We start from the raw sequence: 72,089 nt of genomic DNA, 5'->3' as shown, positions 1-72,089 counted from the left end.
TACAACTATATAAAGTGTGCTGATGTAACTCATTAGAATATGATCAATATCTGCAGTTTTTCATTTAAGTCTTAATTTGTTACCAGAAATAAATGCTGGTTGTTACAAATATGATTAGATGTGATGAATAATCTGTGCAGGGCCTGAGGCTGTCGACTTGCTAACCCCTGTAAATGCATCTGTGGATGGAAACGGGATAGGGGTGGTTAATGTCCAGACAAAAATAATGCTCAAACTCTAATTTCAACATACATACATACAACACAGCATTTGTGACCACTAATAAGGGAGGCAAATGTGGTGCTTCAAGGTTACCAGACGTCTTCCTGCCAGAGTGTATGCTGCCAAAGGATAAAAATCTGGAAGATCCTTTTGCGCAATTACTTGCTCATTGATTGTGTTCTAAAACTCATAACTTCTAAGGTGCTCATTGTACCATGCCATTTTTAGGCCTTGTCCACACGAGCCCGGGTATTTTTGAAACCGTGAACATATGTTCCCGGTTCTATGATCTGTCCACAAGCAACCGCACTTTTGGAACCCTGAAACCGTGGTCCAGGGTGAGGTTTTCGGCTGGGGTTCAGGCATGAAAATCACTCACCTTTCGGCGAAATTCGCCGTTTTGAAGCCGAAACAGGTGACCTACGTGAATCGTGTAGATTCGATGAGAAAAGTTTTTTTTTTTTTGGGGGGGGGGGGGTGGGAGCGAGCAAGCGAGCGCGCGTGCACGCAAGGATTCATAGGACGCCGCTGACTGTTTTCTTCTTTCTCGGTCCCATGTTGGAGAGCAGTATTACATTTTTTACATGCCACTGGTCTATATGAGAGAATCTAGTTAAGGGGTTCTGGACTTGGCCTGTGGAGGGCAGCATTACACCTGACGGTGTACAGCCTGCCGGAAACTCAGAAGAAGAGGAAGAAGACCCCGCCATTTTCAAGGATGCAGAAGCTAGAAACTGGATTTACCGGAGTGAATTTGGTGAGTGAGCATTGGACAAACCAGCTTTTCAGGGAATTAAGCTGTCGCGGACGGCAGCTTCATACAAAATGGTCCATGGTTTAGGTATTTACATTTCCTTTCTTAATACTTACTATTTCAGTGTTTGAATTTACATCTTCGTCAACTTCACACATGTTGCCCTATCGTTTTCTAACGACAGTCGTTGGAGTCACTTGCCACTTGTGAACAGTGGTTGTTCTTTGAGGCTAGATTGTTGAGTCTCCTGGGAAGGGATGAAAGGGCAGCATTGTAAATTGGAGACAGGTGGTGTCTCAGACCTCCTCCCCTGTTGAGGGACGGTTTTTCTACTTTTACAAAAATGGCTTCTTTAACTCCTCTTTCAAACCATCTGTCCTCTCTGTCTAGGATTTGAACATTGCTGTCCTCAAAGGAGTGGGCTTTCTCCTTGAGATGTAAATGGACAGCAGAGTCCAGTCCTGAGGAGTTTGCTCTCCTGTGTTGGGCCATGCGTTTATGCAGTGGTTGTTTTGTTTCTCCAATGTAGAGGTCTTTGCATTCCTCGTTGCATTGGACTGCATACACCAGATTGCTTTTGTGGGTGTGTGGTGTTCTGTCCTTAGGATGTACCAGTCTCTGTCTGAGTGTGTTGCTGGTACATCCTAAGGACAGAACACCACACACCCACAAAAGCAATCTGGTGTATGCAGTCCAATGCAACGAGGAATGCAAAGACCTCTACATTGGAGAAACAAAACAACCACTGCATAAACGCATGGCCCAACACAGGAGAGCAAACTCCTCAGGACTGGACTCTGCTGTCCATTTACATCTCAAGGAGAAAGCCCACTCCTTTGAGGACAGCAATGTTCAAATCCTAGACAGAGAGGACAGATGGTTTGAAAGAGGAGTTAAAGAAGCCATTTTTGTAAAAGTAGAAAAACCAACCCTCAACAGGGGAGGTGGCCTCAGACACCACCTATCTCCAATTTACAATGCTGCCCTTTCATCCCTTCCCAGGAGACTCAACAATCTAGCCTCAAAGAACAACTACTGTTCACAAGTGGCAAGTGACACCAACGACCGTCACTCCAACGACTGTCGTTGGCACTTGGAGCACAAAAGGGAACCAGTGACATCATCACCCTTGTGAAACGCCCACACAAGAGGTTAAATAGTGAGTCTCCACACCAGATAGTTGGACCAGTCCCAGCCTGGTCAGCTGCGTACATGAACTGATGAAGCCTCTTGGATGAGAGGTGAAACGTCTTCCTAGACAAATAACTAAGTCCAGTTGCTTTCGATTTAACCTCCTTTGAAATAACTAACATAAGAATCTTATTAATGTGTCTATATGATTATAATTACTCAATCTTTGTACTGTTCCATATATTTTAATTCAATTTAAGATGTTTGACAATGTCAATGTTAAGATGATATGTTGCATTTCGGCATGGTTTTTGTCTTATTTATTAACTATTTGTGGATATAAAATGTAATAAAAAATTTGAAGAACACTGTGTCCCTGGCCTTCACTGAGCTCAAGTAATAGTTTACTGTACAAAAATTGTGAATGAACCTGATTGTTGATGTCTTAAATAATGTCAGATAATTAATAAAAAAAATAAATTTCTCAAAATGGATATATCTCGTTTTGCAACGAAACTCTTCATTTATTCCTGTTATTATTGTAAGAGAAATTCTTATGTAAGGGTTACTTCATTTGTAATTATTTCAACAGTCTCACCAAATGAAGTTTCGGAGGTTCAAAAACTTCTGGAGGCAGAGAAAGAGAAGGGGTAATTTCACGATGAAACCATCTCCCTCCTCAAAGATGATAAGACTTACCTGCAAGGAGAAAATCGAAAAAGGATGAGCTCATCCATCAGCTACTCTCCAAGAAGGATGAAGATAATTCCACAATCATGTCTGGCAAGTCAGGTGAGTAATTATCCATTCACATTCATACAGTTACAGTACAAGTATATTTTTTTCACTCTCAGGATTTCTCCAGTACACAGGAATAAATATGAAAACATATTCATTCCTTTCTCACAACTAGATCACTAGCCACAGAATTTGTTTTGTTATTTGCAGGTGTCAAACGCAAGCATGGGAATGGGAAGAAAGCCAATTATTAATGAGCATTGCTTCTGACAAGGAAGATGAAGACTCCAGTTCTGTTCTTTCTGATTCATCTGAAGGTAACAAAGGTACATACAGATGAATCAAATCCCACATTTTTTCTCATTGTCTGGTAGGGCTGGGCGATGTATCAGTATTAAGAGTTATACTGATATATTAATTAATAATTAGCGGTAGGTCACACTCTTAGTTTTAGCTTTTACTTGTTAAGCAGTGATCTGCTGTCCACTGAAAGTTTGACAGAAGGGCATTGTCTTCACTGTCAGTTCTGCAGTCATATTTCCCTGAACTTTCACTCATTATCTACTCACCCTCATGTGGACTAAGGGCTGTGAGAAGTTTCAGAGTCCTCCGTGGTTTCTCTGAGTTACAGGGGGTCTCGGCGTAGCAGTGCATGTCCATATATATATATATATATGTTTCGGGGCTTCAATACAAGACGGACATTACATACGAGCAGCATGGAGGTATTTGGATGTTTTTTGGTGTGTCTTTTTGTTACGAAGACAGTTGGTATCCATTTGCAACCGTCATATGGACATGCACTGCTACGCCAAGACCCCCTGTAACTCAGAGAAGCCACGGAGGACTCTGAAACTTCTCCCAGCCCTTATAGTCCAGTCATTTTATGAGAAAAGGTTAAACAAATTGCAACAGAAGCAAACTCAACTGATTTTGTATCCTCAGCATGTCCTGATTGAGGGAAAAAAAGCCCCGAAGAATCCCATTAGGGGAAAGTTTTGAAAAACACCCAAACATATCCCATTTATACGCATATAAAAAAAAAAGTAGGGAGTAGGGTAAAATTTTTAACCTTAAGATATCTCCATGAAAATTACTGAGTTGATTACTTACATTAAGACAAACAAAAAATGTATTACAAGTTTTTTTAAATTCTTTGTTAACATGAGCAAATTTGCATAAATCTGCATAAATTTGCATAAAATGCAACGTTTTGACGGCACATGTATATATGAAGTTGCTGTGGTGGTACCGGCATGAAAATTGGAGTGAGTTGACTCCATCGGTCAGCCGACAAGTTGACCACTTTAAATTTCAAGATGACTGTAAAATCCTCTGATTCGCACAAACTGAAATACGCTGCTATGGCCGGGTTTTGGTTGATTTTTCAAGACAGCCACATCCTTAGTAGAGCAGGTATGACATGAGCCAACAGTGCATAATCCAATTACGTATGGCTAATTTGCATACATACAACACCTGATCTAAACATTGGGTAGAGCAGGTGAAAATGTCTTGTTCAATCTTGTTAATATTACAGTTAAAAAGCTTAAGGAATGGAACCAATTTAGGCCCATGAGTATTAATAGAGACGGAGCATGTCATACCTGCTCTACTAAGGATGTGGCTGTCTTGAAAAATTGCAGTCATCTTGAAATTTAAAGTGGTTTCGTGTTGGTTGACCGATGGAGTCAACTCATGCCAATTTTCATGCCGGTACCACCACAGCAACTTCATATATATGTGCCGTCAAAACGGTGCAATTTATGCAAATGTATGCCGATTTATGCAAATTTGCTCATGTTAACAAAGAATTTCAAAAAACTTGTAATACATTTTTTGTTTGTCTTAATGTAAGTAATCAACTCAGTAATTTTCATGGAGATATCTAAAGGTTAAAAATTTTACCCTATTCATGTGAAAAAAAGTTTTTATATGCGTATAAATGGGATATGTTTGGGTGTTTTTCAAAACTTTCCCCTAATGGGATTCTTCGGGGCTTTTTTTCCCTCACTCAGGACATGTTGAGGATACAAAATCAGTTGAGTTTGCTTCTGTTGCAATTTGTTTAACGTTGACCCCTTTTTTGGCCTAAAATTACTGGACTATTAGTCCACATGAGGGTGAGTAGATAATGATAATAATTTCAATTTTGGGTGAACTATCCCTTTAAAAAAAAGCGTTTTGAGCTATGACTCCAGCCTAGCAATAAGCCTTTCATAAAATGTGTCCAAGCAGCATAGGTAGAAGGCATGCTCGGATGTACCTGGAACCATCTGTCATTCATCAATGGAAGACGGACCAGGAAACTCTTCTGCAGCAGCTCAGTCAGAGGGACAGTGCAGTAACTGGAGGTGATATGAGGGCAGACTCACCAGGTAAAGCATAGTATTTTCTCAGCCTTACTAGTTGCAGCAGTCTAATGTGAACTTGTTTATATCGACAACTGGCTTTTTGTCATTCTCAGGCCACTCAGCTAAGTATGGTAGCTACAGTGTGATGGACCTCGAAAAGCAACAAGATAACTGACATCTAGTTGGTTCAGGTCAGTGTGAAATATACAAGGATATAGAAGTTTTCCTAGCTACTGATGCAATGGGTAATATGGTGGGTAAATGGCTTGCAAAGATCACAACACAAGTAACAAATAATAGATTGAGTGAAGAGCTTTAGTGACCCATTATGTTCAACACTCAATACTTATATAAAATCCAGTCATTGTGAAATATATTTCAAAAAGGACTTTTTCTCCTCCACCACCAGAGCAATGAAGTGGGAGGGAGCTACCACATGGAGCTGGAGGGCCTGAGAAGGAGCCTGGACCAACTTCATACTACATAGTCACAGACCGTCATCCACAAGTTCAGAAATTCCTGAAGGACAGCAACATCAAACAGTTGTATGATATTTGGCACTTGGAAAAAGGTGACATTTGTGTGTATTTTTGTGTCATTTAACTCTTTTGTAAATTACGTCTAATTCTTTTTTAGTATTCATTTATTTTTTCCCTTTGTCAAACTCCACACTTTTAACAGGCTTGTCAAAAAAGCTGGACCAGATCGCCAGAGATAAAGACTGTCAGGTGATGAAGAAGTGGCAGCGCAGCATACGAAATCACGTATACTGGTGTGCAACATCTTCCACATCAGGACCAGAGAGGGTGGCAAAGTGGAAGTCACTTGTTTACCATCTTCAGGATGTTCACACTCATGATAACCACATCTTCCCAAAATGTGAACATCCTGACAGTGCGACCACTGTCAGGACACGCTAGATGGATTGCTAGATGGATCGCACGTGCAATTTTGCCCGTTAGAACAGAGGCACACTGCTAACTTTTTTGACACGCCGTCAATTAAACATTGTTTACATGAGAGAGGGTCAGGTCTTTAAAAGAAAAGCAGTTAAAGAAAAAGACCTCATTCGCAAGGTGGTCTGCCTACCTTTCTCCAAAGGATCTGTCCTGATTCCTCTCCGGCATGGCATTGAACATTTAACCTAAAGGTTGGCATTCAATTTGTCTTTGCTTTAATCTCTTTTAATTTTCATTTCAAGCAATTGTTAATTGTTCCAAAAGGACTTGAAAATTAATACATGATGCCTCATGAACATAATTGCTCCAGACATAAGCTATAATTTCTTTTTTTATCCTTTAGTTGCAGATGATGATGTACGCCAGGGCAGTTTGGTTGGAGGATGAAAAAGAAATGGAGGGAACCATCCCAGATGTATGGATAGACACTGTACAGAAAACTGTAAGGTGGCCAAAGAAGAAAGTGAAACACTGCTTTCACAATCATGTGGTCCCAGAAGATGACTGGGAAACATTTACCCTTGTGAAAAGAAAATTTGTTGCAGATAACCTCTTATACTTTGATAAAATGAAACTATTGGAGACCTGTTCAATCTTCTCATTTGTGAATTATGCTTAATATTAATAATACAATCTGTGTTTTCCCAGTCCATTAAATGTAAATTTCTTTGCAGAGAGTGCTCGTGACTGCGACGAATATAACTTAACCAGCCAGGCTGAGGACGTTCAAGATGATGATGAGGAGGTTGTTCTAAATAGAAGGTCTAAAAAAAAAAAAAAGAACATTTGAGGAATTTGTTCCAGGTAAATTCTTTTCATCTGTGGAATACGTTCATTCATGTTGCTGCTAAATTAAACATTATTATAAGTCTGCTCACTTAAAGGTGCCTTGTCCACAGCACTGTCAGCCTAGATGACGGGGGTCCATGGCACTGGTCCGACCTCCCATTAATTCGACCTCCCATTGGTTCGAACTCCCATTGGTCCGACAATCGGAGTAATGAGAGTTCGAACTAATGGGAGGTCCTCATTAGTTCGAACTGGACTAGTTATTAGCATTAGTCCAACTCTCCATTCTTACCGTTCACTATGCATTTATATAATTATTCATATAGGCTCCACCTATCAATAAGACACATGTGGAAGAAGAGGTGCAGTTTATTGTTTCACCAACGAGGAGCTGTCATTACGCACGACTTTTACGCACTGCTGCGCGCTCATTAGTGTCCATAATTAAACCTTGACACTCATATCAAATCAAACTTACATTACAGACAGGTATACAGGATTGGGTTCTCTCTCTCTCTCTCTCTCCCTCCCTCTCCCACTCCGAACAGACAGACGGACGCAATCAGAAAGGAAACAGAGGCTGCGCATTGATACTTTTTTCCTTTCTGGGTTCAAACGGATCATGTGCAAAACAAGCACTTCATATTAATAACATATAACGCTCATTATGCTTCCAGCCTGTCTAGCCTCTACCTGGTGTTTTTACTAAACTTAACCAACTCCTTTCTTCATTGCCTGAACCTAACCAAAGCGAAATTTACTTTTTTTTTCTCTCAGTCTGCTGTCAGCAGGAGCGGCGGCTGCAGCAGGCTCACGCCCGTGAAGTGAGCTCAAGCCGGCAGGTTCAGCCACATTCGAGCGGAGGGGGGGAGAGAAAAAAAAAGTGTATTTCTTTTACTCTGTACTCTGGGAGGGGGGGCTTTGATTATCAATTTACACATCTTGATCAGCATTCATGATGGTTGTGCGCGATCTGACATGATCTGGGTCCTTTCTGGGCCGCGTGTGTGTGATGTGCCTTTCTGTGTGTTTCTGAGAGCTCTCAGTAATTCTCGTTATTTTGTCTCAGAGAGAGAGAGAGAGAGAGAGAGAGAGAGAGAGAGAGAGAGAGAGATGCATGATCCTATCAATGGAAGAGCTTGTCAGAAAGTAGCGATGACAGTTCGAACTAACGGGACCACCCATGGGCGCATGACGTCTGTCCGACTACCCATTTCTCCGACCATACATTTCTTTATTTTTGCGTCCATTAGTCCGACCTCCCATTTCTCCGACTTAAGTAGCCCTAACCCTTAACCTTACCCTAAACCTAACCTTAACACTGTAGAATGGGTAGTCGGAGAAATGAGCCGTTGGATTTTTGGGCAGTCGGACTGATGTATGCTCCCCACCACCCACTGGTTCGACCTCGTATTGGTCCGACTTGTGGTTGATTTTGTCGGAGTAACGAGAGGTCGAACCAATGGGAGGTCGGACCAATGGGCAGTTCCCGATTATCACCTCCTGATCAGACGCGCAGTCCCCGCAGCTGCGGCTTGTAAGTTTTCACACGTTTTTATGAAAATGCGTTGTAACGCACGTTACTTAAGATTGTAACAGGTAAAATATTACCCAAATTGTATTTGTAATGCGTTATATTACCGCGTTACAGCAAATAGTAATACATTACTGTAATTCTGTCAGGACCACTATGTCAAAATAATATTTATTTACTTGCACAGTTTAGTTTGGCGGTATGGTACTGTTCTGGGACCCCCTGCTCTTCCACGTGCTTGCGTGGAAAGCCTGAGGCAGGAAGAGCACCTTCCTGCCCTTCACGAGCCATCATGAACGGCATAAGCAGGGAGCGCAGCAGCAAAGAAAACCCAGACAGAGCAGAGCAACCAACAAGATACAATGACAGGAGGAGCTGGGGTGGAGGTGGGTTGCAAAAAAGCCGGCAGAGGAAGCAGCAGCAGCAAGGGAGGTGATGTCGGGCTAGAGCAGTTTAAATAGCGCGCTCTGAATGCAGTTCCCCAATAGGAAGCAGCCACGGAGAGTCAGCTGAGCCATCAGCTGATCTGCACAGGTGAAGACACTTAGGCTGTGCTGATTAAGAGCTTGACGTCATGGCCTGCCAGAACTAACGCTACGCTTAATTTGCGTTACTCCCAACACTGGTGATTTCTGTACATACAGAGCCCCGAGGTAGCGCTGCTCTTCTGTCCAATACACACAGGAAGCTTCCCTTTTCATTCAAACTAACTAATGCTACTGCCACAATTGTTAGATGTCATCAATGAGACCAACATATATCTCCTAAAAAATAATCTAACCAGCCAGTGGTAAACCTCAAAAAATCTGCGGGTAAGTTAATTAGCGATAGTTTGGCCGGCCGAGCAGCTCTCCTTAGCGGCTGCCGCCTCTGTGATTGTCAGGGTTGGGGGAAGCAGGAGGACCCAAATGCAGACCAAAGTTCAAAGCAACAAAACGTTTTATTCAAAAATCAAACGTAAAACAAGACAGGGCTCCAAAGTCCAAACGAAGGGGAAAACACAAAGTATCGACTAAAAGGTCAACAGGCCTAAGTCCTAGACATCAAAGGAAAAAAGTACAACCCAAAAACAGAACCAATGACTCACAATGGGTCTCATTCATGAAACGTGAGTAAATCTGTGTGTAGATTTGCACATAAAAGCTCACTCTACTAAAACTCTACTCCGGATTCATGAACGGTGCGGGAAACTCAGATTTGATCGTAAACACGTGTGTAACTTCATGAATGCCAACCCATCGTAAACTAACAACACGGTGATCAGCAATTAGCATAGATCTCCATTAGGGGTGGGCAAAAATATCGATATGGCAATATATCGCGATACGTTATACCGCGATACGATATCGATATTCAATATTTAAATATCGATTTTTTTTTTTTCAAAAAAAAAAAAAATTCAAAAAAAAAAATTTTTTTTCAATTTTTTTTTCAAATAATAAATCATGTTTCAGACCTAAATCCAATTGAAATATGTTGTTGTAACTTGCACTTGTATAAAATGGGGGCGGCGCTGTCTTATAATGTTACAGAAAATGATTTTTAAATACCATGAATGGAAAATTACATAAAACAAGTTGCTACTGACTTTTCAGTATCATAAAGCACTGTCTTGGTTTACATAAGACATGTTATTAATGTTCATGCACTTTAATGTCTCCAGCTGTACAGTGTTTATTCATTTGTACATTGTACAAAGTTTTGGAATAAATGCATGAGACTTTTTCCTTTTTATGTTTTTTTTTTCATTCACATATATCGTGATATATCGTTGATGAAATTTCTTGCAATATATCGAATATCGCAGATATCGTGTATCGTGATATTATCATTATCGTGGGCCAAATATCGCCACAGTATCGAATCGTGAGTTACCCATATCGTCCCACCCCTAATCTCCATACATGAATAGCCATATAAGGAGATCCTGCCACCATATTAGGAGGTAGGTGCATCCTGTTCACCTGCGGCCATGACGCAAACGAGGAAAGAGGGAGAGAGAGAAAAAAAGAGAGATCACGGATCGAAGTCATTTTGGGTGAAGTGGAGTCCAGAAAAAATATTTAATTCTCTTCTGTTAGTCGTGGTGTGACTGGGACAGGTCAAAGGCTGGAGGGAAGAAACAGATTTAGTGAATTAAGTAGGCCTATCCTTGGTTGATTAAAGAACCGTTTAAGAAGTAAAGCCAGAATAGTTCGATATGAAACATGAAAAAAAAAAATAAAAAAAAATACACACAACTACAGAGCTACAGCAGCCATGGGAGGAGGAGGCTCTTCACAGCCTCAGCTGTAGAGGAGCATGGTTGTATCAACACATGAAGTTATATAGGCAGGTTATATTCTTACAGAAGCACCAGCTGTCTGTCACAGCTCCATCCAAACCGGTGCTGACTGCGCTGCTGCGCAGGGTGAAGTGTGCGTCCACCAAGCGTGTTGCAACACAAAACATTTTTTTCCGGTTTTATATCAGATTATTATCATCATTAGATGGAGCCTTGACGTGTTTGTGCGTGTCCGATCCCTAAAACGTCTCTCTCCAAATATTTCTAATTGTTTGTCATGTTTAAATTACGTGTTTCAAAGGCGTCGGCGTATTTTGAACATGAGAGAGAGTAATACGGATTAAAATTGTAATTTTCAACAGTGACAAGCAGTATTTATTTGCATTCCTACATTTACACAAGCGCTACACACAGTCCGGAGCAGGTGTAGATTTTGTGAGTAGCTACGAAAAAATCAGCACTACTAAAAGATTGATGAATGCGGAAATCCACGTAAATTTGCACTGCTCAGGGTTTACACGCAAATCCGTGCTGCTCACGTTTCATGAATGAGACCCAAGGAACGTAGAACTAGGATCAGAACAGGACCGCACGGTGACGGTGACGAGACAAAGACGAATGAACCAACAAGAGACAAAGGAAACACAGAGGTTATATACACGAGGAAACGAGACACAGGTGGTGCAATTGGACACAGGTGAGACACATGAGGTAATCAACCACGAGGGAGAACACAGGAAGACAAGACAGGAACTTAAAATAAAATAGAATAAAACAGTTAACAACCCAACACAAAGAAACAGACACAGAGACACAGACCAAGACAGTGATGTCCCGGTCGCTGCGGAGCTTCACTTCTCCGAAAAACATCAGAGCAAACTTCTAAACAGCCGTCATTTGGATAAACTGGCCGTATATTTGGGATCTCAACAGTTACTTTCTCACATGAAAAAATATTAAAACTCAATAAAGTTACATAATTACAGCGCTAGAGCGGGAAATAAAACAGCTTTTCGCCTGTTTTACAGCTACCGCTACCGGTTGCCGCAAAATGCATTCTGGGAAACTTGTATACTGCATACTGCGATGTGAACTGTATGCAGTATACAGCAGAGTCCTGCACGGGTCCAATTTTGGAAACCCGCGCCCGCCTGACCCATTGGTTTTTAAGCCCGTGTCCCGACCCGTCACCCGTGATTATTTCTGACTACAACCCGGATCCGACCCGCCCGTCAATATTAAGACCCGCTGCCCGACCCGCTGCCCGTTAGATCGCCGTCATCACCGGCGATAACGGGGGTACAGCCGTACTCTTTAGAGGAAAGAAAAAAGAAAAGAGAGAGAGAAAGGGGGGAGCCGTACTCTTTCGCGGCTATTTCCGGAACGGAGAATGATAGCGACGTAATTCTTTTTTAAATGAAAGCAGGACACTTCAGCCTTTACATTGATCCCATCGGTGTGTTTGTAGCTTACCCAGAAGCCGAGCAGTCAAGCCATGACAGGCTAAACTCCAGGGAAAGCTGTGAGCGGTCACACGAGCGGCCAAAGATCGTTTATTTACATCAAGATGCTGCTCTGTTGTTGCCGTGAGTGATAAAAAAAATGATTTGCTCCGCTGGTTCATGCAGCTGCGCGTGAGTTTTTCTCTGTAGGCCTACACATACACCCGCGTTCATTTGAGTTCTGCCCGTGCCCGACCCGTGAATTTTCACAAGACAGCTTATCCACCCGTTGAACACCGTTTTTGCGGGTTATCCGTCGGATACCCGCGGGGATCCGACCCGATGCAGGACTCTGGTATACAGTACATACTAACGCAGTATGTAGTAGGCAGTATGGTAGTATGCGGTTTTGAAAACAGCCCATGTTATTGATGTTGGTGCCGGTAATGTGACAGCGTTGTTTACATGGCAACGGTTGCCGTGTCAACAACGCTGTCATTTATGACACGACACTGCCCCCTAGAGGATAGGTTGCGTTACGTCCATAAAAACTGTGAAACCGGACGGACGTATGTAGGCCAGTAGCGGAGACGACGTTTGGTATGGATAAAGCCGGCTTAACAACATCTTCATGTTGATACCAGATCATATCCTCTCTCATTGGCCAGAAAAACCTGTTTCTGCCGACACGACTCACGGTTTTCACCAGAGCACAGCTGTCAGAGCTGATGATACACAAAGTTCTTCACCATTTCTTAAAGAGGAACTATGCCAGATATTTAACTATATTGAGTTTAAATTATTAATTAATTAAACAATAGAGAAATTGGGACGGTTATTTGACTTGTAAACAGGGAGAATGGAGGCTTTCTGCCTTCCACCTACCGTCTCTCAGAGCCTCCAACCAGGTGTCCCAGCTCTCGTCTCTGCGGCACCGCCACACAAACGCGCCCTGTAACCAGTAATTTCTTGAAGACTACACAAATATACACATCATACATAAATAATGTCATCCGCAACTCCACAGATTTCCTTCTTGCTGGCTGTGTTGAAAAAAATTGCACATGCCCGAGAGGAGGGTTAGCTAAACAGCGAAAAAGAGACCAGACTTGCATCGTTCCCCTTTAAAAAAAGCTGATGTGGATGTGGTGAAAAGTGTTTACCTGATGTATCTGCATATAATCCAGCCCGGTTGTTAGTTTGTATTTCGTAGATGTAGAGGTATAGGCCTTTCTGTGGCAATGTTAAAGTTTCACACTGAATCATGCACTAATGTATCTGCATAATTGATTATTTCCCCTGTTTTTCTCTCTTTTGCCCTGCTGTGAAATCTCAAAAGGACCACTGTCCCTCATCAGATGAAGATACACCTCTAATAGAGAGGCCTGGTGATGAACCTGATAAATGCCACGACCCCTCATCAACATCATCACCATCCAGAGAAGATGAGATGCTCACAGGTGAGTCTCTGTTATCCAGCCACGGTGGATCTGATGAAGACTACAAACCACCACCATCATCGAGTGAAGACGAGGACCACAGTCATTCATCATAAAATGAAAATGAGATCGGAGAAGTGAAGGACCCAAAGGCCAAAGGGAAATCAATTCAAATAGGTATGCAGTCAAAAAGAAAAAGGAACTTACGAGATGGCAAGAAAAAGAATGCCGATTACTATTAAAACAAGCATAAAAAAAAAAGGCTCAAATGAAGATAGCCAGACATCTAGAAAGAAAGCATAGTGATGAACATGATGTCAGCAATGCTTTTAGTTTTCCTGTCGGCTCCAAAAGAAGGAGGATGCTGTTGGAAGGCCTTCATAATAAAGGAGACTGGCAGCACAATCTCAGTGTCCTGATCTACTAAGATCCCAGATAACGGGCGCTAAATTGCATGCTTCTGGTAAAGATTTGCGTATTTGGTTAGTGCACGAAAAACAGGAGGTGGACAAAAACAGGAGGTGGACAGAGAGCTGGATGGCCGCAAAAATTCTGCAATCTGTTTCAGGTTTGGTAAATCACGTTGTGTGCGCTAAATAAATCTATTTGCATCTACTGCTGCTCTCAATATTTTGCACGTTCTGACCTTAACGCCCATATTTGCATATTCATCAAGGCAAACACGCTAAATGCCTCGCGTATGTTTGAGAGACGCTATTGAACTTATAAAATCTATTCTAGTAGTCTCCGCTACTGAGACAGTTGGTGAGATCCTGTTAACAAAATATTATTATTGTTAGAAATTATATTTCCAGAGGATAAACAGTGAGAATAGTAGCTGTTGCAACAATGTATTAGGCAAGGCAATTTTATTTGTATAGCCCATTTTTACAAACAGTTTGTCTCAAAGGGCTTCACATAGCATCACAACAACATACTCTGCCTTTAGACCCTCACATCGACTGAGGAAAAACTCCCACAAACACTCTTTTAACAGGCAAAAATTGAAGAAACCTCAGGGTGAGCAACAGAGGAGGGATCCCTCACCCAGGACTACACTCAGAGCCTTGGGGCTGTAGTTTAATAAAAATAAGTGTGATTCACAAGTTTTAATGTGCAGTTTTGGTAATAGAGACTACACTACTTAACATTTTAATGTTGTAGTAAGAAAAAATATTAGAAAGGCTACTTCACTCACTTACCTGGGTATGGGCGCATGAGATTGATTTTCTGTGGGAACGCCTCATCAGCAACAAAAACAGGCGGTGTCAGGATTTCTGTCCCAGGCAGAGGGAGCCGTCCCTGGATCAGCTGCTCCCCGAACTGGGTACGGCTGAAGACACCAGCGTCGCTTTCTCTGCCGAAGGCTCCGATGTCCACGAAGGTGAAGCGGTAATTGGCGTCACAGGCAGCCATCAAAACAAATAAAAAAAAAACCTTTGTAATTAAAAAAGCTGCTGCCACTGTTGGTTGGTGCTTTGATAACAGACGTGCTTTCCGTCAATGGCCCCGATGCAATTTGGGAAATCCCACTGCGTCCAAAAATCCTGGCGAATATGCTCCCACCGATCGCCCTGTGGGAACTTCACCTCCTCTCTCAACGCAGTCCACAGAGCCTGACACACCTCCCTGATGATTTTTGACACTGTCGCAGTTCCCAACTTGTAACTGGCTGCCAGGGGTTGTTGACTGATCCCTGCTGCCAGATAGCGGAGGGTCACCGCCAGTCGTTCAGCATCACTCACGGGCGCTCTGTGGGATGCTGCGTGGGTAATGATCGTAGCAAGTCATCAAAGGTTGCAGCAGGCATACAAAAATACTGAAAGTGCCGTTCGTCATCCATCAGCCTCATTGGCAAAAATAAAGAAAAAAATTTGCCATTGATGTTCCGATTTTCATTTAGTGGCTGCACATGCCACTGCAGCGTACGTTTCTTGTTTTTTTTCCCTTCTATTTCTTAGTAAACAAAGTACTCTCTATCTAATCATAGGAGGATGATGGCCTGAGTAGGAGCAAGGAGCAGGGAGCTGAGCAGCAAACAATAGATAGACAAAAAAAAAGAGATATTCAATGTATAGGTCCACGTTGTACAGGAAATTATGTGCTCCCAGTTCTATACTTTTTGTTGTAAATCCACAACAGGTTTCATAATCTGCTAATCCTGGAAGGGACACTAGTTGGAAAGGATTTTATTAATAAACTTATACACTTATATTATAAGACTGAAACATCCTTGAATAGCACATCACTGTAAAGACAAACCTATCATACTGTGATTATGTCAGTGGGTCAACAATTTTGTAATGGAAACTTTAAATTTCTTTTCTCTAAAAATCCAATGTAAACATATAAACAGCAAACACAGATCTGTTGAATAAAAATGTATCAATTATTTAACAGGGTCCGACGTTAAGGTTTTTTCGTACTTGCCCTGTCGGGCAAGTACTTTTCAAATCTACTTGCCCCATCTAAATTCTTACTTGCCCTGCCTAGGTTTTTTTTTTCTGGTTGTGTGGTGCATACTTTCGCTCATGACTTATATCTTACTAAAATCCTTCCTGTTGACTATACACAACACTACACAACACTTCTTTCTTCAGAAAGCAGTATTTATTATTATCTATAATTGCATTTAAATGGCAATCATTGCAGACATGTAAAATTAACTGCTATTTCACATTATTTGACCAGTAGCAGTTACACCCTCCATGCCCTATCTGAACAGGTGAGCCACCTGTTTAATGCCCGATCACAGTTGAAATCTTGAACTGAAGGGCCTTTTAATGGCTAAAACATTAACCTGGACAACATTTTAACAGATAGCTGGCTCCTCCAATCAGATTTTATTCTTTTCATTGCATTCACATGCTGCAGTGGACAATTTAGCTTCAGTATTAATGCAGTATCTAAAAATATATATATATATATATATTAGAAAAGACCAATTTAAAAAATAATTTTGAATATGAAAATGTTCATGTCCATCTATATGCTCTCAATACTTGGTTGGGGCCATTTGACTTGAACTACTGGAAATAGCCTAGACTTTTCCATGTTACTCTAGTTTATTGAGTTGCCCCTGTAAAACTCAAGGATGTGGGACATTGAAACAACAGTGACAGGCAAACAGCCAATCATATGTGTCAAACTCAATTTAGTTCAGGGGTAACAAACAGCACAATTTGATCTCAAGTAGGCCTAACCAGTAAAACAATATCATGATAGCCTATACATAGGCTATATTTCAAAATTTCTATTTTTCCTCTGTTTTAGTACATTATTAAGATGTTTACAGTTAATGAACTATCCTTTTACAAAACATATTATGAACCACCTGAAATTTCTTGATAAAAATATGTGCAATTTAAAATTTTCACACTTGCTGAGGGCCGGATTGGACCCACTGTTGTGCCGGTTTTGGCCCGCGGGCCGCATGTTTCACACCCCTGGTTGTAGCGCCGTCTCCACGTGTGTTTATTGACAACAGGATTATAACCTAAAAAGGGCACGTTAGCTCGTCGGTATGGTAACTAAACGGTGCGTCTGCCCCGAGTCTGAAACAGCGGCGGCGTTAATGAAGCAGCGTCAGGCCGCTCATCGTCAGTGAAATGCTCGGTGAAATCGCCGATTACGGCGAGCCGCGAGCGACGTACCTATCTCACCTGGTAGAGCACCCGCTGCAGCGACCCAGTTCGATCCCACCTGACAGTGCCTTTGCTCCGCGTCAACCCCCCCTCTCACTCGCTCCCTCTCCCCCCGTCTCTCTCCAGCTGTCCTTTCAAAATAAATGCATAAAAAGTCCGAAAATAAAAAATAATAAAATCTGAGTCGGTGCTTGCCCGACCGGGCAAGTCCGCGCAGGTTCTACCTGCCCGCCGGTAATTTTTACTTGCCCCGGGCAATCGGGCAACCGTTATTGTCGAACCCTGTTTAATACAGCTACATTGTGGTTAATTCCACCAGTAGATTCCAGAAATCTGGAAGATTTATGCCAAAGATCTTTTTTGAAATCGATATGTCCATGTGATGTTCTTTGCTGTCAATTTACCTGATCAACTTGTGGTTGGTATCTATATGTACAAGTGACAGAGGAGCTGCAACATTGTAGGTCCTACTCACAACACATCCGAGGCTTGTCATTCTCTGTCGTATTCCTAGACTATCAACACGGTGCATTGAATCCCACACTCTTGACCACTGAACTCTGTGGCCTGAAGCCCTAAGGCCCTAAGGCGGGCCTACCATTCTGTGACCTATAGGAAGATAAGTTAAAACAATTTTTATTTAGCTATGATGACCATTGTTATGACAATGCCATTTCAAAGGTTACTGCTATGGCACAATTTGTTTTAGTGCTATGGGCAAGTGCATGATATAATTCAAAGAAAATCTTTCTATAAAATGCACCAACCCTTGGTGGCAGAGAACAAGCTGTCAAGTTCATCATCTGTCATTTTACTGTAGCCATCCCTTTTTGAGAGGCCCCACTGTTGCATTCTTTTACTTTTTTTTTCTTTCTCAATTTCCATGTGTTTTCCATGACTGGAAAATTGGTCAACCACTTTCCAGGTTTTCCAGGACACGTGGGAACCCTGTATAAGAATATATAGGAATAAAACGATGTAAATAAAATCACAACGGATGTCACATGTGAAGAACAGTGGCTGACTAATCAGATCAAAGTGCTAGATTTGCAAAATCTTTATTTTTTTTATTTTTTAATAAAACACATAGGGCTGGATCTACTAAGATCCCAGATAGCTGGCGCTAAATTGTTTGCGGCCGCTAAAATATTGCGTGTTTTGTTAGCGCACGCAAAACAGGTGATCTACTAGAGTAACCCGCTAAATGAAAACACGTGCAAACCGCAGTATTCAAATGAGGGTTTTGAGCGTAGTAATCGTTTCCGCCATGGAGAGAGTGGACAGAGAGCTGGACGGACGAAGGGACAGAATGACATTTGATCAGATGCATAATGACAGCACGTGTGTTCGTCTCTCTCGCGCTCTGTTTAGATTAATAAACACAAATCGCTACAGGACCCAACTCGTCACAGTGACGAACAGGCAGCGACAATCACACACCTATAACGTGTGTGTGTGTGTGTGTGCCGCCCATGATCCTGTGGATTAATAGAGAGCTCAGGTGGGACACACGGATCCGTGCGTAAAGGCGCGTAAAAGACTTTTAACACGGCTGAAAAACTGTCACAGAATTACCCAGACGTGAGGAAATGCAGAGATGTAAGATCACGGGGCTCTGACAGGTATCAAACCAATAAACGCATACGTTATGGCAAAGTTGTATCAGTTAGTACATGGTTTTCAGACGTGGTAAATAAAGACGCAAAAACAGCCACCGCAATCTCTTCCTGGTTTGGTAAATCACATTGCGTGCGCTAAATAAATCGATTTGAATCTACTCCTCCCAGTATTTTGCGCGTTCTGGCAGAAACGCCCATATTTACATATTCATCAAGGCAAACACGCTAAATGGATCGCGCGTGCTATTTTGCCCATTTGAGAGACGCAATCCTCGGTGCGCCCGGTTAGTAGATCAGGTTCCACATGTGTTTGCGCGTGCATTCCCGTTTACACACGTTTTAATACACGCAAACCTTTAGTAGATCTGGCCCCTTATGTACAGTGTAACCAAGGTAATTCTGCAAGTCCACGGTGTGAGAGACCCATTCAGGTTAAGGAATGAACAGTTACACAACGCAGAGGCACGTACAACATTAGCTAGTATGCAAGTTATTACCTTCGACAAGGTTGTTGGTCCTGTTGTCGGACCTGCGCAGATACACATTCCAGACTGGTGGTGGGAAGAACGCATTGTGGGACACATAAGTGTTCTCCACGTATCGGAGAAAGTCTTCGAGACGGGGGGTACTGTCTCACCAGCCGGCGGGTTCGACGTGATGTGGCCATCTGCTGGAAATTCACCCTGACGACAACAAGGGGGAGGTAGCCGATGGCCATTGATTTCCTCACCCATTCTTTGAGCACCCGGTCCTGCCTGTAAGGACCTGCAAAAATAGTGTAGGAAGAAAGACAAGTTATATATTTTTTTAACTGACTCAGTTAGTAGCCGGTAAGGAATGGAGATCATTCACCCATACCACTCCCTGTACAAGCCAGCTATAGACCGAGTCGGCAAGCAAGGAAACGTCACTTCCGGTCAGGGCCGTGGGGGAAAACAAACCGTTTTCCCCATACACACTCATGCAAAAAGGCGGTATTTTAAACCTTTGTCAAACGCTTGTCCGCTGTCATTTCTTGGTTTGAATCACTTGTATATGCTGTCAAAGGGCTATATATTAAAAAACTTATCATGATCGGGTCGATTGTTGTCCGTATAAGTGGATCTTTCACAGTTGGTCTTCCCCCACAGCGTTGAGTCTAGGTGGGTGTTCCCTTGGTCGCCGGCCGGATCTATATCGTAAAAACGCGGCAAGTGTATGTGATGTACTATCACTTCTGTGTTCACATTAGTCAAGGTTATATGTTATTATCAGAATGAGCTGGGCAGTAACGACTAGCTCCTTCGATGCTAACATACAGTAGATAGCAGTTGTAAATTGTGTTGCTAAGAAAAATGCCCCGAATGTAAAGGTAGTAACGATTAATCAAACATTTCTGATTTGAGAGAAATCAGCAGTTTGTTGTAAAGCTATTGTAGAATAAAATTCAGAAGAATCTGTAAGCAGAAAGACTACAAGTCGCGTAGGTGACGTCACACACCAAATGCCGCCCTTTCCCGTGTCAGTTGGTGACGTATTTTCTGTGGGACACAGATCTGTAGTCCGTAGAGCGGTCTTTACACAAAATACATTCTTCTGTTGCCGTTTTATGATAAACGGCTGATTTCTCGGCATGAAACGTGATGTTTTAAACAGGTAGAGGACATATTTTTTTCTCATGGCGCAATTCAATCGGATCGGGAAATAAGATTTTCAGTCTCATTCATTTGAATGGCGAGTTTTTCAGAGTTGAGGTCCCATGGCGCCGTTACTTCCTGCTTCCGCTTAGGCTCTCTATATGAGACACACGGCTCTAATTTCCTAAACTAGTGCAGGCGGGGCGGATCTGCCCTGCGCTTCGCCTGCGCCGCGTCAATGGGGAGTGTCCAGGTGCAGTTTGCAATTTTAAGCGGGTAAGCTCGGTGCTGCTGCCATGTGGTGTCGCCATGTTTTTACGTTCAGTGGCAACGTGACGGTAGGAAACCACGGAAACTCAGCGGAGACACCGGAGCTGTCGGCTCAGGTGGAGGTGGCGTCTGTGAAGAGTCACCGCGGTAACGCAGTGAGGACTGTGAGAACTGCTCGTGAATGCTGCATTCAGGTGCAGTCGGAAAAACGGCTGTCGGTAACAAACCAGATTTTAGTCACAGAAGTCCAGAGAAAGCCGGTAAAACATGGGTCAGGTCAACATACAACATATTGTCACGTGTGTTGTTTTGCCTCGTGCTGACGGACCACTTGTTTACATAGAGGCTTGTTTATGCCGTAACCTGCAGCGGCTGTTGTCCGTCTGCCATCTAACCGATTTCACGTGAATGCAGCATGAAAAATACGACTGAGTTGCTTGCGATCTACAACCACACCGCTAGATGGGAGTAATTCTTACACAACATACCTTTAATTGATCCAATAATTTAGATAATCAATAATTAAGAAATTCTGATTTTTTCTTTAAAATTCCAGTCTGTAACTCACATTTCAGTCATGAAAATTACATGAACATCCGACATCCATTCTTTTCTTTTTTTTCCCCATGCAAACACAGTGAGGAAAAACCAAAGGAAAGTATCCTAAAAAGAGCAAGGTAAGAAAAAAAAAAATTATTTATGTAAATGGATAGTATGGCCATGGGGCCTTGTTGAGCAGTTGTGTGTGTTATCTCTCTCAACATACTAAAATTACATATCAAAATTAGTCAATTTGAAGCTAATTAAGTTTAAATACATTGTCTTGATTTGGAGCCATTGATTGTTAAATTAAAAAAAGTCTGTGTGGCAAGAATCAAGTTTGGACTGAGAAGGAAATGAATCATTTTTAGACTTGTTTTTCATTATTTATTTGAATTTTCTTTTTTATTATTATTCCTTTGAAAAAAAAAAAGGCAAACAAGTGCGTCAAAGTCCTTCCAGAAGTCTCTGCCCAAACTGACGCTGAGAACAAAGGTGGTATGACGTCAACAGAGAAGTGGCGGGAAGCTCCTCCCGCCACCTGTTTGTGGACGTCATACCCCAGCAGAAACAATCATGGAAAGACCAACAACCCCTTATCAAAAACTTGACCCGATAACAATAAAAATTCTTAGTTTGGAAGAGGACAACAGAGTTATTAGTTGGGACTTTAAGCCAAAACCTGCCCCAGCCATCATGAAAAAAAACAGGGTGGTTGTGGTCTCGGATGGCCAGTCAGTAGCCAGGCCAACCCTCTTTGAGGGCTATGCGGGAAACTTGACAAGTGGGAGAAGTTATGTCATGAGAGGATATGGCCTGAGAGGCCAGGCCAGAGCGATAGATATAACAGAGTGGCGACACTCCCATAGGACTCCCCATGCGGGCCATCAGCCTAAAAGAAGTAAGCTAACCCTTGGATGATGTTCGTGAATTCCAAAAATTCAAAAGTGACAACCCAAAACTCAAAAAGCCTTTTATTTCACTGACGTGACATTGTTCTTCTTCAACAGGGACAGAAAATCACAAAAGTGACGCTGTGGAGTGAGGCGGCGATGCATGACATTGTGGTGGGCAGCATGCTCTCCGCCACACATCTGAAGGCCAAAGTCAGCCAGTTTGGCCCTCAGATCCAATCCACCAGGTGGACTAAAATTGAGATCGTGAGAGACATTGCTGTGCTGGAGTTGGGGTCATCGGGGTCATAGAAAAGGACGACGACAACGTCAGCATCCTCTTTGAGGACGGCGAGCCCGCCACAATTGCTAATGAGTTGTGGGAGCCATTTGAAAAAGAAGGAAAACAGAAGAAAAACACAAACTCCATGTGAGGGTGACAAAGGAGGGCAACACAGTAACCTCCATGTCTTTGCAATTAAAATGTCCTCTTCAATCTGCATTGTTGCCATTTAGGAGTTCAATAGCAGTTCCAATGGGGCGACTTCCCCTCCACCAGCCTGCTCCACCGCTATTCAGACATCCCGCTATTCCAACATGTCTCTATTTAGACATCCCGCTATTCCGACATCCCTCTATCTAGACATGCCGCTATTCCGACACTTTTTGGTATCGCTAGTCCGACACGTCATCTTTTTTTTTTCTTGTTTTTGTTTTTTTTTACAGCTGGGATACCCAGGCGCGTCTCTCTCTCTCTTTTCTTTTCAGCATGCCTATCACTGGTTTGATGGAGTGATGTTCTTAATCTCAACAACTAAACTATCAAGTCGCAAACAAAACTGACACACTTGATAAACAAACAGAACTATGCTGCAGTTTGTTTGTCAAGTTAACCTGTCACCTTCAGCACCACGGACAGCGCCGCGGATGAGCCGCGGAGAGCTGCATCTGTGAGCGTCTGGGCTCTGGGCTTAGGGCCTGGGGCCTCATTTATCAAAACTGTAAGTAAGCAGTGTAAAACTGCTGCTACTAAATGTTTTGCTTAGGCCTACGGCGAAAAGACACCCAAAATATTTACACCTTTTTCAGATCTATCAAACTGTGCGTGCACAACTCTCCGCATTTTAATGGTGCGCACCATATTCCGCCCCGGAATGCCTACACAACCATATATGGTCAGCACGTGCATATTAATTAGCCATGTGCGCTCTGTGGAGCGGCTACAAAGTGACAACAAAGTGACAACAGGCGGGGGGGGGGGGGGGGGGGGGGCATCAGGCAATAAATCAGTCAGAAAAATGATCTTGCATTTTAATAAGCTACAATAAAAACAAAAACCTCCCAAATCTCAACAAAAGGGAGCAGAAAGAAGAATAATCTTATGTAATCTGCCCCTTTATCCCAGAATATATATATATATATATATATATATATATATATATATATATATATATATATATATATATATATATATATATATATATATATATATATATAGGTAATATATACTTATTACCTATGTTAAAACAATGAAAAGCAGGACGATAGTTACCATTACTTTGAACGCTTTTCCACTACACAGTTACAGCTCTACTGGACTTGGTTTAGGTCATTTTCCATTACAGCTGAGTCCTGTCTCACTCTTTATTCTCTCGTCAGCTCCAAACACACGACACGTGCACCTCGCGTTTTTAGCTCTGACAGCGCTCTCAGCGCTGCTTTCCCAGCGCTTAGCGCTCTCTCTCTCCCTCGTCAGAACGCCGCTGTTGCTAGGTTACAAAACGAGTCCTCTGACACTTCCGTGTTCCGGCCTTGTTTAATGTAAACACTACAACGAGTGTCAGAAATACACAACAGCATTAGCAGCAGCTTTTGACATGGACCCTGAGGTCGGCCTACCTTCAATACAAGTGTGGGTCAGGATATAAACCGAGCCACGTCTCCGGTTGTGTTGCTGTCGGTAACGTATGTCCCGCCCCTTCTTGATTCTGATTGGTCAGTGCGGGGAAAAGTGACATTGACGAGCGCAGCGCTGTTATAAAAGTTGAACAGATTTCAACTCGAAGCGCTCTGAGCTCCGCGACAAAAAGAAGCAAGCGCCGAGGGCGTTTTACCGCCGAGGGCGCTGAGCGCTGTGAGCGCCCAACTCAATAGGGTTTGAATGGAAAGTAGACGCTCAGAGCGCTGAAAACGCGTCTGGTGGACACGGCCCCTAACTCAGGTGACAGAATAATAACAGTCTCAGTAGCTGCAGATCAGTGTGCGCTGCTGCCAGTGTGTTTTTAAACTTGGCAGGTTTGTTTTTTCTTATAGGCCTATGTATTTGTGTATGAGAAACAGTGTCTCAGATGAAAAATCAGAAGGACACGTCTGACTATAACGTAATCAATCAATGTCGGAAAAGCAGAATGTTTGAAAAATAGTAAAGTGCCGCTACTCCAACAATTTAAAAAAAAGTCGGAATAGTGGGACGCTTGAAAAATAATGTTAATGCCGCTATTCCGACAATTAGAAGTCAATGTCGAAATAGCGGCATGTCGGAATAGCAGCATGTAACCTGCCCCAAGTGACCCACCACCACAACAACACTCCAGGCTGCAACATCCCAGGGACCAGAGCCCCAACCAGACCCAAGCAGGGGAGGAAGAGGGAAAGACAGTAAAGCGATGAGCTGAGGCAGAGGCTGGAAGCCATTAGTTGCGTTTCCATCAGCTGTTTAGATGCGCATCTAGATGTATCGCATCGGAAAATGATGATGGAAACGCCGTAATTAGAATTAAAATCCCCTGATTCGCACAAACTGAAATACGCTGGCAATGGCCGGGTTTTGGTTGATTCGAATGGGATGGAAACAGCTGTATGCGAATCAAGTGTGACGTTGCGCACTTTCACCCCATCTACTCCCGTGTTTGCAGTTCACTCACAAGACAACAACAGGGTTTCCGCTACATGCCTAATTAATTGTGGCGCACCTAAATGAAAATAAATTTAATAAAATAAAAGCCCCCACACACCTTCATAATGATGTTACTGCACAGTTCTTCATAGTTCCTCCTCAGTAAAAACAAAACTTATCAACCAGCGCATCCAGCGTTTTCCATTAGCCTAATAAAGTCTGTGGAGGCCGCGACTCTCTCTCTCTCACACACACACACACGGACAGGTTGCGTTATGACGGTAATAAACATATGCGCTAAATTGTTTTGCCGCTACAGTAACTGACATGATAAGGAGATTACCTTCACCACTCAGGTCGCTGGCACAATTCCGTATTCACAAGCTTCTTTTCAACATGGAGCAAGAGTACATGCATCAGCAGACCTTTCACACCTTGTAGCCATTGTAGCTGCATACATGTTAAATATTCTTATGTTACATGACCAGTTAGGTCATTTGTTTTTTTCTAAAGAATTAATTGAAAATGAATTTATAATTAAAGCCGCAAGCGGCGATGATCGGGCCCTCGCTCACCCATGCGACCGCGGGGCCTGAGGCACGCCGGGGATGTGGCGCGAAGGTGAAAGGGAGAAAAAACCAGGAAGGAGGCAAAAAAAAAAGTAATATTTCGTTCATCCACAAGGGGGTTCTAAGCAGTTGTGCGTAGGTGTGTTCAGGGGTGGTCCCTCATCACACATGGAGTTTTGACACTGCATATAATTTGATGACATGAAGGAGTTAGGGGAAGTTGATGGTTCCTCCACCAGGGGGCAGTAGGAGTTTAACAAATTCTGAGCTGGTGCATTTGTGTCAATACAAATGTGTATTTCTGTTGCAGGTGTAAAAGTATGGCATTCACAAAGCAAGGAATTGAAAAGCTGTACAAGTATGTCTCAGTTTAAGAAAATGTTTAAAAATGAAAAGATAAGTATTTACAAAAAAGAAGAAGGAGAAAGAGAAAAAGAAGGGAAAAAAAGAAAAAGATAGATAGATGAGTGGTGTTTACCGTTATTTTGTTTGTTTGTTTTTTTGTCATTACTATGTTTCATTATCTCTAATATTTTGAAACAGAGAATAATATTGGTGTTGAAGTAAGCCAATGACATTTGTAACAACAGAGAGGGGCAGGAATTATAAGTTTTTTCTTCATCCTGCTCCTTTTCATTCATGATGAAAATGTGTACACAATGTATATGTGCAACTATGTGAGAACCATGAATGAAATAAATCAAAATGAAATGAAATACAGAGCCATCAGTGGGTTAATATACCTACATTAGTATTATTATTTACATGTTTAATATGATTTACATTTAGCACAGCTCATGTTCAGAGTGTGGTAATAATTGTCTGTGTGTTTATGGTGAGAAAAGAGTGGTTTATTGTCTGAAAAATGTAGTTTCCTAGCAGTATGCAGTACCTAACTCCGACCAGCAGAGGGCGCGTTCACTACACGGTGTGTTCAGGAATAAGGAAGTCACGCGTGAATCTGTTCATTGAATGAGAACACACACTTGAGTCTGAAGTTAATATGTGACCTGATCCAGCAAAATGAGTCGCAGTGACCCAAATTTCAAAATTGAGATTTTGGTATCAATGGAAAGAGGAGAAAATAAGCTTTAAAATGATACCCTAGTCAAAGTCATACATTGGATAGTTTTTAAGATATGGCGATTTTAATGATGGTCTTCCACTCACTGCTTTCGATTGAAAACCTGAGAAAAATGCGTTCAAACAATTTAGAACGTCTCTGGTTTAAAGCCTTCCGTGAATCTGGCGTCTGTTCTGTACCATGTGATTACACGTACCTTGTACAGGCACCGTTCAATGACCCTCGGAAAGCAGAATGTATCTATTCAGATGCTGTTTACAGCTCGTCTCTATCATAAACGGTTCAGAAGATATTTCATGTTTAGTAAAACATCTGCAAGCGTTAGCATGCTACGTTCGGTTTAGCATCGATGCTAACGCTCGGTTTAGCATCGCTGCTACAGCTCAGTTGAGCATCTGGTCCCGTACTACGTAATTTCACGTGGCTACCCTTGTTGTCATAAATGCACCATTCAAGGACCGTCGGAAAGCGGAGAATCTGACGATTCAGATGCAGTTTACAGCTCGTCCCTATCAGGTTCAGAAGTTATTTAGCCTCATGTTGTGCTCCTCTCTAGAGGGTTAAAAGTTGTAAGTCAACTTTAATCGTCATTTACGTGCCTTTCCTCAATTATCTGGACTATGAAACTTTGAGAGATTGTTTTTGAATGTCATTTCTTTGAAATTAGCAAAAAAAATTTTTTTTGAGTTTTTATTGATTTTCCACGTTATCAGCTGATTATCTAAAAATAGAACGTTGCGACTTCCGACTCATTTCGCCAGAGCGGGTCACATATGTGTGTGTGGCGAACTGTGATGATAAAATACATATTTTTGCTCTTTGCAGGTAAGAAGGGAGCGTTAGAGATGTGTAACGAGTGGGTGAATGTGTTATGTGCTGGTTTATTATCCCGTTCGGACGTTATGTATTGTTGTTTATAGACGTTACTCAGCCAATGTACCGTACGGAAAACGGCTAGCCTGTAGTTAGCACTGGTTGCGTAGTTACCGCGAGCAACAGGAAAACTATGAGCCGGTCAGCCCGGACTGCTCGTGTAGTTCATAAATAAATACATAAATAGGTTAAAATAGATACATGATTAATTTGACAATGTTTAGACGTGATTGATACTGTGTGTTTGCTAAATAAGTTGATATCTTGAATGTACATGATGAGATGAAACTGGTTAAGAATAGTGATACAGCAGTCACATGATTTATTGTTTTGAATGTTGGTAAGTTACAGATATTCATGATTTTTTCTGTGTTAAAACAGTGAATCTGTTCAGTGAATGAGAACACACACTTGAGTCTGAAGTTAATATGTGTGTGTGGCGAACTGTGATGATAAAATACCTATTTTTGCTATTTGCAGAACAAAATAAACAACTTTCAAATTAAATGTGTAGTGGAGGGTAGCTTCACTCTGCACCACGCTACACATTCAAGGGTGGAATTTCATCACTTGAAGTTTTGATCAAATTGGACGATTTCTGTGTAAAATTCGACAATTCATGTTTCAACATGAGGGCAGCATCAGTTCATACAGTTACAGTGCAGGGTACTTCATATAAAAAGGTTTTGCCAGGGAAAACTGAGGAGGAATTGGAGGTTGGCAAGATACAGCTAATTGTTAACCATGGCTGTGTGTGAAAAACATGAAAAAATGTTGTTGTTATGTAAGTTCAGGGTCATTGGAGTCTACGTGTCTTAGGGACAGTAAGAGCATTTTGTTTTTTTCAGGCATGATGACCTAATGGATTATTATACTTTGTCAGCCTACAAAATGAGTGACATTCCAATGATCTGTCTCCATCACTCCTTTGCAGTGAGATACAAATGTTTGCAGCAGAGGAACTTGGTGTGGAGAATGAAGAGAACATCAGGTTTCTCAGTGAAGAAAGCTTATCCCTGCCTTTAAATTGCCAGGTAACCATTCAGATTTAACACATGTATGCATACATATGACGTGGTGTTCTTTTTTTACCCCTCTCTTTTATTCCAGAAACCCCAAAATGCATAAGATGAGGTGTGACACATCTCTAGGCAACAGAATCAAGTTAAGTGGACAGTTAATTTGATTCAGTTGTATACCTGAAGTAATGAGAATTTCACAGGATGATGTGTCACAGGCTTTTAGGAAAAGTCAGTGACTGGGAGACATAGATTGTGTTATTTAAACCAAGTCACATGCATTGTAATCGTGAGAGAGATCAAAATGACATCACGGCTGTTGTAGTGTTAATGGATTCATGTCAGGCAGCTTAAATGTCCACTTAGGGGTTGAAATTTTAATAGTAGTTGTTTTGTTTTGATCTTGCATTGTTCCAGCTCTGACGGATCAACGCCGAGATGGAAGCCCCACTCTGAGTCTCCCTCTGCTGCTCTCCAGTTCATCCTCCCACACCGGACATCAACATTCCCTCACCTTTTCCACTCTATGCAATGTCATTTATTCATTACATTAAATCATCTAATGGCACGTTGTTGTGGCGTGCTCTTGTTGTGGTGTGGCTAGTTAAAGGAGTTTATTTTTAATCAAACATATGATAAACAGTTTTACAATGTGATGTATGAAAAAACATACATTGTGCCACATTGTTAGGTTATTGCAAGGCCAATAATTAGTATGTGTTTGTTTGAAATACAGGTTTATTCAAACTGCAGATTTCGGCAACATGTAGGAAAAAAATGAAGGTTGTAGATGCTAAGTTTTTTTCACAGTCACTGAAAATGTCTCAGACAATATCAGACTACGGCAGCCCACAAGCGACGTCACGTCAACAACGAAGGTGATTTAAACATATGTACCATCTGTACACCTCTTCTTTCACCACCAAAAAATCCTATACTGTCATATAAACATCTGCCTCAGTAGTTTTACATATCAACCTAAAATTTGGTAGCCTACATATGTGGACAGGAAGTGTGTGAACCATATGTAAAATTCAACCTGTTTTAAAATAAGGATTTTGAAATATCACCTTTTCACGAAAAATTTCAAACTCGTTTTTTTTTTTTTTTTTTTAAATAACAACAAAAAAGTATTTTCAGAACTCAATTTTTTATGGAATGAGTCAATTCAATATTTTATAGATATAGATGTAAAGGGACAAAGGTTGTCAAACCATAGTTGTGGGTGTTAAACCCTAGCCGTATTTTAAGAAAAAACGCTTAAAAATACACACCCAAAGTAAATGAAGAATTGTTACACAATTATATGGTTCACATGCATTTCCTTGGTGTCCGGGACCATCTAGGGACCTCAGGGAATGTATTCCCAGTGTCAAAAATGTTGTGTCTGTTACTATACTTGAGTGAATTGGAATAAATCAAAGGAGAAATGTGAAATTTCTATCCTCGCCTATATTCTTTTCCTATTTGTAAGAGGATAACACTATGATAACAATAACCCCATGTACACAGGTGCCACTGATCACCTTCAGCAAATTATTGACTACAAATGTAACAAATTTGATGGTTTTAGTAAAGATAGGACCAGGCGGACATTTGGCACTATTTGGCAGTTTGGCACCAGAGTATGACAAATAGGTTATTTTCCACTTCCAAAGGAAACTGGCTCAAAAATACATCTTATGTCCATTACAGGAGTCTATTGCCATTTACTGGAGCTTTTGGATATGAAATTTAGCTTGTGGCCCATCAACTACTACCATTGTGCTAGTATAAAATCAGTGTAGTTTGTGTGCTTTTATGGACCCTGAGTCTAGTTTAGTTTAATTAGTTTAATAAGTTTATTTGTATCAGGGACAATGTACAAAATAACATTAGTCTCGAGATGAGACGAGATGCCTTGTACCGGATTTAGCTTACTAGCTACTTTCCATCCGTAGTCCCTGGGCAGGTGAATAAGAACAACAGAATAAAATAAGAATTATCAATTTACATAGCATTCTAAACATCCATACACATATGCATATACATCCTCTCACACATCACAAACACTCAGGACATAGTCCTATTTCATATCAGTTAACAAAACATACAGTTATTAAAATACTTTACACTTTGCCAAGGTTAAAAATAATTTAGGCTCATGATTAATGCTGACATGTCTGATTTCTTAGGATCCATTGTTTGACTTCCCGGGAGAAAACATTGAAGTCTGTACAAATTTTCAGATTAGTTGGAATATTGTTCCATGATTTGACAGATTTAAAAGAGAAGGCAGATTGAGCAAAGGCAGAGCTACGCTTAGGGATGTTACAATCTCCACTTGAGACAGATCTTAAGGCTCTGGTGGAGTGCTCAGAGCAGAGTTTAACAAAGGTTTTCAATGGGGGAGGGGCAACATTATGAATTATTTTGTACACTGGCAAATAAAGATAATGATGATGATGATGATGATGATGATGATGAATAAAAAAAAACAACTAAACTGTATCATTTTGTCACCAAATTGAGTAATTTTATTATGAACATGTAATAAGTAAAACTTGTAAAAGTAGTTTTGACTATGATTATGAAACTATGACTATAAAACTGTGACTTTGAAACTATGAAACCAGGAAACCTTGACTGTAACTATGAAACTGACTATGAAGCTATGACTATAAAATAAAACTGGAGCGCATCGTCTTCCTTGCCGTTGGCACAGAGTCCTCATCTTCATCATCCACATCCTCACTAGAAAGAGGAGGGGGGCTGCAGTGCTGTTGGTGCCAGATGGTCTTGGGGTCTCATCCACTTGGTCATCCTCTTGGCTTTGAAAATGGAGACAAATGAATACAATAAATATAGCTAATAGTAATAATATAACTAATAATAATGTAGTTAATACAGGTACACCACCGCTCTGCAGCACTACAGCCCGCTAGCCCCCCAGCCTGACCCTGCAGCCTGCCCTCCAACTACAGCTGTAGCTAGCTAAGTTACAGCTAGTAACCATAGCTGTAGTTGTAGCTGTAGCTATCAAATTCCTGCACGTATGGGACCAATGGCAGGTTGAAAAGGTTTTCGGGCTATGTGATAATAGTAAAAAAATAACTGACTGACATAAAAATAAGTAAGTGAAATATCAGATTTTGTGGAAAAAACATGCCGACAAAATGCATGTATGACAGAAAACGTCAAAGTGTGATCAGCTGTTGATATTGATTGAAAAGGTGAAAAAAAAGTCACTACACCTCCCTACTCGCTACAAAACGCACTACATTCGCTATGAAATTGCCAAAAATGCACTGTTAAGTTGTTCACAATGTATAAGAAACACAATAACTTACTCATAAACTGGATCCAGAAAATCCGTGTCATCCTCTTGATCATCGCTGCTGTCAGTTGAGTCAGTAAACTCCTCATCACTTTTCCTCTGATTTTCTTCTAAGGCCTCCAGTACCGAGTGTCTTTGCTTCTCGGGCATTTTAAAACTAGGACTACTTCACTTAGTAGGCTAAAAATAATAATAATAATTAATACTAACATTAGTCAAATAAAAAAAGGGTGGAAAAAACGGGTGGAATCACTCGTGCGTCGTGCGTAACACAGTTCTCTCTCTCCGGTGTCTGTCTGCTTTTTTTTTTTTTTTCGGCGTCTATGGTTGCGCATCGAAAAAAAACTGAGTTGACACGAAGGTCACATCGGAGTATGAGATCTCGTTGGAAAGCTTGCGACTCTGCAACACCAACACACAACCAGTAGGTGGAAGTATAGGATCCTGCGGATCCAACAGGTTAATAATAAAGTATTAATTGCAGTGATACAAAAACATGCGGAAATTGGCAAAAATTGCCTCAGCATGAAGAGGTTCATTTTAAAAATATATAATATATAAATATGTAGCCTCATGTTGGGTTTTTTGTGCCATCATGTAGCCTACTACGCTTTTATTTTGGTGACGTAGCGTGCTGCACGTCGTGATCAATGCGACGTCAACACCGCATAAAAACGCCAGTTTACCCGCCAATCCACTACCAGAGGAAGCACTCATCATTGTTGTAGGTTTCTTTCATACCATGGCTATTAGCATAGCAGCTAAAACTAGTTCAAATATTTGTTGCCAATAATGAAACTGTGTTCGATACTATTTTTACTTTGTATTTTATTTTAGGACATGGAATCTCCGTCCAAATACAGGAAGGCCGAGGACGATGAGACCGAGAACGTCCGCAAGGACTTGGTCATCGCCGCTGTGAGTATTAACTTTTTTTTGTGCAACATGGGAAAAATTAAAACATTGAATTATTGTAGGCTCAATACAAAAGAAATACATTTATGAAGTCACTGAGCGGTAGGAAGTAACAAGCTGGAGTTGAGCACATGGTTAGCTTAAAGGTTGACTATGTAGAAATACAAGAACAACAACAGAAAAAGAATTCCAGCAGTCGATTGCCAGACCGTTGCTAGGTAAAACGGGCCGTTGCTAGGGACTCCGCTCTGAACAGAGAACAGCAGAGGAGGAGAGCTAAGCAGGATATTTACCTTATGTTTCATTTTTACCGTCATTAACAGCATAATAAATGACTTGTAGCTTGCTACAGGGAGAGTGGAGGCTCTCTGCCTTCCACACCGCTGCTGCTCAGAGCCTCCGCTGTCACTGCTCTCCTCAAGTTGGAAAAAAAAAAAAAAAGGAGCTCCGTGGCACCGAAAGTCCGCGACGATAAACGTGTTTATGACAGATAAGACTACACAAATACACCCATCCTAACAAGTATATGATAATCCATTGATCCACCGATTGATTATTAAAAAGGCTTGGTTGGAAACAAACGCATACGACCGGGAGGAGGCAGGAAAACAGCTGAGAACTGAGCCACATGTCGGCTACAGGCAGGTACGAATGTAAACAGAACGTTGACAGAAAGTCATTGTCGAGCCCGTCAAAAAAAATTAAAAATAATAATTCAGACTAAAAAAAATTTTTTTGTGGAAAAGCAATACTTTCATTCTGTACCCCTCTAAAGGCCCCATGGATGTATTATTTTTGAAAAGATATAGCTTTTAATAAATATTCTACATATTCAACCTTTAAGCATGAAAAAATTTCAGTGAGCATAGGTTGAATATGTAGAATATTTATTAAAAGCTATATTTTTTCAAAAATAATACATCCATGGGGCCTTTAGAGGGGTACAGAATGAAAGTATTGCTTTTCCATAAAAAAAATTTTTTTAGTCTGAATTATTATTTTTAATTTTTTTGACGGGCTCAACAACTGACTTTCAGTCAACGTTCTGTTTACATTCGTACCCGTAGCCGACATGTGGCTCAGTTCTCAGCTGTTTTCCTGCCTCCTCCCGGTCCTATGCGTTTGTTTCCAACCAAGCCTTTTTAATAATCAATCGGTGGATCAATGGATTATCATATATTTGTTAGGATGGGTGTATTTGTGTAGTCTTATCTGTCATAAACACGTTTATCGTCGCGGACTTTCGGTGCCACGGAGCTCCTTTTTTTTTTTTTTTTTTTTTTTTCCAACTTGAGGAGAGCAGTGACAGCGGAGGCTCTGAGCAGCAGCGGTGTGGAAGCAGAGAGCCTCCACTGTCCCTGTAACAAGCTACAAGTCATTTATTATGCTGTTAATGACGGTAAAAATGAAACATAAGGTAAATATCCTGCTTAGTCCTCCTCCTCTGCTGTCCTCTGTTCAGAGCGGAGTCCCTAGCAACGGCCCGTTTTACCTAGCAACGGTCTGGCAATCGACTGCTGGAATTCTTTTTCTGTTGTTGTTCTTGTAATTCTACATAGTCAACCTATGTTAGGCCGTTTCTCAATACCAAGAATGCAAAGAACGGACTTGTGTTCTTGAGGAGAATGTTCTTGCTAGTCGTTCTCCGAAGAATGAACTCCGGAGATCACAAGAATACAGAATGCTCGTTTTCAGTTTTGAGACGATGCGTTCTTGTGGTGCCACAGGCAGCCTGCACTGATTAAACAGCTGATCAAACAGCTGATCAAACAGCTGGGCGTTAACATCCAAAACAAATGCTCTCTCTCTCTCTCGTGTGTACGTGACATGTAAATAAATAAATAAATATACCTATCTCGTGTGTATGTGACATGTAAATAAATAAATAAATATACCTATCTCGTGTGTACGTGACATGTAAATAAATAAATAAATATACACGTAAATAAAGCAGCAACAACAACCCTCATTCTCAAGTGCTTCTGAAGCTCACGAGCTTTTTTTTTTACAGTCTATGCTCACGAGCCATGAATCTGCCTACGTGAAGAGACAACAGCGGGAAAAACAAACCCCGCGAAAAGGCTGTTGTGTGTAGAGGATCGCCATTGTGGGTTTGCGTTCGTAGATTGTGAGTAGTAGTAGTTTAGTATCATCAGAGACGTTCGGTATTACCACCGTCAATATGTACCGGCAAGTGTTGCTCGCTGTCGCGGTCGGTATTCTTTACCGGGAGGCAGAGGAGGAAGCTGCCGAGCTGAGGGGGCGTCTTCAGCGGAGGAGAGCCAGGATGAGGAGGAGGAGTCTGGAGAGACGTCGCGCTATCCTAGCCTTTGCTGGATTTGTAAGTTATCTTTTCTTCACGATCACTTGGTTTTTCATTCATATTAAAGTTAACAAAACAACTATGGTACGGTTTAGAAATATTAACACCGGTGTATTATAAATATTAATGTATGAAACAAGATTAACAAGGTCCGTCCCAAACTGTGTAGTAATAGTAACGGTAGACCCGCCCCTTTCATTCATAAATTTCCTACTACTCATTCATACAATTTGACATCTGATACCTAGCACCACCTACTGGTGAAATCGTGGGGGGACCCAACAATTACAGGTGAAATAGCGGAGCATATTACGTTGTACAATTTATTTATTTCTGATATCTGATACAAGTCTGATAAGTCTTGTGTAATAAATCAAGTGAAGCTCATTTGTATAGAACACAAAACATACATTAAGTTTAATGAGAACTGAGCAAAGAACTATAAATACATTTTCAAGCAAGTAATTAATAAATAAATAAATAAATAAATTCATTCAAATATTATTTCATTGTTTTACTAATTACATTTTTTTTTTTATTTCATTACAGGATCATTCTCCTCGAAGGTATGCCCAGGTCAACAACACTGTGCCCATCCTCTGCACCTTCTTCTCCGAGGAGGCTGACCTGAAACCAGCCTTCAGGCTGTCAAGGGAGACGATCCATCTGTTGGTCCAGATGTTGCCCCGGCTAAAGCCACATGGCTGGAGCCATGAAATAGAGGTGGCCGTCTGTCTCTACTGGCTGGCATGTGGCACGTCCTACCGGGTCACGGCAGACATATTTGCCATACCAAGAGCCACAGTTGCCAGGGTCGTCCACACTTCTGTTGAGGCCATGATGGGCATCATTCATAGGGCTATCCATTTCCCCAAGCCTGAGGAGATGGAGGAGGTGGGAGCAGGTTTCGCTCGGCTGGCCGGGCATGAGGCTTTCCATCGTGCCGTTGGAGCCATCGATGGATGCCACGTCCGTCTTGTGCCACCTGCGGAGCAGAAGAAGAGCTACATTAACAGAAAGCTGTTCCCATCTGTGGTTCTTCAGGGTGTGTGTGACAGCAACGGTGCATTTCTTGACATTTACATCGGCAACACGGGGTCAGTGCACGATGCCCTTGTCCTCCGGAGGTCTCCGATGTATAAGGAGTCCCTCTACCCACCGGCTGGCTTCTTCCTCCTGGGAGACGGGGGGTACCCCTGCCTGCAGCATCCGGTGGCCCTCATCACTCCCTACCGTCAACCTATAGCAGGTAAGAGAATACATTATTTATTACAGTTGTTACTTTGAATTTGAATTCCTGGATGTGTTCTACATTACCTGTATTTTAATCAACAGGCCAAGTTGAGGCCCGTTTCAATAGGCATCACGCCAAGGCCCGAAACATCATTGAGCGGACCTTCGGGTTGCTCAAAACCCGCTGGAGAGCCATCTTCCTCCGGGCTTTGGAGATCCGGGCTCTCTTTGCCCCCAAGGTTGTCGCAGCATGCTGCATACTGCACAACCTCTGCCTGTTGGCCGGTGACCTGCAGGAAGAGGAGGAGGCAGAGGAGGATGACGGGGAGGATGAGGAAGCTGGGGGAAACGCTGCGGAAGACCAGGAGCTGTCGGGAGCCAATCTCAGAGGCCGACTTGCTGCCCAGGTGTCTGCCCCTCAAGAGCTCCCGGCTTGTCTGAGGGAGCACGATTATTAAGGGAAACCCCCAAATTATAATCAGTTCAGTAGTTGTAATGTTAATTAATGTTAATTGTAAATATTGTTTTGTTGTTTAAAATGATTGTATAAATAGTGCATCAATGATTGTGTTAGTTAATCTTAATTAAAAATTATTATGTATATAGTTTATCTTGATGGAAAATTATTGTATATATAGTTTATCATAATTAAAAATGATTGTGTGTATATATTTCATCTTAATTAAAAATGATTTTATAGTTTATCTCAATAAAAAAATGATTATATTATGTATATAGTTAAACATATAACACCTGTAAGTAAAGTCAACCTCCCATCAGATTTCAGTTTCAGAAGCATTCTTTGTTGTGACCACCGTTACAAGCCTTGGTGCCTCAAAGTCTAAATAACCCAACACCTTACCTGCATATTACCACTTCATTCGGCCTGTGCATATTCTCATTTGTCCAGGTCATAGTTATCTCAAAGAAATTTAAATCGAAAGGCAACTGGACTTGGTTATTTGTCTAGGAAGACGTTTCACCTCTCATCCAAGAGGCTTCATCAGTTCATGTAGCATCTGACCAGGCTGGGACAAAGTCCGAGGACCAGTCCCAGCCTGGTCAGATGCGAACATTAACTGGCAAATAACTGGCAAATAACTGACAAATAACCAAGTCCAGTTGCGTTTCAAATTTCTTTGAGACCACTTCATTCACAACTGATAAAATACTGTACAGGCTGACACTCAATATTCACAATTTAATTCACACAAAACAATAAAACATCAATTAAGAACTACATAAAAAAAAATAACTATAACTACTTAACTATTTACATTTTATCAACAAGTCTCTCAAAGAGAGACAAAAACTTTTCTGCCCTCTGAGATGCTGCCCTCTCCCTCTCCTCTTCCCTCGCCTCTGCCCTCTTCTCCCTGTCTTCATCTTTCTCTGCCTGCTCTTTTAGGTAGTCCAGCAGCTGCCCACTGGCCCTGGCCCTCTTGGGAGCTGGTGGTGTTTCCCCTTCTCTGGGAGGGGCAGAGGACGGGGGGGTGACAACGCCACCTGTAGTGGGGGTCAGATTAGCCGCAACTACCAGGGGCGGACTAATGGAGTGCTGCCCCCGGAGTGCGGCATCCATCTGACCATACCATGGCCAGGTGGCAGCTGTCACCCCTCCCGCCTCCACCCCTTTCCCTGTTGGTGGGTCCCTAAGCTCCTAAAAAATAACAATTCACTGAATGAATGTTGCCATGTCCAACTTATTTACTGAAAAGTGGATAGAATGGTGGTACCTTGTACTTTTCTTTCAGGTTGTTCCACTTTTTCTGTGCCTGTTTGGGGGTGACAGGCACGCCACTGTCTCTCACAAAGACTCTAGATAAACCACACACATTCACACAAAGAAGGGCAAGTTAGACATATTATTACACATTGAGAACACATGTTAACAAATATATTACAGACACACAAGCTGACAGAGACTACTGAATGTGATGTAGTTAGGATGATTGCACTTACATGCATGCAAGGAAGAGAATAGTGATATTATATAGTAAATGTCTGTGTAAATTCTCATTAGTCCAGGTCAAAGTCATCTCTAGGCAATTGAATCAAGTCAACTGGACTTCGTTTTGTCTTTGAAGACGTTTCCACCCTTATCCAAGTGGCTTCATCAATAGTTATATTGATAATATATAGTTAATATTTTAGTACATCTAGTATATCACTTAGGTTGATAACTGCACCTGTACTATTGCTGTTGCCCTTCACTTGTACTTTGTGGCACTTTAAGTCATTTTTGTTCACCATGCAGGTTACAATTCACACAACTTAGTATTATAACATTTAGTTTAGCGTTACACTATATTTTTCATTTGTTTATTTAGGTTCCATCAAACCATTTTAAGAGGCTGTGAAATCTGGCACAAACAAACACACTCCCACTGCTCCTCGTATAAAAACACATAAAAAGCTTACTCACTCCCATCCGGTCTTGGAGGAGTTCCTCCGGCCGGTAAAGAGGGCTTCATTTGCGGCTCTCCAGGTGATGAGAGCCGCGGTTTCGTCAGTTGTCCCTTGATTGAAGTCAAAACAATACAAAATCAACCAAAATACAGGTCGTTAAACATTTGGTTAGGCTAAGTATACCGGTAATCTCTTGAACTAACGTTAGTTCACATTTATATTTACTCTGGTATTAATTTAACGGAATGGCAGCTGTACGAATATTAATTTAAAATACTCTTACAGTTGTGGGTTGCCGTCTCCTCCGCCATTGTGTTCTCGTTTTCTGTAACAGACAACACGGGTCTGTGAGCAGTAGACTAGCCGCTTAGAGAGCAACTACCCCCGCATACGCTGCCTGCCTGCCGCCCCCGTTCATGGAGCTTCTCAACTCCGAAAATAGTCGAGCAAAAGTTCGATTTGCCACAAATCTTCGTGCTCATGCTGATATTTGAAATCTAAACAGTTGATTTATCACATCAAAATTAACTTTATTGATGAAATAGCATACGAAAACTGTAAAAGAAAGACCGCTTACCACTCACTCTCACCTCTCTCTGTTGTCGTCTTCCCGCTGCTGGTTTGACTGCCGAAAGGCATGCTGGGATATCTGAGCTGACAAGTTAGCACAAGTCAGCTACCGATGCATCCTCGGTAAAATGGGCGTGGCGAGAACACTTCCGGGAATTTTGACCGTTCTCGGCGAAATGCGAACTTGTGTATTGGGACAGTACTTGGGCTGCGACTGATGACGTTTCAGTAGAACACAAGAACACAAGAACGGACAAGAACGTATATTGAGAAAGGGCCTTAATATCCTATTATCCGTAGAATTATTATTTTCGGCTCCTCTTCTCACAATAATAAATTTAACATAATTAAAGGTTGACTTTGTAGTTTTACCAGAACAACAACAGAACGCCAGACCGTTGCTATGTAAAACGGGCCGTTGCTAGGGACTCCGTTCTGATCAGAGGACAGCAGAGGAGGAGAACTATGCAGGAAATTATCATCATAGTTTCATTTTTACCGTCATTAACAGCATAATAAATGACTTTTAGCTTGTTACAGGGAGAGTGGAGGCTCTCTGCCTTCCACACCGCTGCTGAAAACCAAACCTGCGCTCAGAGCCTCCGCTGTCACTGCTCTCGTCAAGTTGAAAAAAAAAAAAAAAAAAGTTCGGTGGCGAATGTAAACAGAACGTGACAGAGAATCATTGTCGAGCCCATCAAATTTTTTAAAAACATTATTTCAGACAATTTTTTTTATTTTTATGGAAAAGCACTACTTTCATTCTGTAACCCTCAAAACGCCCCATGGATGTATTATTTTTGTAAAAATATAGCTTTTAATAAATATTCTACATAATCAACCTTTAATCTTTTCATATTACTAGGTAAATTCCATATTCATAAAGCCAAAATGTCTAATACAACCCCGCATCATTCCCATTATTTTCAGTCGAATTAAAAATTTATTTTGGGTCTGTATCACATGTTGAATCAAACAAAAAATGTATATCAGCGATTGAATTTTATTCAAATTATATTAAGTAATCTTGTCTGCCTTTATAACTTGTTTTATGTCTTTAATTGAAATTTTTAAGGTCTTTTTTATAATTTATTTCTTTTATTAGACATATTTATTTATTTTATTTATTTACTCATTATTTTATCATCTCTATATTTCTTATATTATTTATAATGTTTGCCTTTGTCATGTCTTGGAATGTCTGTCACTTTGTTTTTTTGTTCCTTGTTCAATTGGTGATGTTATTTGATGATAAATAAATATTATATATATATATAAAAAAGATGCTTAGTCTACACACCATATTAGCAAGGGTGATATGAACATTTTATGATAATTATCTTCTACGTCCGAGGGGGTGTGCGACTGTAGCAAAATCAGGCAGATTTCCAGGATGCCAAGTAGCCTACTGGTACTCATGTTAATGTAACAATTGCCAATGAGAACCGGTGTCCAAAAGAGAAAAAAAAGGCCAAGCTTCGATTTTTGGGGGGGTCAGCCCTAATCGAGTGTAGATTATGTACAATGACATAATTGTGATCTAGAAACATCCATTATTATGTCTTCCTGAGAAATACAATGTGAATATTAACAGTAATGGTTAAATATTTGTTCTGTCTCATCAGTGATCACTTATCTGTGTGTATCTGTGCTAATTAATCTTTTTGTGTGTGTGTGTGTGTGTGTGTGTGTGTGTGTGTGTGTGTGTGTGTGTGTGTGTGTGTGTGTGTGTGTGTGTGTGTGTGTGTGTGTGTGTGTGTGTGTGTGTGTGTGTGTGTGCAGTATTCATCTAATGACCCCATGATTGCTCCGAGGGACAAACATGTCCAAATCAATGAGGCCCATGACCGGGCAATAAAACTACTTATTAAAAAGGAGAGGCTCCTGAGAGCTGAAAGATCGAAGGTGTCCTTCAGGGACACCAAAATACAGGCCCTGGAGAAAGAGAACCTCCAGCTGAGGCAGCAGCTGGAGGTTCTCCAGGCCTCTACAGCCTTCATAATGGACGGTGAGTGCTAGTTTCTAAGTGTCAATGAGATTTTCTGTTATGAAATGTATAAAGAAATTACACACTGTAACTTTGTTTTGTCATTTGTCTGCAGAAACAATGGAGAGCTCCCCCAAAGACCCCAGCCCACCCCCCCATCCAGCAGAACCCATGCCTTATTATTGTCGTAGCTATGAGCTAAGTTGTGATAATGACTTAACAAATCAGGTTTATGGTTCAATGAAAGTGCAGTTGCACTTTGTCCAAGACAAATCTCTCCCACAGGAGACCAATAAAATGACTTGGACTTTGAAGTACATCAAATTAATAATATAATGAATGATAAAATAACACATGTCCATCCTTATGTCAGGTGTGTAAAATAGTGTAACAACTAAGCATAATGGCACTGCTTCTATCGTACAAGCTTGTAAATGTGTGACCTTTAAGTTTTAATTACCTATTTCTTGTACACACAAATTCAGTGAATGTTCAAACCTGTTGAAATGGTGTAGATTTGACATGTATTAATCAAATAAAGTTGCTCGACTTAATTTGACCTGTCAATAGTGGGGGAGACTACAAATATTTAAAGGACTTACTGATTTTCCATACCACCATACAGTAAGTAGTATACCACCAAAGACCATGAAAAAATTGTGTGTTCTACACTGTTATAAACTGGTTAAACCAAGTGTTATGCAAATGAAAGGTTGATTAAAAGAACCTCCAGTAGGCACACCCATTAACATGGAGAAAATATGTTTATTTTCATTCATTAAAGGTTTTGAGGTTTTGAAGCAGTTTGGATGAAGCATGTCTGAAAGAGAGCTGTTTGAATATGCAAGGCAATTGTATTTGAATAGCTTGTTTTTACAAACAGTTTGTCTGAAATTGCTTTACATGGCATCATAACAACATCCTCTGCCCTTAGACCCTCACATCGACTGAGGAAAAACTCCATGGAAAACCCTTTTAACAGGGAAAACCAGGAGAAACCTCAGGATGAGCAACAGAGGAGGGATCCCTCATCCAGAACGGACAGACGTGCAATAGATGTTGTTACAGACAAGAAAACAGTTTATAACGGAATTTGGGAGACATGGAAATGTTAAAGGGACAACGAAGAGTTTGTATTTGGTTATAAAAAAATCTCATATTAATGTGGATGAATCGTTACCCACACTTGTTGATGGGTCCATTTTCGATAAATATATAGTTTTGTCTCTATCGTTATTTTGCTATAATTAATGCTGGGTGAGCCGACCAGCGTTTCCTTACTTTTGGTTTCGCAGACGTTGCACGGCGCGTCATGGGAATAACGCTGCCGAATCGCCATTTATGGTCGGAACTACGACCGTATCTGATCGTCTTCGAACCTCTGACTTTCGTTCTTGATGCATGAAAACATTCTTGGCAAGACGTCCGTCTTGTGCTAGTCCAAGAAGCTTATGGTGGGAGGAAAGGCAGGGAGAGCTGGCCAGCTCAATGGGAGGACTGGATGGCAGACTGGTTCATGGGAAGGGAGGGCAGGCTGATTTAACAGCAGGGGAAAGGGGGGGGGGGGGGGGGTGAAGGCAGCAGTTCGTGCAGGGGGATGGAGCTCCGGTGGATCTGTGGAAACACAGAGAGAGTGACAGACACCAAGGCCAAACTACAATCGAACTGATAATGATAATTGAAAATGCGCTGAGGGGAGAGGAGAAGAGGGAAGGGAAGAGGACTCCATGTAACCAGTGTGTATGCATGGCATATGATCCAAAATGACGCAGCCATAAATGTCACACACAATGATGTACAGATAACTTTTTGTCAGAGACATTATATTTTGACAGACCTCAGTGTGAGTTAGGAGGGAACCTTCACCTAGGACGGGCCGATGTGTAATAGATGTTGTAGACAAATAACAAAGTTTGCAACACAAAATATAGTAAAACATGGAGATGGTTAACAACAGCTGATGATGGACCCTTCTGGTGGGAAACAGGCCAAAAAGCAGACCAGGGAGCACTGCAAGTGCAGATGGAGGGATGAAGTTCTGTCAGTATTTATTACACCTTGTAGTTTTGTCTTGTTGTCATTCACTCTCTTTGTGTTTTCAAAAGGAAATGAGAGGTTATGGTCATCTCACATGAAGTTTGGAGCCAATCGGAGGAGTTATAATTTGATCCACCAGGGGGCAGTAACGAGACATATGCAGGTGCGTTCAGGGGCGGCCCCTCATCACTCATGTGAAGTTTGGAGTGAATCGGACAAAGCATGAGGGAGTTATGAGCAGTTGAAGGTTTGTCCACTAGGGGGCAGTAATGGGATGCATGCAGGTGTGTTCAGGGTCAGTCCCTCATCACACATGTGAAGTTTGGTGGATATCGGACAATGTTGATGTAAAATATGCCACTTCCTGTTTCCACTAGGGGGCAACATGAGTGAGATCACCTATGAGCATATGGAGACGTTGAGGTCGTGACCCTTGACCTGTGTACCAATTTTCATGTTGATACGAGTTCATTAAAGCCATCAAAAAGCCAAACGTATGTTCATGGCGAGGAATCGTAGCCACGCCCCTACCAGTGTTAATTTTGTCGGCTATTTTTCAATTTAGTTTTAGTCTTAGTCTTGTGTCAAATGCCCTTATAAGTTTTAGTCATATTTAGTCAGCTTGTATTCTTTTTTGTTTAGTCACATTTAGTCGACGAAAAGTCTTGGCATTTTAGTCTAGTTTTAGTCAAAGAAAATCCAAAGTATTTTAGTCTAGTTTTAGTAAATAGTCTTTTTTTAGTCTTTGAAAGCAGATTGACAGTAGGCTATGTTAATCACAACTAATCTACTCAAACCAATATTGACTGGCAGCTGTGTGCACGGTGGGATTATCTGCGGCACTCGGCCTGCGGCCTCGTGCCTACGACCGAATCACAGCCGTGCTGATATACAGTACAACAGCACTCCCTCTCGTGTGATATTGCTTAATTCTGCCAGCATGCCTGGTGGCGGTTGATCTTCTTAATTCTGATTGCAGGTCGTCATTTCCTGCAACTCGCCTCCATTCGCCTGTAGGGATGGGAAACAAGAACAGCAAATGTTAAGGGAGGAGGGAGGAAGGAGGAGGGGGACTATACACTCTGTAGTGTGTGTGTGTGTGTGTGTACTTGTGGACATTTGTCTCGGGGTGCAACAGCGCAAACCTCCGAGACGATGTCTCCCCTCTTGCGGACTGGTTCTGGAGTGGGCAGCGGCGACGCGGGACGCACGCGAACAAGCCAAAACGTGGGCTTGCGAAACGGGGAACAGCAGGATGCTCCACCCGGAGAGAGGAAGGCTGTCAGTGATTACTGTCAAGATGTTCCTATTGAGACTTTTTGTCAGGTTTCCTGACACAAGTTAATACTGTCAAGATGTTCCTATTGAGACTTTTTGTCAGGTTTCCTGACACAAGTTATGAAACTAAAGTGGTGCACAGTCTCCTGCAGTATTCTGCACTCACTCCTATGACCACAGATTTTGCGAGTTTGCCCTGCGAATATTGTTTGCTGGCCTGAACTGTGTCACTTTCTTCAAATGTTTATTTTCTCCACAACAACTAACAGCCTTTCTTATGGTGGGCCGCTACCGCTAACGCTATGGTTTTTTTCTGCGTGTTTCTGACTTGTCAGAACTCAGAAAAAGCTCCCGCACACTGTCTCACTCTCAATTAATTTATTAAAGCAACTAGGGCCGGGACTCGATTAAAAAAATTAGTCGAATTAATCAGAGGCTTTGTAATTAATTAATCGCATTTTAATCGCATATAAATATTTGACCTGAGAACAGTGAGAAGCATTTTTTTTTCACATGGATTTTAGTATACCATTGAATGACTGAATACATAAGCTTAAGCATTCAAGGTGGTACTTAACCAAGACCAACAGACTAGGGATGCTACAACTGTTATTCTGTTAGGCTTAAGATCTCCTCACTCCTTGCTTTCAGCTTTTGGTGTGACAGTGACCTGTGCTGAGGCTGATAGATTTTGCTCAGGGGTTCAGGGATGCTCAGGTTCATGGCCTGAGGTATGTACTGCTGCTTTTGAGGGGCTGGTTTTTGTTTTCTTCTCTTAAATTTAGCATTTTATAGAATGCTACACTGTCATCTGAGGTTAGAGGTGGGGTTTTGGCAGGGGGGAGGACATGAGATCCAACAGCAGATCTCTTTCTCTGGGCCTTTGTGAAATCTATGTGGTTCCTTGGTGCATAGCCTACTGTCCTGATTGCTGTCATGCTCGGCTCATTCCAGCAACAGGCTTCATCTGTACATCCAGTGCCAGTCCGTTTGTTCACAGCTGCAAGCAGGGCGTACAGTATGGGTGCTATGTGCGAACACACCTATCCTAGACCTGCCATACAGGTGCAGTGACCAAAACATACCAATCCCTCCTTCTCCGAACCAGGCCATGTGGAAATTCTTCACAATAAAACATGGGTGAAACATCCAGCAACACCAGACAGGCCGTTCTTGTTCATTCCTGACAACCCATATCTGGTGAAACAGTCAACATATAACAAGAGACATGTTACATCCTTATCATCACTCCTGAGTTATAAGGTGTTTTCGTCCTTACTCTTCAGTTCTCCTGATGTACAGCATCACTGTGTCTGATTAATTAAATTAGTTATTGACAATATATTGCTCTGCCATACATTCTTCATTTATACAAAATTATATATTTGTAGTTGTAGCTGACATGGTTAAAAAGGTGATCACTGTGGTTGCTGTTTATGAATGGTGCTGTGCATTACATTCAACAGTGTTCCTCTCCATTGAAATAGTTGAAGGCAAAATCTGAGGCCCAATTGTTGAAATAATGCAGGCCTGCACAGCACCATCACCCACAGTGATCTCAACAAATAACATAAAGTACAATGAAGACCTTTTTGTGTGTATGTTTTAGAACATGGCACAGGCAAGGCCTTTCTGTTTTACCAGCAAGGAGCCGGAGGTTGTGGCGGTGCGGTGGCAGCATGTGCTCGCTGTAAGTCTAACATTTTTATAACAATGTAAATGTAGCATGTCACAGTCATGAAAATACGGAGTTAACATGGAGCGAATAGTAAAGAAATGATGCGGCTTGGGCTGCATCAGCAAGGGCCACCTGGAACTGCCTCTCACACAGTGCCTGACTCAACTCCTGTTGCTCCACATCCACTGCCTGCATCTCCTGCAGGACAGCTACATGATCCTGTTCATGCTTCCTCTTGCCTGGACAATAATGAAGAAAGAGCAAAGGTGGTTAACCAAAGCACAATTATAAATTATTTTTTTGGCAAGACAGCCTGGCTGCAGACCTGCACCGTCAGGACCCTTCATTGCAGACCTGCACTGAGACCACCTGCACTGTGGGGGCGGAAGTTGATTCCAAGCTTTTCAAAATAAAAGCGAATAAACCGGAAGCATGCATTTTTCGTTCCCCATGTAAATATATTACATGAGCAACCAAACCTGCTAATCAGGCACAGAGCAAATAAATGTCCTTGCTCTGTGCTTTGGTTGGGTTTAGGCAATGTAGAAAGGAGTTGGTTAAGTTTAGTAAAAAGATCAGGTAGAGGCCAAGAAAGTATATGTTAATATGCAACTCATCTGGGAGTCGAACCCTGATCTCTGAACCCTGTCTGCGCTCTGCTGCGTAATCACGCACAACCATGTGGGTATTCCTCTATCAGCGCTAAGGCTGTCCCAATTCGTCCAAATTCGAAGGCTCCTCCAAATGCAGCCTACAAATGCGTCCTCCTTTCCCCTGCATTTGGAGGATGCACCGCGACTATCCTTCGCGGCCTCCCATATCCCAAGATGCTTTGCGCGCCGCTGTTAAACAACAATGGCGGCGAACAGCGGTTGCAGCAGCGGCAGCAGTGCGGAGTACACATTTAAATGTAAGTAACGGGTTTTTGGTTAACGCCAGAAGTTCAAGGGGCCTTAAAACATATTTGACTGTTAAAATATGTTAAGTTAATAATGCTAATACGTAGGGCACCGGACTGTAGGGCCAGCCACGTGATGTAGCTTAAGGCTAACCTGTTGGTATGAGGAGCTCAGTTAGCGTTAGCCTTTAGAAGTAACATTAAAGGGATAGTTCAACATTTTGGCAAATTGGCCCATTGCCATAATCCCTATAGTCATAGCAGTAGGTTCATTACCTTTATTTGTCGGTGTAAGCTATTTTTAGAACGGAGGAGCGGAGCGGCAGGCTGTTCAGAGCTACACTATGGAGGCTAATGGAATTTCTTGGTTTCCCTCATCAAACTCATCAAATACAAAATCCCAAAACTCCAAAACGCTTTCGTGGACAAGTTGTGAGCTGCACAATCACCACGCTATGAGATAATAATAGAACGTTACGAGACAGAGTTGTTTTAGAGGTAAATTCATGCAAAACTGCTGATGCACGTTGCGTTCAGGGACAGTTTTTCAGCAAGCAGTCTCTGTATTTACCTCGAAAACGGCTCCGTTTCGTAACGTTCCATTATTATCTCATAGCGTGGTGATTGTGCAGGTCACAACTTGTCCACGAAAGCGTTTTGGGATTTTGTATTTGATTAGTTTGATGAGGGAAACCAAGAAATTCCATTAGCCTCCATTGTGTAGCTCTGAACAGCCTGCCGCTGTAATAAAATAGCTTACACCGACAAATAAAGGTAACGAACCTACTGCTATGACTATAGCGATTATGGCAATGGGTCAATTTGCCAAAATGTTGAACTATCCCTTTAAAGCCTAAAGATAGAAGATGGTAACTTATATCCTATAGAGAGCCTAAGCGGAAGCAGGAAGTAACGTCGCCATGGGACCTCAACTCTGAAAAACTCTCCATACAAGTGAATGGGAGTCTAAATTTTATTTTGTGATCCGATTGAATTGCGCCATGAGAAAAAAATATGACCTCTACCTGTTTAAAACATCACGTTTCATGCCAAAAATAAAAAATTTCATTTTGTGTGAAGACCGCTCTATGGATTACAGTAAACGATCGGTGTCGCACAGAACATACGTCATCAACTCCATCAGCAGACATGGCGGTTAGATTGTCGGACTTAACCGCTTTCTTCTATAGTGAAGAAAAAAGCCTTAAACGTGGCGAAAAATCACTACAAGTCAGGCCATGTAGAGAGCTGCAGCTACAGATGTTACTGGTTCAAATTTGCGGACTTCACGCGTGGTCCACGCGAGACGGCACAAGACTCATGCATTTTTTTTCTTTGGCGAGACAAGAGGTTTTAATGAAAAGCCTCAATGTGCCAAAACAACCGCCAGGTGGCATCTGTGAGAACGGAGGACGACAGGCGGATGACTCAGTGATCTGTGCAGTAATCCACAGCTTAAACTCTAGGCTATTAAACTAGAACTAACTACTGTATACACTGCCTAAATCACAGAAACTATTGTAATATGATAAAGCCTGTCTTGCTTTATGACTTGATGATTATGTATCACATATCGCCGCGATTAGGAGTGGCGCTGTTCATGATACAGAATACAAGAGGATGAAAGGAGAACTAGCTGCAGACAGTAAATAATATAGTAGCCTAGTTTTTCAATGACAAAATGTAACGACGGCAGCTACAGTAGACTATAGCCCACGTCTCACTCTCTTTTTTCGGTCATCTGTCTCGTCATCTCCAAAATGTGTTTTTAAAATGAGCCAACTACAGTACTGTGCAGTAGTGCCGCAGATTTCTCACTCCGCACCTTGTTTGAGAGTGCAGCTGGATGATTTCTTGTGAATGAACGGGTCTGTGTCACTTTGGGGCTGGGCGATAAAACATAGGATAAATAACTTTCCCTCGATAGAAGACGCGGCCGATACAAAGTGACACCGTCAGCCATGCAGCCGGCCTGGACTTTTTATTTTTAATTATGAAGGATCACCTGCGCAAGGCAAAGATGATAGCATCAACAAAACACGGCGTAACACACGCGGCTGTATGGGACAGGCTTTTATTTAATTCAGAACAAACCGCTTAGCAAAAATGGAAAATATAGTCTATAATAATTAATTGATCTGTTGTTTGGCCACTGTTTGAAAATAACCCGAATTATGAGCAAATAATCTGATCCAGAACAGCAGTCATAATCAGACTTCTTCTAAATAAACCTAAACATTAAATAACTGGGTCAGGTCGGACCATGGGGTTATTTTTTCTCTTCTTCTTCACAGGAGAGACTCTGCCCTTTATACATGTGCGTTCAGATTAACAATAAGACAAGCCATGGTTGAGTTTATTGAGTTTTAGCTGCTCAATCTCATTGTTTCAAAGAAAAGGGATTGATTTTTATAACGAAATGAAACGAAAACAATATTATATTGATACATTGTTGTAAAAAAAAATCCAAAAGAAACGAAAATGAACTAAAGAAAATAACTTTCACACACACACATTAAAACAGTGCGATTGGTTGAAAGCTGATAATTAGCCATGTGCTTATAAGCTGATTGGCCGAAACCAAGAACAAAGCCGCGTGAATGGCCAATCGCCATGTGTTAACATTTCCATATTCCGCACATTCTGTGACAAACTGTAAACTGTTTTCTTGTCTGTAACAACATCTATTGCACGTCTGTCCGTCCTGGGTGAGGGATCCCTCCTCTGTTGCTCACCCTGAGGTTTCTCCTGTTTTTCCCTGTTAAAAGGGTTTCCATGGAGTTTTTCCTCAGTGTGAGGGTCTAAGTACCACATTAACATCTCTATTCATATAACGCCCATCGAAACAGCTGATTTACATGTCGGCCGTTAAGGCAAGGCAAGGCAAGGCAATTTTATTTGTATAGCCCGTTTTTACAAACAGTTTGTCTCAAAGGGCTTTACATGGCATCGTAGCAACATCCTCTGTCCTTAGACCCTCACATCGACTGAGGAAAAACTCCATGGAAACCCTTTTAACAGGGAAAAACAGGAGAAACCTCAGGGTGAGCAACAGAGGAGGGATCCCTCACCCAGGACGGACAGACGTGCAATAGATGTTGTTACAGACAAGAAAACAGTTTACAGTTTGTCACAGAATGTGCGGAATATGGAAATGTTAACACATGGCGATTGGCCATTCACGCGGCTTTGTTCTTGGTTTCGGCCAATCAGCTTATAAGCACATGGCTAATTATCAGCTTTCAACCAATCGCACTGTTTTAATGTGTGTGTGTGTGAAAGTTATTTTCTTTAGTTCATTTTCGTTTCTTTTGGATTTTTTTTTACAACAATGTATCAATATAATATTGTTTTCGTTTCATTTCGTTATAAAAATCAATCCCTTTTCTTTGAAACAATGAGATTGAGCAGCTAAAACTCAATAAACTCAACCATGGCTTGTCTTATTGTTAATCTGAACGCACATGTATAAAGGGCAGAGTCTCTCCTGTGAAGAAGAAGAGAAAAAATAACCCCATGGTCCGACCTGACCCAGTTATTTAATGTTTAGGTTTATTTAGAAGAAGTCTGATTATGACTGCTGTTCTGGATCAGATTATTTGCTCATAATTCGGGTTATTTTCAAACAGTGGCCAAACAACAGATCAATTAATTATTATAGACTATATTTTCCATTTTTGCTAAGCGGTTTGTTCTGAATTAAATAAAAGCCTGTCCCATACAGCCGCGTGTGTTACGCCGTGTTTTGTTGATGCTATCATCTTTGCCTTGCGCAGGTGATCCTTCATAATTAAAAATAAAAAGTCCAGGCCGGCTGCATGGCTGACGGTGTCACTTTGTATCGGCCGCGTCTTCTATCGAGGGAAAGTTATTTATCCTATGTTTTATCGCCCAGCCCCAAAGTGACACAGACCCGTTCATTCACAAGAAATCATCCAGCTGCACTCTCAAACAAGGTGCGGAGTGAGAAATCTGCGGCACTACTGCACAGTACTGTAGTTGGCTCATTTTAAAAACACATTTTGGAGATTGTAAGAGCCATTTCGGGCTTTTATTTTGGTATGTATTTTAGTGTTTTATTTTTGTAACTTCCGCCCACACAGGAGGAAGTGAGGTGGGGCATACGGTCACGGTGGCTTATTTAAACTGAGCTGAGCTATCGGCAGGTGTTGCTGATTGGGAAGCAAACAATTCTTTGACCGTGACAAGTGTGCCGAGCCAGAAGGTATTGTTGTATTGTTTTGTACAAATAAACCCCCTTTTTTCTGGTAACCTTCGTTTTGGCAATTGGTTTGATCGCACCATGCACGCGTCAAATAAGCTAAACATCAGCACCAAGTGAGTGACTTTCTTTAATTGCTTTGAGGAGGAGAAAGGTCACTACATTAAGTCAAAGAATTGCTTCATTTGTGGACTGAGGAAAGCATGGTGGGAGCGAGCGGCCGTTCATGCCGAGTGGAGTGGGTTTGAGCCACGCCACGCCACGCCACCTTGCTGCCGTCTCCGGGGCCATTGGGGCTGTTGCCACAGCGGAGCTGTCCGAACTGCTGGCCCTCACCAAAGCCATAGGGGCTGCGGTGGGGCGAGGGGAGCGGCTGCCGAGCTGTGGGTCGCCGACGGCGCGGAGCGGTTGGTGTGGAGGAGCTGCGGAGCAGAGCTGCGGGTCATCACCGGTGCGGATCGGAGCCATAGGGGCTGCGAGTCGTCATCGGGGTGGAGCGGCTGGAGCTACGCGGCGGGGACAGCGGCTGCGGCACGGAGCGATTGGCGCTGTGGGTCGACAACGGAGCAGCGGCGGCAGAGCGGAGCGGCTGGAGCTGCGGGCACCGTGGCTATAGGGGCCGCGGGTCGTCATTGGAGCTGCCAGCTGTTACCGTGGCTATTGGGGCTGCGGTCAGCGGAGCCGCCGGCCGTCACAGTGACCATTGGGACCGCGGGTCGTGGCTATTGGGGCCATGGGTTGTCGTCGGAGCTGTGGGAGCTACCTGCCAGCCGTCACCGTGGCCATTGGGGCTGCGGAAGGCCGACTGCCACTACAGCTATATGAAACATGAACTTGACTGTTTTGATTTGTGTAAATGATGGCTCATATGTATATTTTGTAAATTGTTTTGTCTACGGCCAGAAAGCAATTTAGGGGCCGGTGTAAGAGCCATTTCGGGCTTTTATTTTGGTATGTATTTTAGTGTTTTATTTTTGTAACTTCCGCCCACACAGGAGGAAGTGAGGTGGGGCATACGGTCACGGTGGCTTATTTAAACTGAGCTGAGCTATCGGCAGGTGTTGCTGATTGGGAAGCAAACAATTCTTTGACCGTGACAAGTGTGCCGAGCCAGAAGGTATTGTTGTATTGTTTTGTACAAATAAACCCCCTTTTTTCTGGTAACCTTCGTTTTGGCAATTGGTTTGATCGCACCATGCACGCGTCAAATAAGCTAAACATCAGCACCAAGTGAGTGACTTTCTTTAATTGCTTTGAGGAGGAGAAAGGTCACTACAGAGATGACGAGACAGATGACCGAAAAAAGAGAGTGAGACGTGGGCTATAGTCTACTGTAGCTGCCGTCGTTACATTTTGTCATTGAAAAACTAGGCTACTATATTATTTACTGTCTGCAGCTAGTTCTCCTTTCATCCTCTTGTATTCTGTATCATGAACAGCGCCACTCCTAATCGCGGCTATCAGGCTGTCAGCATTGTCCCCAAAACGTCTGAGCAGTATTTAGTACGGTGCTGCCACCTAGAGGAAAACAGTTGTGGTGAAAAGTCACGCGATCACGCGATCCTGCAGTGCAGGACAAACCCCGCAAATTTGAACCAGTAACATCTGTACATGCAGGGGGAGTTGATCGGTTCCGTGAGAGCCAGCATGCGGGACCGAGTCTACAAAGTGTCGGTGAGTGTTGAATGCCAGCAAGCTACTATTAGCTAGTTAGCTAACAACAACTCCACTACTGCAGGAAAAATACAGTAACACAAACAGACTGTCTTTTCAAATGCTGCTTGCTAACAAATGTCAATTTATCAAAGAGTAGAAAGTACTGTTGTTACTCTTGAGACTAATATTCAAAGATTTATCAAATTTTTCTTAAAGGGATAGTTCACCCTAGAATGATATTTCGCTCATTATCTACTCACCCTCATGTTGACTAAGGGCTGGAAGAATTATCAGAGTCCACCGTCCCTTCTCTTAGTTACAGGGGGTCTCGGCGTCGGCGTCATTGCGGTTACTGCGAATCACGCGATATTTGGACGGACCAGGAATAGGAGAAGAAGAAGAAGACGAGAAGCTTCCGCTACAAACAAGCTTAAAATATAGACTTATTTAATTTTTTTCGGGACAATTACGCAATTTGGGGCTTCAGCACAAGACGGACATTACATACGAGCATCATGGAGGTATTTGGATGTTTTTTTGTGTGTGTTTTTTTACGAAGAGCTCTGGTGTCCCTTTGCAACCGTTGCATTGAAATGCACTGCTACGCCAAGACCCCCTGTAACTCAGAGAAGGGACGGTGGACTCTGAAAATTCTTCCAGCCCTTAGTCAACATGAGGGTGAGTAGATAATGAGCGAAATATCATTCTAGGGTGAACTATCCCTTTAATTTTTTCATGATGTAATCTAAGATAAAATGAACTGAATTAACCTAAGTCTGCATGACAGACCATTTCATATGGTGTAATGTATGACATAATGTATATATTGTTTACATTTTGGGGGTTGTTATACGAAATGTATAGTATATGTAAGATTTCCTTTCCCCCCCCATTTTTGTCCCTTTCTGCTCAGTATTAGCAGGAGGATGCTGTAAGCAAAACACATTGCTCTGCTTTATTAAAATCCTCCTCCTATACGTAACTGTCTAGTATGCAGTATATAGCCACAACACATGTAGATTTTTTTTGTACATTTTAATTTATATTTATATTTTTATTCTCTTTACAGATCAGCATGGGTGATGATGGGTCGATTCTGAGCTCCACCTGTGAGTGTCCCAGAGGCGAATACAAATGTAGCCATGCAGTTGCTCCATGCTTATTTGCTATTTGGGAGCTCAGTTCTACGGTTGTGGAGTGCCAGTGGAGGAAGCCTGGAACTCCAAAAGTTACAAAGCCGGTCTCTGAATTATACAAACAGCGGGAGGAGACATACAACCCCCTGGCCAGGGCAGTGACGGATGAGGATGTGGACTGGTTTCGGTCTGCACTGAGGGGCTGATGGCTGCTGTCCCCTGAGCCGCTACATCAGGCCATTTCAACTGTGCCAGAGCTGGTGCGAAGGCATGGAGAACAGGGGCTTGCAGCAGTTCTTGCCTCGATGCAGCTGACCAGCGACCAACAAGGCAGCGCTGCAATCCGCAGTGGCAGTTGTACAGGCGGGGTAGATTGACTGCCAGCAACTTTGGTGCTGTGCTGCTGTCGGGGTCCGCCCGCTATTCAGACATCCCGCTATTCCGACATGTCTCTATTTAGACATCCCGCTATTACGACATCCCTCTATCCAGACATGCCGGTAGTCCGACACTTTTTGATACCGCTATTCCGACACATGGTTTTTTTCTTTCTTTTTTTTTTTTACAGCTGCGATACCCAGGCGCGTCTCTCTCTCTCTCTTTTCTTTTCTTTTCAGCATGCCTATCACCGGTTTGATGAGGGAGTGATGTTCTTAATCTCAACAACTAAACTATCAAGTCACAAACAAAACTGACACACATGATAAACAAACAGAACTATGCTGCAGTTTGTTTGTCAAGTTAACATGTCACCTTCAGCACCACGGACAGCGCCGCGGAGCTGCAGCTGTCAGCGTCTCTGGGCCATTTATCAAAACTGTAAGTAAGCAGTGTAAAACTGCTGCTACTAAATGTTTTGCTTAGGCCTACGGCGAAAAGACACCCAAAATATTTACACCTTTTTCAGATCTATCAAACTGTGCGTGCACAACTCTCCACAATTTCTCTTTGATAAATCAAACTGGATCCAATGGTGCGCAGTTGCGCACGTGAACACACCTCCGCCCCCGGAATGCCTAGACACAACCATATATGGTCAGCACGTGCATATTAATTAGCCATGTGCGCTCTGTGGAGCGGCAACAAAGTGACAACAAAGTGACAACGAAGACAACGGGCGGCGGGTGGGGGAAAGAAAGCGAGATACATGGCATCGGGCAATAAATCAGTCAGAAAAATTATCTTGCATTTTAATAAGCTACAATAAAAAAAAAAACCTCCCAAATCTCAGCTGCCTGTGTGTTTTTAAACTTGGATGGTTTGTTTTTTCTTCTCTAATAGGCCTATGTATTTGTGTATGAGAAACAGTGTCTCAGATGGAAAAAAAAAAAAAAATCAGAAGGACAAGTCTGACTATAACGTAATCAATCAATGTCGGAAAAGCGGAATGTTTGAAAAATAGTAAAGTGCCGCTACTCTGACAATGAAAAAAAAAATGTCGGAATAGTGGGACGTTTGAAAAATAATGTTAATGCCGCTATTCCGACAATTAGAAGTCAATGTCGAAATAGCGGCATGTCGGAATAGCAGCATGTAACCGAAATTTCAAATGTGTAGGAACTCTGTCAAGAAGACCACCGGCAGGATGAGACCATCCACTATTCAAGTCCTTCTGTGAACAGCTCCATCAAAGTGAAGCCCAAGAGGTTAAACCGAAAAACAGTGCCATATTGTCAGTCATCGAAGGCCATTCCCTCAGATACATGCCCAAGACCGTACAGCTGGATCTGCCACCACCTCTGACAAACCTGTACTCAAGCACCAGATTTCAGTTTGATTTGCCCGCACTGCTGGAGGAGGGTGCAAAGGTGTTTGAGGAGCTGCATCTCACCGCAGAGCAAGTAAGAAATGATAATGACGTTATTGCAGTTGTTTTAACATCACCACTCATTAAGAAAAGCTTCATTCCTTTGTGATAATTACATTTGGTTTTATAGTTCAATTCTTATTTTTAGTGTTTGTTAGTTGAGGAGAAGACCAGGGAGCAGAGAAAGTCAAGGGTGTGGTTTGATCAGAGAGCAGGAAGAATTACTGCATCCACATTTCATGAGGCAACCAGGGCAAAGAATTCTTCCTCTCTGATAACGAGAGTTTGCTATCCTCATGCTTTTCGCTTTTCAACTGAAGCGACCAGGTATCTGTGTATAGAACAAGAAAAATCATGCTGTTTTTGTCTTCATCATCATGAATGTATATATATTTGAGAAATTACAGTAGAATGTCAATTATTAAGATGTTAAAGGATAATTTCCGTTTTTTACAATCTGGACCTTATTTCTAGCATAAAATAAGATCATTTTACTCACCCAGACAACTTTGGTGTCATTTGGAGTTGTTTTGACGAAATTAGCCCCAGTGCAGCGGTGCGTATATCCGTATAATGCGAGAACACGGGGCACGCAATGCAGCCTCTAAATAACACATTATCCGCCGCAAAACTCCTTCATTTCGCCAATATTTTGTTATGATACACTAGTGCTATTCCCCTCTGAGCCCGTGGTGGCATGTTATCAACATGCTGCGCCTGTAGGTTGACCTACTAACCTCTGACCTGGATGATGTCATCTCCGACCGCTGCCCTGCGCGGCTAACTTGCTACCGCTAATGCTACGGTTCGTTTCTACGTGTTTCTGACTTGTCAGAACAAAATGAGCAGCTGGATGAAGTTCAGCTTCCACAGGCTTCCTCTCCTCAACCTGGACTCACTAAAGCTCCGGCTAGTTGAGATAAAAATGGAGCCGAATGCCAAAGCGTAATGATTATTATCAGAATGAGCCGGGCAGCGCTCGGAGATGACATCATCCAGCTCAGAGGTTAGTAGGTCAACCTACAGACCCCGGATGTTGATAACATGCCACCACGGGCTCGGAGGGGAATAGCACTAGTGTATCATAACAAAATATTTCAAATTTCAAATTTTTTTATTTTTTTTTTCAAAAATATTGGTGAACTGAACGAGTTTTGCGGCGGATAATGTGTTATTTAGAGGCTGCATTGCGTTGCCCCGTGCTCTCGCATTATACGGATATACGCGCCGCTCCACTGGGGCTAATTTCGTCAAAACAACTCCAAATGACACCAAAGTTGTCTGGTGAGTAAATGATCGTATTTTATGCTAGAAATAAGGTCCAGGTTGTAAAAAACTGAAATTATCCTTTAACATTTCATGTCAGTATGTAAGGGATAATGGAGTTGTTTTCCAAAACGTTTAAATGAATATGGATGCTAATTTGAACATTGTGATTGTGGTTGGTTGTTTGTGTTGTTTTATCAGGTGGGGACTGCAAAAAGAGGACACTGTCAGACAGGTGTGATGGCAATGCAAGATGTCCACGCAGATTTCCAGGTTGCTGCATCAGGGCTCATCATCAACCCAGAGCTACCATGGATTGGTGGGTTACATGCTGCTATTCCGACATGCCGCTATTTCGACATTGACTTCTAATTGTCGGAATAGCGGCATTAACATTATTTTTCAAGCGTCCCACTATTCCGACATTTTTTTTTTTAATTGTCGGAGTAGCGGCACTTTACTATTTTTCAAACATTCCGCTTTTCCGACATTGATTGATTATGTTATAGTCAGACGTGTCCTTCTGTTTTTTTTTTTTTTCATCTGAGACACTGTTTCTCATACACAAATACATAGATCATTTACTCACCAGACAACTTTGGTGTCATTTGGAGTTGTTTTGACAAAATTAGCCCCAGTGGAGCGGCGCGTATATACGTATAATGCGAGAGCACGGGGCAACGCAATGCAGCCTCTAAATAACACATTATCCGCCGCAAAACTCGTTCAGTTCACCAATATTTTTGAAAAAAAAAAAAAAAAAATTTGAAATTTGAAATATTTTGTTATGATACACTAGTGCTATTCCCCTCCGAGCCCGTGGTGGCATGTTATCAACATCCGGGGTCTGTAGGTTGACCTACTAACCTCTGAGCTGGATGATGTCATCTCCGAGCGCTGCCCGGCTCATTCTGATAATAATCATTACGCTTTGGCATTCGGCTCCATTTTTATCTCAACTAGCCGGAGCTTTAGTGAGTCCAGGTTGAGGAGAGGAAGCCTGTGGAAGCTGAACTTCATCCAGCTGCTCATTTTGTTCTGACAAGTCAGAAACACGTAGAAACGAACCGTAGCATTAGCGGTAGCAAGTTAGCCGCGCAGGGCAGCGGTCGGAGATGACATCATCCAGGTCAGAGGTTAGTAGGTCAACCTACAGGCGCAGCATGTTGATAACATGCCACCACGGGCTCAGAGGGGAATAGCACTAGTGTATCATAACAAAATATTGGCGAAATGAAGGAGTTTTGCGGCGGATAATGTGTTATTTAGAGGCTGCATTGCGTGCCCCGTGTTCTCGCATTATACGGATATACGCACCGCTGCACTGGGGCTAATTTCGTCAAAACAACTCCAAATGACACCAAAGTTGTCTGGGTGAGTAAAATGATCTTATTTTATGCTAGAAATAAGGTCCAGGTTGTAAAAAACTGAAATTATCCTTTAACATTTCATGTCAGTATGTAAGGGATAATGGAGTTGTTTTCCAAAACGTTTAAATGAATATGGATGCTAATTTGAACATTGTGATTGTGGTTGGTTGTTTGTGTTGTTTTATCAGGTGGGGACTGCAAAAAGAGGACACTGTCAGACAGGTGTGATGGCAATGCAAGATGTCCACGCAGATTTCCAGGTTGCTGCATCAGGGCTCATCATCAACCCAGAGCTACCATGGATTGGTGGGTTACATGCTGCTATTCCGACATGCCGCTATTTCGACATTGACTTCTAATTGTCGGAATAGCGGCATTAACATTATTTTTCAAGCGTCCCACTATTCCGACATTTTTTTTTTTAATTGTCGGAGTAGCGGCACTTTACTATTTTTCAAACATTCCGCTTTTCCGACATTGATTGATTATGTTATAGTCAGACGTGTCCTTCTGTTTTTTTTTTTTTTCATCTGAGACACTGTTTCTCATACACAAATACATAGGCCTATTAGAGAAGAAAAAACAAACCCTCCAAGTTTAAAAACACACAGGCAGCTGAGATTTGGGATGTTTTTGTTTTTATTGTAGCTTATTAAAATGCAAGATCATTTTTCTGACTGATTTATTGCCCGATGCCATGTATCTCGCTTGATCTCGCCCGTTGTCTTCGTTGTCACTTTGTTGCCGCTCCACAGAGCGCACATGGCTAATTAATATGCACGTGCTGACCATATATGGTTGTGTCTAGGCATTCCGGGGACAGAGGTGTGTTCACGTGCGTAACTGCGCACCATTCTTGGATCCAGTTTGATTTATCAAAGAGAAATTGCGGAGAGTTGTGCACGCACAGTTTGATAGATCTGAAAAAGTTGTAAATATTTTGGGTGTCTTTTCGCCGTAGGCCTAAGCAAAACATTTAGTAGCAGCAGTTTTACACTGCTTACTTACAGTTTTGATAAATGAGGCCCCAGGCCCTAAGCCCAGAGCCCAGACGCTCACAGCTTCAGCTCCGCGACTCATCCGCGGCGCTGTCCGTGGTGCTGAAGGTGACAGATTAACTTGACAAACAAACTGCAGCATAGTTCTGTTTGTTTATCATGTGTCAGTTTTGTTTGTGACTTGATAGTTTAGTTGTTGAGTTTAAGAACATCACTCCCTCATCAAACTGGTGATAGGCATGCTGAAAAGAAAAGAGAGAGAGAGAGACACGCCTGGGTATCGCAGCTGTAAAAGCTGTGTCGGAATAGCGGTATCAAAAAGTGTCGGACTACCGGCATGTCTAGATAGACGGATGTCGTAATAGCAGGATGTCTAAATAGAGACATGTCGGAATAGCGGGATGTCTGAATAGCGGGCGGACCCCGGATTGGTGCCTCACTGGCAGGCTTGGGGAGTAACGGACTACATGTAACGGCGTTACGTAATCAGGATACAAAAAAAGGGTAACTGTAGTCCGTTACAAGTACAGAAAAAAAAAACGTAATCAGATTAAAAACGGAGATTACTTGGCTGATTACTTAACATTTTTAAAATCAACCACAGGCTATAGAGCGGCCGTAGAAGCCACTCGCCGTCTCGTTGTATTTCAGAGGTGAGGCACACAGACAGAGCACCTCTGCCTCTTCTGGTGTGTGTGAGGCTGAGGCTACGCTGCCTCATTGCGTAAATCTATTAAGTGTGAGCGTTGCTTTCGTGAATTGTAAACACAGAGGGCCCCCTTGGTTTTTGCGTCCAGCAGTTTAGCGGCTAATTCAACTGCAGTGATGCTCCTGACCTGACACCAATAGACACAAAAATCGCATCCATAATTGGCACCAAAAACGTGAGTGGCATCGTGTCCGAAAAGAAAGGAGACACTTGACAACAAAGAAGGACAAGGTAAAGTTGTTTTCTGTTTTTTATATATATATATATATATTTTTTTAGTATTGATAATGTAGTGAATGTGCTATTTTGCTTGTGCGTCATCCAGAGTCAGCGGTTGGTGGAGAAGAGGACGATGATCCCGGCTGCCCCCAACCCCAACACCACGCGTCAGTCCGCAAGCGGTCGGGTGCTCACAGACACAGTCCTGCAGCTACAGAGGGAAACGATACAAGCAGTCAACAACTTGACTGAGGAGATGAGACAGAAATTGCCACAATATTAAAAGACACTGTGCAAAAATTAACCTTGAGTTGTCTTAATTCATAAACGCCACATGACATCCGCACGTAGTCTTGCACCCTGTTGAAATCCCTCTTGCCTCGGAGCTAGCGTCTCAGGGGTTATCCACTGTCACCTGCAAGACACAAGACACGCCTGCCTGTAGTCTGTTCCCTACACCACTGTGTGTCAGAATAAAGGAATCATGTGTTGAACCAGGCCAACGTGCCACTATGTTTGTGAAGTTCATATGGGCATCACATATCAATCAAATCAATCAAAATAAACTTTAATGTCCCCGGAGGGAAAATTGTCATGGACAATCAATGCTGTACATCCTGCATACAGATTAAAAAAACATACACCATATCACATACTCACACACACAACCAACAGAGATCACTTACAGACAGTACGACCAAGTTCCTGGTTAACACAAGTAATAAATAATTATAGTAAAAAATAATTATTGCACTTTCTCCTATAGCCTATTGCATCTTGCCTCTCAGTATTGCCACAGTCTCTGGGTCTAAATTGCACCTTTGTATGTGTGGACTCCACCATCAGCATCAATTTAAAGGTGCATAAGGATTAGTGTATATATCTATTTAAAAAAAAGAGAGATTTATATAACAATTAAAATGATGGATATAATACAGCAACACCCTTAAACATCATTTACAGTACACAATAATGACCAAATACAAAAAAAAAAAAAATTAGAAGGAACACCTGAACCTCAGGTGACTGCTAGTGTTTAGCAGATTTGTTAAGCAGAGCAATAGAATATAACTTGAACATTAATGGTGTGCACGTGCTTTCTGCTCTTCATCATACAGGTAAGACCCGAATCCCCTGCCTTTTGGCATAACAACTCCTGGATGTAGACACCAGTCACAACCATACTCCCCATTGAATTGTTTATAATTCCGGAGTGGCGGCCTGGCAATGGTGTCAGAGGTGCAAACCAAAAAGAACACTTTGGAGAAGTGAGTGGTGCCCTGTCTGTCTGTCTTTCCATTCAAATGGGTTTTGGGCTACATCACAACATCCATCAACAAATGGCTTTAAAAATGTGTCCATCCTTGGTTTTTCAGACCTGAACCAAAGTCCTGAAAGCATCACATTCTCTTTCTTTTGAATACAGGGGAGTTGGTTTATTGTAAACTTAAGTGGCCTAATTGAATCATTGGGTGAGTTAAAGATTGGTACCCCATCACAGTTCCACAACAGTGTGAGATCATCTTCTGCCAGTTTCCCATGTTTGACCAACTTCTGGTACATCTTCCCATCCAACAAATCCTTAATGTTGTCATGTGCATGCCTAACATTTTTAAGTGTAAAGTCAGTGCCATGGTTCTCAAGAGTGTCTTTTAGGAGGTCCTTCTGTGGTATAGATAAGAAGAAGTTTCCCCTTTTGGTATTCGTTTTTGTCATGGCCCTGAGAGTTGCGCCGCGCTCGGTGGCTTGGTTTTTTGTTGGATTCTTGTTTTGGACTCTTTGTTTCTTTCGTTCACCTGTTTAGTTAAGTTAGTTCCTGTATTATTTTGAAGTTCTTTTTTTTGTCATGATTTGTGTCTTGAGTTCCTGTTTTACTTTGAAGTTCCTGTCTTGTCTTCCTGTGTTCTCCCGCCTGTTTGATTACCTCATAAAGACAAAGATAGAGATAAAGACAAACAAACTAACTAACTAACACACACACACACACTGATTGCACAGAAGCGGAGAGGAGAGACACTAGGCACCACACACACACACACACACACACACACACACACACACACAAAACATCCTAATACATAGGGTTGTGACACCCAGCAAGTCACTCAAGGCAGCTCCAGTTAGATGACGCAGAGCAAACATCATAACAGCAAGGAGGTCCTGTCCCTGTGTCACTGTTGCACCTGGATACATCATTTCTTCATTCTGAAAAGAAGTAAACATAAGTTGGACACTTCATAACAAGAAAGGTAGGCAAATCTTAACCAGGCGGCAGCTTGTATGCAACACTGTGTTTGTTGGACGGAGAACAGATAGTAGGCTTATCTATTGAAAATTTGTGTGATAGAAAAGCAGGGTGATAGGACTGATGGGAAAGCATGAATGGGTTGAATTATGACTTGTGTGAGTGGCTGTTATGTAGGTAGTATGGAAAACTGAACTAATTCCTTGTCAGACACCATGCACAGCAAATTTGAAAGTACTGTAAAGAAAAGAAAATAAGATAATCTAAATCTATCAGTTTTATAGTTTGCGACAGAATTTCCAGATACACCAACAAAGTCACATACACAATCAATTTTCATAACCTCTCATGTGCCACCTGGTGGACATTCAGAGCTCACGTTAGATATTCGGGTAACGCAACAAACTTGCGAACTCATTTGCACGACACCACCCCGACATATTCACAGAGCTGCAGCCGCCGAAACCTGCCAATCCGAAGCAGACTACGGTGCTGGACAGTGCCAAAGTCCGCCCATCAACTTCAACTCCAGCCCGGAGGATCACAGAGGCGATGGTGCATTTCCTTTGTAAGGATTTGCACCTGTAGGGGCATGGTTCATACTTTGCTGCACGTAAGTACATGGCTAACGTAGCTGTGCCAAATGTATGAAGAGGTGAAAGATTTGTAAAAACAGCTCTTAGCTCGAGAGGCACCTGGCTGCAGGCCTCCGCTGTGAGGTCGCTTCCGGTGCAGGCTCCACTGTCAGGACGGTCAGGACGGGAAGTACGGACTTTTTTGGGGGGCGGGGGGCGGGGCGGGGCGGGGCAGGGGGGAGTGAGGAAGTTTAATGTCGATTGCATCCGCCATTTAAACCGAGTGACACCAGCGTGTCAGTCAATGTCCAGAGGAGCGCCGGTGAGTTGCTGATTTTGCGTACACAGAGTAAGTAAATACATGATTTCTTGTGTTCTTCATCAATATCGGTGCCGTAAAATAGTAACGTTATAGAAGTCATTAATGATGCAAATTACTGGATGTTACATGTCGGTTTGTGTTGTCGTTTTGAAGTTAGATAACGCCAAAGTTAGCTTTCTCCAATGGCGGTTAGCATCAACACCGTAAGTTCTCAGGGACCCTTTTTTTTTAAATGTGTCATGTGTTTGTTTTTGATACTTGAGTACATTTTGCTTCTAACATAACCTACTAGATTAAGTGTCTTGTTATAGCCACTGTCACTTAACTACGTTTTTGAATGCTGGACATTAACCCGCACTGCAGCATTTTCTTGGTCATTATTAATTCTTCTACAGAAGTAAGGCCTCATTTACACTACCTGGTGCAAGTGGCCATTTTACCTGTAAGCAAAGACAATCTAAGTTTGCAGGCTGTATTAATTAATTTGAATTGAAGTTCACGTACTATCATTCAAACACTTGATGCATTTTATATCCTTTTTAGATGCATCATTCAATCATCCTGCGTGATGGAAAGCCTGCAGTGGAACGCTGCACAACATGCTGCCGTCAGTTTCACTGCCCCCTTTGCCCCAAAGGCATGTTCAAGCCAAGCCAACCAGCCAGTGGTAATTGGAAATATAATGCTTATGTTGCCTGATAATGATTTCTTAAACCTCAGGACCCCCAGCACCTGATATGCCTACACAGCATCATCCTGCAGTAGCTGGAACATCTCAGCAGCTCCATGTGCTCCCCACTGACCCAAACACAGGTAGGTGTTTTTTTTTTTGGTTGTTTTTTTTAAATCAACACAAAATAGTATTGGCAAGATTTTATGTTAATTCCTTTTTTTGATAGACACTAATGCCTGTGGACCACATTGTGAAACGATCACAAAAAGTGAGAATGTGAGACCATGCCGATCATCATGGTCCTTCAAGCTTCATCCTGCCCAAGAGCAGCTGGTATGTGTTCTTGAAAAAAACAGCTGTGTGATATATTAGACAGATACGTGCTTCTCATCTTGACGCCCTACCACCCATGTTCCTATGTTTATAAATTTAAATATGCTTGCTATGATTTTTTTTTCTTCTTCAACAATCAGCTTAAATACGTATTGGACACTGACAACCAAGCGGGCGAGCTCATTGTAAAAACAAGAAAAAGTTGCCTGACCCGAGCTGACTTCTGGGGGCTTGGATTGAACAAGGAAATGGAATCAACCGTGAGTTAACATTTGAACCCATTTTAATTGTGAGCTAATCATGTTTGTATGTCACTGCCAAGTTTTTGTTTTTTGTTTGGTTTGCAGATAGGAAATGCGTGCTTTGAAGTTATTGAGAAAATTGCTCAATCACAGGTATAAAACATAAATATTGTTTTCGTAGTATACTTTTCCTTTTTATATTTTATGGGTATTTGCTCACATTTGAAATGTATTACACAGGGGAAAACCATTTTTGTTGCTGACCTCTATGTTGTACCAACCTGGCGAAAACCAACATTGTGTGATCCACTTGCAAGCTTACCTGTAAGTGCAACTTATCCTACTGAATTTTATTCAGATTATATTTCTTGTGTATTTTACCTGTTTGCTTTTGAACTTTTCCTTTGTATTAGAATGATGCTTCAATCAGAGATGCCATTGTCATTCCTGTGTGGCAACCTGGGCATTTCCTGCTCTCTGTAAGTAGTGATGCTTACTGTAACAGGTGGTTTGCATGTCACAGAAAATTTATATCAAATATTAACAAAAGTATCTTCATTTTCTATTGCAGTGCTGTTGTTGTATTGTGTTGTGCTGCACTTTCACACAATGTTGAGTTCAAATGTCACTAACTACAATTACAGGTTTTGAAACCAGTACAGAGAGAAATAGTCTTTCTTGACTCCAAATGTGCTGAAGCACCATTAGGATTTGGTGATAAGGAGATGAGGGAGCTGATGAGGTCACTAACAAAAACTTTTTTTGTGTGTGCTTTTTGGAGTTCATGTTCCAAAGCTGTTCTAAAGAGTTCCATATTTAGTTTTTTAACCAGGTCATGTTCAGATCTGTGTGACAGCCTTTTTATGGTGCAACATAAGTACAATTGTAGTTTTGTGTATCAAATCATGCTTATAAATCTTATATTAGTTTTACAGATTTACCAACATTAACGTATTTCATACAATTGAGCCAAGAAACTGGCACCATAAAAAAGCCTTTTGAAATAATGTGTGGAGTGTGACTGCATGGAAAGGGATGCATGGATGGTCTGTCCTGAATCGGAACCAGTGATGCATGTGAAAAGAGCCCATATTTAGGGCCCGAGCCTGTGTCAACGACCCAGGGAGGTCCCTATTGTAATTCGACATGCACATAAATCAACGTGCCAGCCGACGAGTAACAACAAGTAAGCAAGCAAGTAACCAAGTACTGCATAGACCTGGCAGCAAAAACCCCAGATATTGTAATGTTTATTAGGGCCCGAGCGGCGACTGCAAGTCGCACAGCGAAAGCCCTATTGTAATTCGTTCATGCCCCAACGTGCACGTGACCCCAATGTGCAAGTGACCCCAAAGTAATCAAGTAGTGAAGTAATCATGTGGTATGGAAGACCCAGGGGGAAAAATGCTATATTGAAATTGTAATGTTTATTATTCTTATTAGGGCCCGAGCGGCGACTGCTGTCGCCCAGCGAAAGCCCTATTGTTTCTGCTTTGTTTATTAGGCCCGAGCGGCGAGTAGCACTCGCCGGAGGGACTATTGAAATCGCGCTGTTTATTAGGCCCGAGCGGCGAGTAGCACTCGCCGGAGGGACTATTGAAATCGCGCTGTTTATTATTATTATTATTATTATTATTATTATTCTTCCGCGACAACATGCCCCAATTTCGCCCCTTTCCCCAACTCGAAAATGCGTGAACGTTTTGCCGGACGTCCGTCCGGATCCGACATTCGATATTTTGTGCTGCTCGCGCATGTCCGACGCGAAATGGCGAAATAGCGCCCCCTACAAAGTTCAAAAAAGCCCATAGGGAATTCGGGTCACTTTGGCGTAGACGGACGAAATTCGGTACACATATGTACCATACCCAGATATACAAAAAAGCCTCTTAATGTCATGGTGAAATGTCAACAGGAAGTCGGCCATTTTGAATTGGTCGTTTTTGGCGCCAAATTAACTCGTCCAAAACAATTCGCCCGACACGCTCCAAATTTGATAGACAACATCGTCAGACCTAGCTGAGCTTATATTGTGCTCCGCAGGTCTGTAGCTCAAAGGGGTTGGCCTCTGGCGTGCCCCGAAGTTTGGCGACTGTTTCGGTGCTCGCCATGTAAATACGATTGGCTCTCATGCCCACATACTTGATCGTAGACGCTTCAAACTTGGTGCAAAAATCTATGGCGAGACCCTGAACGATCCGACATATTATTTGCCTACGTCGCTCATAGCGCCCCCCGGTGGTAACAGGAAGTACGCAAAAATTCATTAAAAATACATAGTTGACCCCATCAACTTCATTCCACTTCTAAAACATGCAGAACCAGTTGGTGAAGCTACATTATGAAGACTGTGAAGATACGAGTAATGGCGTCCCTGTGGGGGCGTGGCTACCATCAATTCCTCGCCATGAAAATACGTTTGGCTTTTTGATGGCTTTAATGAACTCGTATCATCATGAAAATTGATACACAGGTCCAGGGTGGAGACCTCTTCCATCTGATAGGGGTGTCGCTCATGTGGCCCCCTAGTGGAAACCGGAAGTGCCATTTTTTTGCATCAACATTGTCCGATTTCCACGAAACTTCACATGTGTGATGAGGGGCTGACCCTGAACACACCTGCACGCATCCCATTACTGCCCCCTAGTGGACGAACCTTTAACAGCTCATAACTCCCTCATGCTTTGTCCGATTCACTCCAAACTTCACATGTGTGATGAGGGGCTGACCCTGAACACACCTGCACGCATCCCATTACTGCCCCCTAGTGGACGAACCTTTAACAGCTCATAACTCCCTCATGCTTTGTCCGATTCACTCCAAACTTCACACGAGTGATGAGGGGCGGCCCCTGAACGCACCAGACCACATGCGGTGACTGCCCCCTGGTGGATGAACGAAACATTGCGTTTTTGGCCTCCTTCCGGGTTTTTTCTCCATTTCTGCTCCGCGCCACGGCCCCGGCGTGCCTCAGGCCCCGCGGTGGCATGGGCGAGCGAGGGCCGTCCATCGCCGCTTGCGGCTTTAATTAGGCCCGAGCGGCGAGTAGCACTCGCCGGAGGGACTATTGAAATCGCGCTGTTTATTAGGCCCGAGCGGCGAGTAGCACTCGCCGGAGGGACTATTGAAATCGCGCTGTTTATTATTATTAGGCCCGAGCGGCGAGTAGCACTCGCCGGAGGGACTATTGAAATCGCGCTGTTTATTATTATTATTATTATTATTCTTCTCCGCCTTCAAACCCCAATTTGGCCCCTTTCCCCAACTCGAAAATGCGTGAACTTTTTGCCGGACGTCCGGCTTCTTCCGAATGCGATATTTTGTGCTGCTCGCGCATGTCCGACGCGAAATGGCGAAATAGCGCCCCCTACAAAGTTCAAAAAAGCCCATAGGGAATTCGGGTCACTTTGGCGTAGACGGACGAAATTCGGTACACATATGTACCATACCCAGATATACAAAAAAGCCTCTTAATGTCATGGTGAAATGTCAACAGGAAGTCGGCCATTTTGAATTGGTCGTTTTTGGCGCCAAATTAACTCGTCCAAAACGATTCGCCCGACACGCTCCAAATTTGATAGACAACATCGTCAGACCTAGCTGAGCTTATCTTGTGCTCCGCAGGTCTGTAGCTCAAAGCGCTTGGCCTCTGGCGTGCCCCGAAGTTTGGCGACTGTTTCGGTGCTCGCCATGTAAATACGATTGGCTCTCATGCCCACATACTTGATCGTAGACGCTTCAAACTTGGTGCAAAAATCTATGGCGAGACCCTGAACGATCCGACATATTATTTGCCTACGTCGCTCATAGCGCCCCCCGGTGGTAACAGGAAGTGAACTAAAATTCATTAAAAATACATAGTTGACCAAATCGACTTCGTTCCACTTCTAATACATGCAGACCCGGATGGTGAAGCTACATCATCAACGCTTTGACCCTACGAGCAACCGCGTCCGTGTGCCGCCGCGGCGAATGTGTATCTTCCCAATTTAAATTACGTTTGCCTTTCACGTGCACATACTTCGTCGTAGCCACTTGAAATTCAAAGGACATGACGTTGGCTCCGCCCTGAACGTTTTGATGTATCGACTTCCTGCCTGGCTCATAGCGCCCCCCGGTGGTAACAGGAAGTACGCAAAAATTCATTAAAAATACATAGTTGACCCCATCAACTTCATTCCACTTCTAAAACATGCAGAACCAGTTGGTGAAGCTACATTATGAAGACTGTGAAGATACGAGTAATGGCGTCCCTGTGGGGGCGTGGCTACCATCAATTCCTCGCCATGAAAATACGTTTGGCTTTTTGATGGCTTTAATGAACTTGTATCATCATGAAAATTGATACACAGGTCCAGGGTGGAGACCTCTTCCATCTGATAGGGGTGTCGCTCATGTGGCCCCCTAGTGGAAACCGGAAGTGCCATTTTTTTGCATCAACATTGTCCGATTTCCACGAAACTTCACATGTGTGATGAGGGGCTGACCCTGAACACACCTGCACGCATCCCATTACTGCCCCCTAGTGGACGAACCTTTAACAGCTCATAACTCCCTCATGCTTTGTCCGATTCACTCCAAACTTCACATGTGTGATGAGGGGCTGACCCTGAACACACCTGCACGCATCCCATTACTGCCCCCTAGTGGACGAACCTTTAACAGCTCATAACTCCCTCATGCTTTGTCCGATTCACTCCAAACTTCACACGAGTGATGAGGGGCGGCCCCTGAACGCACCAGACCACATGCGGTGACTGCCCCCTGGTGGATGAACGAAACATTGCGTTTTCGGCCTCCTTCCGGGTTTTTTCTCCATTTCTGCTCCGCGCCACGGCCCCGGCGTGCCTCAGGCCCCGCGGTGGCATGGGCGAGCGAGGGCCGTCCATCGCCGCTTGCGGCTTTAATTATTATTATTATTATTCTTCTCCGCCTTCAAACCCCAATTTGGCCCCTTTCCCCAACTCGAAAATGCGTGAACTTTTTGCCGGGCGTCCGGCTTCTTCCGAAATTCGATATTTTGTGCTGCTCGCGCATGTCCGACGCGAAATGGCGAAATAGCGCCCCCTACAAAGTTCAAAAAAGCCCATAGGGAATTCGGGTCACTTTGGCGTAGACGGACGAAATTCGGTACACATATGTACCATACCCAGATATACAAAAAAGCCTCTTAATGTCATGGTGAAATGTCAACAGGAAGTCGGCCATTTTGAATTGGTCGTTTTTGGCGCCAAATTAACTCGTCCAAAACGATTCGCCCGACACGCTCCAAATTTGATAGACAACATCGTCAGACCTAGCTGAGCTTATATTGTGCTCCGCAGGTCTGTAGCTCAAAGGGGTTGGCCTCTGGCGTGCCCCGAAGTTTGGCGACTGTTTCGGTGCTCGCCATGTAAATACGATTGGCTCTCATGCCCACATACTTGATCGTAGACGCTTCAAACTTGGTGCAAAAATCTATGGCGAGACCCTGAACGATCCGACATATTATTTGCCTACGTCGCTCATAGCGCCCCCCGGTGGTAACAGGAAGTGAACTAAAATTCATTAAAAATACATAGTTGACCCCATCAACTTCATTCCACTTCTAAAACATGCAGAACCAGTTGGTGAAGCTACATTATGAAGACTGTGAAGCTACGAGTAATGGCGTCCCTGTGGGGGCGTGGCTACCATCAATTCCTCGCCATGAAAATACGTTTGGCTTTTTGATGGCTTTAATGAACTCGTATCATCATGAAAATTGATACACAGGTCCAGGGTGGAGACCTCTTCCATCTGATAGGGGTGTCGCTCATGTGGCCCCCTAGTGGAAACCGGAAGTGCCATTTTTTGCATCAACATTGTCCGATTTCCACGAAACTTCACATGTGTGATGAGGGGCTGACCCTGAACACACCTGCACGCATCCCATTACTGCCCCCTAGTGGACGGACCTTTAACTGCTCATAACTCCCTCATGCTTTGTCCGATTTCCACGAAACTTCACATGTGTGATGAGGGGCTGACCCTGAACACACCTGCACGCATCCCATTACTGCCCCCTAGTGGACGAACCTTTAACTGCTCATAACTCCCTCATGCTTTGTCCGATTCACTCCAAACTTCACACGAGTGATGAGGGGCCGCCCCTGAACGCACCAGACCACATGCGGTGACTGCCCCCTGGTGGGTGAACGAAACATTGCGTTTTTGGCCTCCTTCCGGGTTTTTTCTCCGTTTCTGCTCCGCGCCACAGCCCCGGCGTGCCTCAGGCCCCGCGGCGGCATGGGCGAGCGAGGGCCGTCCATCGCCGCTTGCGGCTTTAATTAGGGCCCGAGCCTGTGACAACGTCCCAGGGAGGACCCTATTGTAATTCGACATGCACATTAGTCAACGTGCCAGCCGACGAGTAACAACAAGTAAGCAAGCAAGTAACCAAGTACTGCATAGACCTGGCGCAAAATAACACAGATATTGTAAAGTTTATTATTATTATTATTACACGCGTTTGAACGCGATTTCGACCCCTTTGCCGAAGCGAGAAACGGATGAAATTTGGCATACACGTGTAGTCTGGCGAAAATAGACGTACCATGACATCCGTTCGTATGCGCAGAATGTAATGGCGAAATAGCGCCCCCTAGAAATTTTGAATTGATCAGCCCCGACAAACCGTTGCACCTACATGGATGGAATTTGCTGAGCTTATGTAAAATGGGAGGACACACAAAAAAGCCTCTTGAAGCCACGCCCTAAACCCAACCGGAAGTCGGCCATTTTGGATTGAAATTTTGACGTAATTGGACGAACTCCTCCTAGAGATTTCGTCCGATTGACTTCAAATTGGCTATGGACCATCGAGACGCCATGCTGATCTTATCTTGTGCTCCGCGCGTCTGTAGGTCAAAGGGCGTGTCTGCTATGATGCAAGACATTTTGGCGACTGTTCGTGTTCGGCGCCGTTTCACTTCGAACGGCTCTCACGCCGACATACTTGATCGTAGCCGCTTCAAACTTGGTG

At 42.6% G+C, this 72,089-nt stretch overlaps 1 protein-coding gene and 2 long non-coding RNA genes across 6 annotated transcripts; 2 read left to right on the top strand and 1 right to left on the bottom strand.

The window, feature by feature from the left end:
* Positions 1–27,562: 27,562 nt before the first annotated feature.
* Positions 27,563–29,922, top strand: LOC310995812. 2 transcript variants are annotated; one of them, XR_014595850.1, is made up of 4 exons: positions 27,563–27,602; positions 28,585–28,684; positions 28,761–28,814; positions 29,087–29,922. It is a non-coding gene; the product is annotated as an uncharacterized lncRNA (long non-coding RNA). The 2 variants fall into 2 exon arrangements; XR_014595851.1 differs by having other exon boundaries at positions 28,761–29,922.
* Positions 29,923–36,048: 6,126 nt separating this feature from the next.
* On the bottom strand, positions 36,049–39,184 carry LOC310995419 (uncharacterized protein). Of its 3 annotated transcripts, none has more exons than XR_014595829.1 (6): positions 39,149–39,184; positions 38,882–38,975; positions 38,193–38,274; positions 36,541–36,893; positions 36,307–36,463; positions 36,049–36,227 (listed from the first exon to the last, which is right to left on the bottom strand). XR_014595829.1 is itself a non-coding variant. In XM_083984474.1 (5 exons), the coding sequence occupies exons 1-4, from the start codon at positions 39,174–39,176 to the stop codon at positions 36,552–36,554; spliced, it is 546 nt and encodes a 181-aa protein (XP_083840600.1). In that variant the 5' UTR covers positions 39,177–39,184; the 3' UTR covers positions 36,049–36,463; positions 36,541–36,551. The 3 variants fall into 3 exon arrangements, 1 of the variants encoding a protein (XP_083840600.1); XR_014595830.1 differs by having other exon boundaries at positions 36,049–36,208; XM_083984474.1 differs by having other exon boundaries at positions 36,049–36,463.
* A 24,565-nt stretch (positions 39,185–63,749) lies between these two features.
* LOC310995491 lies at positions 63,750–66,013 on the top strand. Its single transcript, XR_014595832.1, has 7 exons — positions 63,750–64,475; positions 64,559–64,651; positions 64,738–64,844; positions 64,985–65,104; positions 65,192–65,239; positions 65,327–65,410; positions 65,500–66,013. It is a non-coding gene; the product is annotated as an uncharacterized lncRNA (long non-coding RNA).
* Positions 66,014–72,089: the final 6,076 nt, after the last annotated feature.

Source organism: Trachurus trachurus (assembly GCF_905171665.1).
Source record: "Trachurus trachurus genome assembly, chromosome: 13".
In the NCBI taxonomy this organism is placed as follows: domain Eukaryota; kingdom Metazoa; phylum Chordata; class Actinopteri; order Carangiformes; family Carangidae; genus Trachurus; species Trachurus trachurus.
Note: the sequence above shows the minus strand (reverse complement) of the source record. Positions and strands in the feature narration are given on the sequence as shown.

What these genes read in the sequence shown, in the direction of transcription:
- LOC310995419 (XM_083984474.1), bottom strand. Translation starts at nt 39,176, where the DNA reads ATGGCGGAGGAGACGGCAACCCACAACT. An exon ending in GGAGACGGCAACCCACAACT is followed by an intron (nt 38,976 to 39,148) that starts GTAAGAGTATTT and finishes ACTTCAATCAAG; the next exon opens with GGACAACTGACGAAACCGCG. An exon ending in TCCTCCAAGACCGGATGGGA is followed by an intron (nt 38,275 to 38,881) that starts GTGAGTAAGCTT and finishes TGGTTTATCTAG; the next exon opens with AGTCTTTGTGAGAGACAGTG.